General features: G+C 34.2%; 6 protein-coding genes across 8 annotated transcripts in view; 2 read left to right on the forward strand and 4 right to left on the reverse strand.

Annotated features, from left to right (window-relative positions):
* Positions 1-7,591: 7,591 nt before the first annotated feature.
* LOC126721535 (protein BIC1-like) lies at positions 7,592-8,293 on the reverse strand. The gene has a single exon (XM_050424587.1). It carries the CDS (start codon positions 8,204-8,206, stop codon positions 7,769-7,771), a length of 438 nt encoding a protein of 145 aa, XP_050280544.1. The 5' UTR covers positions 8,207-8,293; the 3' UTR covers positions 7,592-7,768.
* A 2,502-nt stretch (positions 8,294-10,795) lies between these two features.
* Positions 10,796-18,962, reverse strand: LOC126721542 (cell division protein FtsZ homolog 2-2, chloroplastic-like). 2 transcript variants are annotated; one of them, XM_050424594.1, is made up of 8 exons: positions 18,654-18,962; positions 17,255-17,951; positions 14,855-15,154; positions 13,928-14,018; positions 13,227-13,351; positions 11,940-12,032; positions 11,191-11,247; positions 10,796-11,089 (listed from the first exon to the last, which is right to left on the reverse strand). In XM_050424594.1, exons 2-8 carry the CDS (start codon positions 17,867-17,869, stop codon positions 10,961-10,963), a joined length of 1,410 nt encoding a protein of 469 aa, XP_050280551.1. In that variant the 5' UTR covers positions 17,870-17,951; positions 18,654-18,962; the 3' UTR covers positions 10,796-10,960. The 2 variants fall into 2 exon arrangements, with proteins under 2 accessions (XP_050280551.1, XP_050280557.1); XM_050424600.1 differs by lacking the exon at positions 18,654-18,962 and adding an exon at positions 18,257-18,492.
* Positions 18,963-25,157: 6,195 nt separating this feature from the next.
* LOC126721556 (transmembrane 9 superfamily member 5) lies at positions 25,158-29,328 on the reverse strand. Its single transcript, XM_050424610.1, has 7 exons — positions 28,951-29,328; positions 28,816-28,856; positions 27,689-28,277; positions 27,465-27,596; positions 26,804-26,960; positions 26,233-26,717; positions 25,158-25,429 (listed from the first exon to the last, which is right to left on the reverse strand). Exons 1-7 carry the CDS (start codon positions 29,118-29,120, stop codon positions 25,213-25,215), a joined length of 1,791 nt encoding a protein of 596 aa, XP_050280567.1. The 5' UTR covers positions 29,121-29,328; the 3' UTR covers positions 25,158-25,212.
* A 3,893-nt stretch (positions 29,329-33,221) lies between these two features.
* Positions 33,222-35,791, forward strand: LOC126721567 (F-box/LRR-repeat protein At1g67190). The gene is made up of 2 exons (XM_050424616.1): positions 33,222-33,518; positions 33,838-35,791. Exon 2 carries the CDS (start codon positions 34,088-34,090, stop codon positions 35,345-35,347), a length of 1,260 nt encoding a protein of 419 aa, XP_050280573.1. The 5' UTR covers positions 33,222-33,518; positions 33,838-34,087; the 3' UTR covers positions 35,348-35,791.
* A 7,921-nt stretch (positions 35,792-43,712) lies between these two features.
* On the forward strand, positions 43,713-52,341 carry LOC126721573 (transcription factor TGA9). Of its 2 annotated transcripts, none has more exons than XM_050424630.1 (13): positions 43,713-43,919; positions 43,997-44,149; positions 44,329-44,420; positions 44,755-44,831; positions 45,149-45,412; positions 46,298-46,342; positions 46,449-46,508; positions 46,650-46,727; positions 46,890-46,938; positions 47,963-48,234; positions 48,960-49,184; positions 51,246-51,388; positions 51,974-52,341. In XM_050424630.1, the coding sequence occupies exons 2-13, from the start codon at positions 44,025-44,027 to the stop codon at positions 52,059-52,061; spliced, it is 1,518 nt and encodes a 505-aa protein (XP_050280587.1). In that variant the 5' UTR covers positions 43,713-43,919; positions 43,997-44,024; the 3' UTR covers positions 52,062-52,341. The 2 variants fall into 2 exon arrangements, with proteins under 2 accessions (XP_050280587.1, XP_050280581.1); XM_050424624.1 differs by having other exon boundaries at positions 44,009-44,149.
* Positions 52,342-66,844: 14,503 nt separating this feature from the next.
* Positions 66,845-72,089, reverse strand: part of LOC126721585 (uncharacterized) — a 13,454-nt gene continuing 8,209 nt past the window's right edge. Inside the window, exons 11-16 of the mRNA XM_050424636.1 lie at positions 71,444-72,073; positions 71,207-71,275; positions 70,929-70,999; positions 70,692-70,749; positions 68,158-68,422; positions 66,845-67,731 (exon numbers count right to left, since the gene is read on the reverse strand). Of these exons, the coding sequence (XP_050280593.1) occupies positions 66,995-67,731; positions 68,158-68,422; positions 70,692-70,749; positions 70,929-70,999; positions 71,207-71,275; positions 71,444-72,073 (1,830 nt within the window). The 3' untranslated portion in view covers positions 66,845-66,994. The remainder of the gene's footprint in view (positions 67,732-68,157; positions 68,423-70,691; positions 70,750-70,928; positions 71,000-71,206; positions 71,276-71,443; positions 72,074-72,089) is intronic.

A 72,089-nucleotide genomic window follows, 5' to 3' on the forward strand; every position in this document is an offset into this window, starting at 1 on the left:
ACAATAAAATAACATATACCACACATTAATATAACATAAAAAAACTACAACAATATAAAAAAAAAATACAAAAAAAACAGCTCACCACCACTCCGGTTAACCACCACTTTAGACAGCCCACCACCACTACCTACACTCTACTCCTACCGCCACCATAACCACCAAAATCAGCCCACAACTACCCACGAAAATCAACCCACAACCACAAAAAAAAAACCCACTGCAACATTTAAAAAAAAAAAAAAAAAAACCACCTTCTCAACACATATCGGAAACCATAAACCCAATAATCCAAAACCTATGAACCCAGAAAAATTCCCGTTGTCGCCGATCACGACGCCATTTTGCTGTCCACCTTAACTGAGCATAGAGCTTCAATGGGTCGACGGCTAGGCAAATTTTGGGTTTGCACTGCATCTGATTGGTCGGTGGCAAGTGGCAGGGGAGATGGGTCGGCGAGAGTGGAGGAAGGCAAGGAGGCAGAGGAGATGGGTCAATGAGTAGCAGGGGAGATTGAGCAGCGGTGAGTGGCAGTGAGCTTGGCAAAGTCAAGGAGGTAGAGGATGAGCTCGACGAAGGTAGGGAAGCACAAAGGATTTTCGGAGAAAAAAAGAGGAAATGGGAAAAGAATGAAAAAATAAGGAAAAAAGAGATTTTTTTTTATTAACCATTAGTGTGAACATAGCAATTTAATACTATATATATACATATATATATATATATATATATATTAAGGCAAAAATGCAAAATTGATTTTCTAACTTTCAGTATTTTTCATTTTAATCCTTTAACTTTTAGTTTTGTCATTTCAATCCTCTAACTTTTAATTTTTGTTAATGTGGTATTCCTTTAAAGCTCAGTTAGCTAATGCCGTTAAGGTTTTTTTTTTTTTTTTTTTTTTTTTTTTTTTTTTTTTAATTTGAAATTAAAAGAAAATAAGAAAAATTTGTTAAAAATAAAAAAATAAAAAACATTTAAGGGGAACGATTGATTGGGAATCAACGATTTCAACACCTCCACGATGGCACTCTCGCGACTCACGCTAATCCCTAAGCTCGACTTGGCCAGGTACCACCAACTCAACTCGGAGACATTGTTCAAGGCCCAACTCATCACCCTCGGCGTCCCTTACCTCACCAAACGCCTCCCTTTCTACATTGTGTCCGACCGAAAATACTCGTTTCCACCATCCTGTTATGGCGTTTCGGTGGCTGGGATTTCAAGCCCAGGCTCACTCAGTGGGGCCAAGTACAGGCTGTGCACGCTGGCGTGTCAAGACACATGCGTGGCCAACGTGATGTTATTGCTTTACAAATGGTGGAGTTGAACCAACTGGAGGAACGGGACGCTTTAGCTCTGCGACGCTTATGAGGACTAGGAAAAAAGGTGGGAGAAAATTTTTGACCAAGTCGCCGGAAAAAAACTCGATGAGTAGCGGAAGTGAGTTAAGAAGATGAAGTTGAAGCAGTGTGTGGATGATTTTGAGGAGATGAAGAAAAAGAGGAGTGGGAGTTGGGAGAGTCCAGAGATGGAGGTGATGAAGTTAAATTTTTTTTTTTTTTAAATATTTTTTTTTATAGATTTTTCTTATTTTTTTAAATTTTTGATTTTTTTTTTTTTAAAAAAAGCCAAAACGGCGTCGTTTTAGCACCCTTAATAGCAGTAGCTAACTTTACTCTAACGGAATGCCACATTGACAAAACTAAAAATTAGAGGATTGAAATGAAAAAAGTTGAAAGTTAGAGGGTTAGTTTTGCATTTTTGCCTTTTTTTTACTTATGAGCTACGGTATACAGCCAAAAGTAGTTGTGCACTGTAGCCTGGTTTTGGCTCCACCAATGTAGCCATAAATTTGTATTTGGTGATGCTAAAAATAGCAATATAGCTTTTTAGCACCACCAATACTAATGCTCTAAGGGTGTGTTTGGTTGGAGGAGTGGAAAAGTGGGAGGATAGAAAATGGTAGGAGGATAGAAAAGTAGGAGGATATAAAAAATTTTAATTTCTCTCATTTTTGTTTGGTTGGGAGTGAAAAAGTAGAGGGATGAAAAAAGTGAGTTTGTATAAATTTACTCATATACCCTTGTTAAAAAATGATACACAATTAAAATAAAAAAGTGACAAGCAATTAAAAATAAAAAAAGCAATCACCCAAATTTATTAAACAATAAAAATTATGTCAAAAAAAAAATCATGTCTAATTAATAAAAAAACATAACACCACATACGGCCCAGGAAATCAAAAGAAAAAAGGATTAAAAAAGAAAAAGAAAAGTAGGCAACGTTTCCAGAAAGTGAAAATAATAATAATAATAATAATAATAAATGCCTTAAAAGAAGCAAACGCCCAGGAAAGCAGGCAGAAGAAAAAAAATAAAAAAAAAAACCCAGATAACTGGACGAAATTAGTGCAATGGCCAATTTTGTCATTTACTCATCAAACTCCTCTCATCATGTTTTCTCTCCATTTTGGGGAGATAAGTTTTAGGTGGGTCCGGGTGAAAAATGCTTGGGTCCCACCAAAAAAGTTTCTCTCCCTCCCTCCTTAGAGCATTCACAGCAGCTGCGGTATATGTGTTAAATACCAAATATTTGGCACATTTGGCACACCAAACACCAAAAACAATGCATTATCAGATGTGTTAAATGTTCCAAAAAATTTGCAACATGCTACAGTATTGTCTTAAATTTGAGACGGTACGAATAACAATTGCATAATATATATTATTATTTTATTCCTGTTTCCTCTCTCCTCATCACAGATATCTCTCTCTCTCCATCTTCTCATCTCTATCTTCTCTCTCATCTCTGTCTTTTCTATTCGTCTTCCATAGCACGCTGATCACTAATGGCCACCACTCGGCGCCGCCGACCATCTGTCTTCTCTATTCTACTTCGGGTTCTCTTTTCTTTTTCTTTTTTTCTTTTTTTTTGGCTGTGGTTTGATGGGTGGGTTGGGCAATGGGTGGGTTTGGATGGGCAAATCGGTGGTGGGTGGATTCGAGTTGTGGATTATAGTGGTGGGTGGGTTGAGATGGGCAGATCAGTGGTAGATGGGTTTGGGTTGTGGGTTATGGTGGTGGGTAGGTTGGCTAGTGATGGCCAAATTGGTGGTGGGCGAATCAGTGATGGTGAATCGGTGGTGTTGCCGATCTCTGTTCTGATTTGTTTTTGTCTTTATATTTCTGTTTTGGTGGTTGTGATTTAGTGGTGGATTCGACGGTAGTTGAGGGTTAATTTTGGTGATTGGGGTTTTTTTTTTTTTTTTTTTCCTAGTGATTGTGGCCACAACAATTTTTCTGGTTTTTCTGGTGATGTGGCCGCAACAATTTTTTTGGTTTTTCTGGTGATTGTGGCTGCAACAATTTTTCTGGTTGTTGTTGTGATGGTTGATGATGATGATGATGATGGGGGAGGAATTTAATATATTATTTTAACATGTTGTAAATATTATTTTAATGTATAGAATTAAAGAATAAAACATCTGATAAATGAGATATTGTAAAATGATGTGGTAAAATAATAAAATAGGCCTTTGGTGTGTCAAAATGACTTCTTTTTTTTTGCAACATCTGCTGTGGATGCTCTTACCAAACAACACCAGTCACCATTCTCCATTTTCTCCTATTTTTTCTCCAAAATTTTTTATCTACCCTATTTCACCTCCAAACAAACAAGTGCATAACTAAAAAATCCCTTCAGGCAGAAAAAAGTTAAAAATCTATGAGACAATAATGTATGACCAATTCATCCTTCGCATGTTTTGACCAACAACAACATATTTGTAAGTAATTCTAAATGAGTAGTGCTTATTACACACAAATTATTTTATATACACTTCCAGAAGCAATTAAAATTTGCCTTATTTGATTTTTTTAGTTACTTTTGAAGGTGTATGTAAAATACTGTGTGCAACAAATTTAACTAATTCTGTATTGTTGCATAAAACATCTTGTCCTCACTATTATGTACTTGTTCTTCTTTTAACGTCCGTTTTTTAAATTTTAATTTTGACACATTTTTGTTTCGTAGACGCAGTTTATTTTTGGTCCTCTAATTTTATTTTAATAAAAATAAAACTCTTATATTATTATTTTACTATTTTTACTTTCTTGTGCAAAACTCTGTTTTCTAGAGGAGCTAGCTATTGCTACACGGTAGAACAGTAGAATTTTGTATTTTAGGGAGTATTTGGTAGTGTATTTTGAACCATAGTTTTCAGTGTTTAAACAATATTACATTTATTTTCACACATTTTTTCACTCATACGTATTTCTAAAAAATACAAACAATGTTATTAGAACAATATTACCAAACGGAGACTTTTAGCATTTCTGAATCTTGTGCTAGGCCATACTATAACTCTATTTATTAGTGGGTGATTGGGTCATAAACTTGCAACCTCGCGCGTTGAGATATAAATGAACTAGTGATGCAGAGTTGGAATCAATAGTAACTAATAGGACTCCGCCAACAGTTTGTCTCTGACGTAGGGTACATAATCTACTATTTAATTTTTACACTTTATTAATTATAGTATTTTTTTATTATATATATATTTTTTTTATTTTAAGTTGAAATTATTTTATTTCTTAATTTTTTTTTGGTGCTTTTAATGTTTCCTAGATCAAATTAGGTACCTATTAGTATTATGGTTAGGTATTAATTAGAATTTATTTTAGAATATATTTTTTTGTCTATCAAGTTTTTCGAAACCTTTAAATAGGTCTCTAAGTCTATAAACATTTTTTTTTTTTTTACATTTTAGATTCAATTTAATAAAAGTTTAGACTTTTATTTCTCTATTTTCTAGTGGATTCCAGAGTATCTCTCATTGTAGATTTAAGGAATCCTCGTGGATTTGAGGTTATTTCTTTGAAAGAAACGTGTTTTGTTTCTCATAGGTATTTTCTTATCCTAGTCTAATGGCTACTAAACGTGGCGGTAGCTATTCTAGTAACCAAAAGGTTAAAGCAAGAGTTCTTAGGAAAGAATACCTTCAACTTTAGTAAGATACGCATCTTACTGAACTACAATAAACAGTTGCTACCCCTCTTCCTAGGAGATACTCCCACGGCAACAACAATCAATTTACTCAAAGACACTCCTAAATACAAGAACATTCCATTTTTTTGATGGGATGATGAGTAGGTTGGAATTTGCTGATTGACCTTTTGATTTGGAAGAGTATTTTAAATTTTGGAAGATTTATGATGAAAAAAAGTATGGCTTGCAATTAATAAATTAAATGGTGAAGTAAGAGAATGGTGGGAAGACATTCAAATTGATAGTAAGCATTGAGGTAGGCATCCAATTCTCTCTTGGCAAAGAATGAAAACGTTGTTAGTTGATTTATGGTTTATATACATGATTATTATGATATGCTAGATAATACAATGTTGATTATAGATCTGTATATCATATGAAGAGGAATATGTCGAAACATGAAAGGCCGACCACAAAACTAAAATTATCATATCCAAGTCCATGTGTCAAGAAACAAAAAGGGTTTGAGGATTGAGAAGATGCAATAAATTTCTAAAGAAAATTTTGAAGTGGTTGAAAAAGATCAAGAATCAAGACTTGCAACAAGTTGTTTTATTGAAACTTGAAGGTAGCACTTTTCAAAAGTTTGATGAAGAATTCAAATAAAAGAAGATTGAGTTGATTGTGGATACTAGATAATGGAGGAAATCAAGAGATAGTAATTATTGATAATATTGTGTAAGATCCAATTGAGGTAAACTATTATTTATTTAAATTTCTTATATATTAATTAAAAATTTAAGCTATTCAATTGATGAAAATAAATAAATTATATTTGTTTATGTCTTTGAATTGTATAGATTATATATCTATATTTCTAAGCATAAAATGATTGTACCGAAAAAAATTGTGTAATGGACCTAATGGTTTAAGAAACCGATTACACTGAATATACTAATAATTAGAGCCTCAGAGACTAAAGTACTTTTTGTCCCTGAAATTTTGTTTAAATTCAAGTTTAATTTTTTGTCATGTTTAAAACAATAATCTTATCAATAAATAAAAATTCAAAAGATATATATATATATATATATATTTTTTTTTTTTTTTTCATTATGTTAATCTACCACCATTATTTATACTAGACCAAGTTATCCTTTTAAAACACAATATTGATGGCAATGGAGAGGGGAGGCGTAGAGATAAAGGATAGGATCTTCACTCCCACCCTGAATGGTTTTATCTTGCCTCATTCCCGTCCAACTCCGTATGACGAGGAAAACTTACTTGCCTCTTTCTTGCCTCATAAATTTTTACTCCATGTTAATTTGCCCCATAACTATTATAATTTTTTTCTAATAAAACACGTTTCATTAATATAAATATACTTTAAATTACAACTAAATTTATCTCAACAAATCAAACTAATTTTTAACAAGAACTAAATAATATTATCCAAGTGTTTAACAAGACAATATCACAATAAAAATAAAAATCTTATTATCCATGCATTTATATAAGCTAGTATTGATTTATTTTTTTAAATAATAAGGAGAGGCAAAGTAAGGCGGGGTGGCGCAAAATTGTCTTCGCTACCATATAAGCATTTAGTTAAGTCATGTAATTTCTTTAATCATAGATGTGGGCGAAAAATGAAAACTGATATATTTTTAAAAATTTTAAAATTGGAAAGGTAACTTTCTAAATTTAAGGGAAGGAAAATCAAATCTGGACTAAATTTCAGAAACTTTTAATGGATAAATTTCAGTAACTAAAAGTATATTTTAGCCATAATTAAATTGAGCTTAATACTTATCTTTCTTTTTTTGACTGAAAAAAGTAGAATCTATATATTAAAATAAACAAAAGTGCATAATACTTATCTTTCAATGACATCAAAAAAGATAAATAATTATAAATATAAATCTTTCAATGATTTGAAAATATGAATAATTATAAATAATAATAATAAAAAATTATGAAAGATTGTCAATAAAATAGAGTAGATTGACATTGGGCATCAAAAATAAATTTTAGTTTATAATCATATTATATTTTATATGACCATTGAGGTTTGTATACATAATTAGTTAAAATTTTTGGAATTAGTTTTTCTTTCACCCTTGTTTTTAATCTTCTCCCTAGACTAGAATCTTCCATCTGCCACATGCTCCTCTTTTAAATGATAAATTTTATTTTTAATTTTTTTTATAACTCTCTCTAAATGATACCTAAACACAATTTTCCTTTCTGGTTGAGTTCAATTGTCTAGTTAATTTACACCTTATTCTCGTGCACAAATCCACGACCTAATATTTAAGTGCTTCTATTATATTTTTTTAAAATCTCATGTTATAAGTTAAGACTTAAGAGTGGGTGAGCATATATGTGCTCATTCCAATTCCCAGCTAGTTGGTTTGAAGTTTGAACAAATACTTTTACCCATAAAATCTTTAATTAAGCAAATAAAAATTTCTTCCTAGTTAATAATTAATACTTGCCAAAAGAAGAAAAACTCTATACTCAACAAAAAATATATATAATTACTTCAAACCAAAAAAAAAAAGGTGCTATATTATAATTACTTGAACAAGACAACATCACATAGTAGAATTTATTTAATATAATTCATCAAAAAAAGAAAGAAATTAATTTATGTTCACAGTATCACAGATATTGTTATTACAACAACTAGATCCTCTTGGGAGAGTCTCTATTTTCGGGTTAATATTTTATTTCTTAGATCTAAGTTCTAACATGAATCCGATCTGAAAGATAGAGTTCAACACCTACCCTCGATCCTCATTCGTTGAGAACTTCCTCGACCTCCTTGTGAAATGAGTGATTCACGAGCTGACATGAGTCCACTGGGGGCTAACAAGTTGTCGAAAGAAGAATAATCGATCCAGTCCTTGAGCAAACCCTCTTGACCCCATGTATCGGGTATCAAAACCCTTCCAGCCACCTCTTCTCGATGCCTCTTCAGTCTCTCTCGTCCTGATTCTCTTTGCAATATTGCCTCAGGTTCAGCAATGGAATCTAGATTATGCTCCACAGGAGCCAAAGAAGAACCATGCAAAGCAATATAGTGAATAGTCTTGACTGAATTTTCAGGCCCCATAGCAGTGGTCTTGTTTGGTTCAGAGGAAAATGATGGAATCCGGCAACTGGGTTTCCTAGAAAATCGTTGAGCCATGCTCTTGGATTGTTGTTCTTCCATGAATGAGAGAATATGGATACCAAGGCAGCTTAGCTAGGCTAATATAGGAGATATGTTTTGTATATAAAGACCAAGCTTGTTTGAGGGAATGAGTGTTGGGTTTATACTACACGTAGCGAATATAGGTTTGAATGGTATGTGAAATCTCTACGTCTCATGTTAGGTTTTGGTGTCAAATTTGTGTGGTAGTGAGGATGAGTGAGAGTTTTGGAGTATTTATGATCTCTAGGGTTTTGTGAGGAGGACATGAATTTGGTGAAAGTTAGTGTAACTTTGACTTGCGGGTTTGGCCAATGAGATTGTGTATTTTGATCGTGGTTCGTGGGGCATTGAGGTGGAGACAATGAGTCCCTTGGAATTGATTTATCATAGAAAAGACGTGGATGTGCTTTAGGGAAAAAAGAAAAAGCAAAAATAAAAAGAGATACTTTTAAGTTCTGAGGTGATGATGTATTCTAAGTCCAACCATTCCTTAAAAATTTATCAGCCCGCCAAGAGGCATATATTTACACCAAATTTTACCACTGCTTCACATGCGGGTCTAGAAATGATTAATGAATTACGGTGGATATACTCACCGCTCATAATTACTTAAGTTAACAAGTTATAAAATTGGTGTGCAATTGGGTGAATTCATAGAATTGTTTATATAATCTATTCATTATATTCAATTTTATTCATTTATAAACTTCTGACTATGTATAGCCTCGTTCTTAATTTTTTTTTTTTTTTAATTTTAAGATTTGGATAGAATGTAAACGATTTCTATCAATTTAATTCAAAATTCTGGGTAAAATTTATTAACTTTTGCTATTGCACACACTCTAAAATTATGTTTTAAATTTGAAAACATAATTTCAAAAGAATGTGTATGAGGTATTTGCAATAACGAGTGTGATAATCATTACTCTAAAATTTTATACTAATTGACCCATCTATTATACTTCTATTAATTTTGAATGATGAGTGGTAATAGGTAAAAATGTGTATTATATTTGACCGTTTTATTATAAATTTTTATTTTCTCTCTCTCTCACACACACTCACACAAACAAGGAGATGTCCACTAATTTCTATTCAAGTGATGCCACTGGGAATTACCGGTGAATAAAAACCAAGAGTGAAAAACCACCTAGCCAATCTTTGGAATCACGGTAACACTGTTTTCTACGGTCTCATTTGTTTTCCAGTACTATTAAACTTGATCACATAAAGAGTATCAACAAAACAATTAAGCAAAATAATTTATACACTAATCATTATCATTAGTCCTAATTTATGAGCTTTTATGTGTTGGATCTTCTTCAATTAAGATATGGTAGCCATCTAGAAGGGTAAGATAAAAGAAGATTTTTTTTGTAAAAAGGATAGCTGAGATCTCCATCTTGAGGGGAGGCATTAATTGTATGGGACAAAGCATCAATATACTCCATAGCCAACTCAGTCTCAAAGTGTTAGAAAATATAAGAAATTATAACTTAAAATAATTATAATTTGTTGTTGAATAGTTGTAGAGTGGTGAGTGACAAAAATTGAGGCACAAACCAATTTACTCTAACTTGGTAAAATTGATGGTGTTGAGGTTATGGTATGTCATCCCTACAATATAATAACCTTAACTAGTAGGTACCCTCTATATACGTTATGTAAATTTATTACGTAGAAATTCCACAAAATATAATACATTTTATACTCCAAAAATAGAACCTATAGAAGGAAGTTTGGAAAAGACATCACACATTTTATTCTCCAAAAATAGAACCTATAGAAGAAGTTTTGGAAAGACCTTACTTCTTAGCTGTAATGGCTAGTTTGGATTGAGGGTAAGGGAGGGGGAGGAGAATAGAGTAGCGTTGGCCGGAAATTGCTCCCCTTCCCTCATGAATTTACTATGCTCCTTCTCTCTCATGAATTTCCAACCAACTCTACTTTACTCTCTTTCCCTCACCCTCAATCCAAACTGGCACTTAGAGAAAGCTGAAAGGTGAGTGTATTATACCCCTAAAAACGAGTGCCCAAATCACCATGCGTTCAATTGAGAATTCATAAATCATCTCCCTTCTATTCTCAAATATTATCAAACAGTTCATTTACTATTATATATGAAATCTACACAAAAGTTCTTCATTGTATCTAAAGGGCTACTTCATTAATTGGGTTATATTTACTATCACATTTATCTGACTTATTGCTCCCATTTTTTATTTTACTAAGATTTTTATTAAAATACCACAACAATTTGTGTTGAGTCGTGACTTGTGAAACTACATACCTTTTTGATAAATGAGTCTGATAATCATCCATGAGTTTTTCATACTATGTTTCTACTTCCAAATATATAATATTTATGAATATTTTATGGATTATATGTTCGGCATGTATATCTAAGAGTTTTTCAAAATATTCGCAATCAAACATTGACAAAATTTACATTAGATGTAACTTGCAACATACACACATCACAACGACGCAAATATTAGAGCACTACCAATGAAATATGCGATATTAGATGCAAGCTGAATCTTGCAGCTAGCAAGAAAATGTTAGGTTCTTAGACTGAAGTTTTGAAAGAGGAACAAACAACGCAGCAATCAAAAAGCGCACTTTTTATTGATAAGGTGCAAGCTGAATATTGCAGCTAGCTAGCAACAAAATGTTAGGTTCTTAGACTAAATTTTTGAAAGAGGAGGAAAGACAAACCAAAAGAGAAGAATTAAGATGAAATTGATATATTTACATTACAAAATAATAATCTTAGACTTGCGGGTAGCGAGATCGCCCCTTCTTCTTTAAGAACTCAGGGATCTGCACTAAACTGCCTTCTGTGGAAGAGGGTCGTCTATTGATCCCAAAGGAACCATCACCACGTGCAAACTGAGGTTTCTACATTCACCCAGAACAAAGAGAGTGAAATTATGTAAAGATTTCTGGGTTCTTAAGATGGCATAGATTATTATAAAGAGAGAGAGAGAGAGAGCACCTACCCTCCCTTCACTTTCATCCTGGCGTTTGAATCCAGTGGCAATCAGAGTTATGCTGACCTATAAGCAAGAAAATATCCAAACCTAACCATTAGTCTCTCTGAATGCAATTCTAACCTCACTTAACAAACCTTACATTTACTAGAGCTTATGGTATGTAACAAACAACAGAGACTATAGACGCATAATTCATAGAATAATCCTTTTTGCAACAATACTCCAGAAGCAGTCTATAGGAATTGTAAGTCCTACCTTAAAAAGCGATAATATGTGGTCAACTCTTGGAATATTACAAGTAAGAAGAAACAGTCAAACAGATGGTCAGGCCAACTGATCATGCTTTCACTAACAATAATGATAAGCAATTAAGCATCATATTATCAAACAATAAAAAGATATGATAATGCACTAGTATAACAGCAAAATATCCTGTACTCATCTAACTGATGTTATACGCAATAGCATGACCACAACTATGGATCCTACTAAATTTATCAAGTTCCAGAAGATTCATGAAAATTGGATTTTTTTATATTAGTCATGTCAGCTTATAGCTTCATCCAAGGATGTCTAATTTTTCAATGGACCTGCTAGAAGTCCACTAACAAGTACATTCAGATTTCAGAACCAATGAAATGGTGACAATCTATATATATATATATAGTTGTAAGAAATCTTTGAGTCTGAACTACAAGGATAATTATAAATAAATAAAAATTCACTCCTAATATTTCCAACCCTTCCAATCTTACCTGGCCGCTTAGTGATTGATCTATCACTGCTCCAAATATCAAGTTTGCACTGGGATCCACTAGGTCATATATAACCTCTGCTGCAGCATTCACCTGCAATTAACAAGTGACCCAAGGTCAAAGGTTTGACATAATATGAGTTAAAAAGCAAGTGTGATGCTAGCTAAAGCATATTGTAACCAGTATGACAAGAAGTAAAGTATCCACATCATTATATGCACCCAAAAAATTCAGTAACAGTAAAAATTTATTCTTATTGACCCAGCTCAAGGTAAAAGCCTTATTCTTCTCTCTCGCTAATTATTTACAGAAATAGTTCAAGAAATTCCATTAAAAGACCTTACTCAAAACTCCATAAGAAAGTTAATGATATGAGGGGCCAGATATGGAGAAAAAAGGAGGGGGTGTAACCTCATATTTAAGGTCAGTTGTTAGGAAAAGAAAATTCCTAATAGCTTTTTAGGTGACTTCATATTGAAGGGCAGGAGTTACACAACTAGCCTATATGTTACATGGACACTTCAAAGAAAGTGATCTACCCATGTTGGACATGACAGGAGTATGAACATGTCAGTCAGACATACTATTTTCAACATCTGTGACCATATAACAGAGAAGAATAAAGTCCTTACTACAAGTTACCTCAGATACTCTTAAAATATACTTTTTTTCATTGCATTTAAGTAGTGAGATCAATTCAAATTGAGCATACAAAATCAAGGTATAAATTTTTTTTACACAACTACATAAATGCATCATCTGGCCGAAGATATGGAAGGAAAAAGGATGAAGGACAAAAAATTATTTTGCTATACCCTGTGTACCAAGGTTTGGTATCAAACAAAATATGAACGCCTAGACACACAGCACCAATACTTAAATGTAAGCCCAATTAGGTCTGAGCCCTAATTTTTTCTTCCTGTTTTGTAATGACCCTAATTAGGGGGGTGTGTGTGTATGCAAGCAATAATTATATTGTGCATCCAATATATACATGATCTCTCTCACAACATGTGGGTCCCACAACCGTGTAGGCCTCACATGTAATGAGAAAGATGATGCATATGCTAGATGCACAAAATACCTTCGTGTGTGCATATTTGTGTGTTCATGTGAGAGAGAGTTCAGCTGCACGGGATAATGCCCAACATAACCAAAAATTCAGACACTCCCCCTCCCCCTGGTTTCCAAAGGAAAAAAACACACAAAAAAATAAAGAACCTCTGCAATGGATAGGTATGCAAATTCTTTACAATTAAGTGACCACAACCCTAAAAGAAGGCCCACCTCAAATAAAGTTAAATCATTTCCACCAGTTATATTCCAAACAATTCCAGTAGCTCTTTCTATTCCGATATCTAACAAAGGTGACTGGATGGCATTCAATGCAGCATCTCTTGCCCTGGTCTTCCCTGCAGTCAACAACAATTGATAGATTCATAACACCGAGCATGCAGACACTGGGACTAAGGTCAGTTTGTCAGCTACAGGTCAGAATGATATAACAAAAAAAGCCTAAAACTAAGCAAAATGTAAAAGAAGTGGCAGGCATCATGAGAAAAGTTCATGAAACTATAAAAGGAGGAGAAAGAAAAAGAACAACCCACATGCAGTAACTCAGTTCTTTTTTTCCATAATAAGTACAAAACGTTGTACAATACTTGTCCCTTTTCTTTTGTTACAATTTACCATAACTTGTCACAAAACCAAAATTTTTGTACTTGTAGGTCGTTCTTTTCCTTTACTCTTTGTTGATTGCATTTAGTTTGGTTGTTCCTCCTTTATGATTGTATGGTAACTTAGTTTGTGAGCTTTTATTCAACATGCCTGCATCCTTCATTATATAATATTATAATGCTTAATGTTCTCATTCTAATAACTTAAAAAACTTAAATAGTCTTTTCTTTTCTCTTTCCTTATAAGATATTAACATCTCTTTTCCTAGTAGTCATGCTAGACCAAGTGAAAACTGAAAATTTTAAACTTACCAGTTGCAGTACCTATCCCCATTAAAGAAGAACCAGCATCTTTCATAATAGCCCGCACATCGGCAAAATCAACATTGACCAGACCTGGAACCTGCAATTGAGGTAACCAACCACCATCAAGACAAAAATAAAATAATTCACATATTCAAAAAATATATATATTTGGCTAAAATGCAAAACTAACCCTCTAACTTTCTTCAGATTTCATTTCAGTCCTCTAACTTTACTTTCATTCATTTCGGTCCTTTAAGTTTCAGATTTATTCAATTAAGGCATTTCCGTTAACTTTTGTTAAAATTTTTTTGAAAAAAAAAAATCTCTTAAATATTTTTCAATCATTAATTGAATTTTTTTAATTTAAAAAAATTGAAGAAAAATTTATAAAATTGAAAAATTAACCATAACATATAACAAAAGTTGATGGAAAAGCCTTAATTGAATAAAATTGAAAGTTAGAGAATTGAAATGAACAAAAACAAAGTTAGAGGACTGAAATGAAATTTGAAGAAATTTAGAAGGTCAGTTTTGCATTTTACTTTATATATTTTTTAGAATCACATATTCAAAATATGACCAAAGAAGGAACTGATGTTACAAAACCTCTAAAGCCAAAAGAGCAGTCAATAGAAGGTAATTTGAATTTGAATGATTGAGGGCAAACAGAACATTTTAATTTGAATGATTGATCATGGGCCAGGGGTGGCATTGGACCCCCCTAGCTCTGCCATTGCGTGCATCCAATGGATTTTAAACCCACAACCAAATCTCTATCTTGCTTTTTACAACAAGCCATGAATATTGAACAATTTGAAGCCAGTTCAAATTCTACCTCTTAAGAAATCCTAATATAGATCTTTGTAAAAGTTACATGTTACTAGGAAGCCAAAGATAAAAGTTAATGTAACAATTTCATTTTACATTCCATACCGTTATGATATCAGAGATGCCACGAACACCCTGCCGAAGTATGTCATCAGCCAAATTGAATGCCTCTGTTACTGGGGTTGACTGTGAAACTGCAGTCAACAACTTGTCATTAGGAATAACAATCAATGTGTCAACATTGTTTCTTAAAGCTGCAATTCCTTCCTGAGCTTGAACTGCCCGCCTTCGCCCCTCAAAAGAGAATGGAGTCGTGACAATACCAACAGTCAAGATACCCATGGACTTTGCAATTCCTGCAACTACTGGAGCCCCACCAGTTCCAGTTCCTCCTCCCATTCCAGCCTACGGATTTTATTCATAATTAAAAAAAGTGTACCAAAACCAAACAACAGAAGTAACAGGACTAGGCTGCCATCAGGGAATGCAAAGCATTAATGTCAAGACTTAAAGAGTATTAGATAAAGAAAGTAGCAGAGTCCTTAATCCTTTTCCTAAATCTACTTTTGCTTCGTTATGAAAGGCACAATGTCATTATCTAATGCGATGGTAAAAGTCTTGGGCTTCCGAGTGCAAGTGTGTAGGTTTGAGTCTAGGGAATGCTGAATTTAGGTCCAAACCAAAGCCATCCTTCTCATGACCCCAATAAAGTGAGACCATTACTAGGTAATGACCCTTTTGATTGAAGGCACAATCTCTCCTTTATTGATTCTCCAAACTGCTGCATTGTTTTAGTTATGGTACAACCAGCCTTTTTTCTTTTTAGTTTTCCACCAAAATTAGCCCATTGACCTTTTCCACCCCAAGCCATCATCCTAACATCCCAAAATCCTTACAATAGCCACTGCCCAGAACTTCCAGCAGTGTGTTCTCATATTTTTTTACTCTGTACCCTACAAGGGAAAATCAAGAAGAGTTCAAGCATCCAATTAGACAGTAGGAATCCCCTTCTCTTATAATAGTTAAGTGACGCATCCACGGAAGATTAATTTGTTATTACTTTGCAAATTTGTCTATTTAAGACTTATTTTATAGGACCCACCTATGAAGTCTAATTGAAGTAAAATTTGTGGTTTTAAAGGTCTATAATTATATGTGTCCTAGGGTTAAAATAGTTTTTAATTTGAGTTTTAACTTTTTATTTAACAAGGTAAGGTCAATTTTGCATTAGGGGCAAAATAGTAATTTCAGCAATCATTGCAAATTAAGGGTATTTTGGTTATTAGTTGTACCTATAATTTTCTAGGAGATTTTAGGATTTTGAAGAACACATGAAGGTCAACATGCCTGAATGCTCAAAACACCTAAAACCCTAAAATCTCCTAGAAAATTACAGGTACAACTAAGAACCCCTCAGCACCATTAATTTCTCTCTTATCCTTCTTCCTCAAGCACTTCCTCTTACCTATCAAAACCCTAAAATCTCACGAACTTTCTTTATCAAATAGCCAAAAATATGTCACATTTTCTATGCCCAAAACTTCATTGATTAGCACTCATTTGCAACACTTCCTTATGGTACATCCTCAAGCTAGCATTATCCATCTAATAACTAATAAGTAACCTATTAAACTAATTAAAGTGAAGGCTGCAGTAGAAAATAGTAGACTCCATAAAAGATAAGCGGCCGTCATGCTCAGGATAGCACATGTCCTGGGGACAGATCCTGCTATTTTCCAAAAAAACAGCCAGAGAGGAAGGCAGTGCACAAGATAGGAAAGGCAAATATCCATTCCCAGCATAGCCCTAATGTCCAACCAAGACACCCCAGGAACACTGCCACCTGAATGACAAGGGCAGGTCCGCAGGTGTAATCCAACTGCAAACAGCAAAGAAGTGATGAGCCCTTAAGATGGGTTCCTGGACCATTCTCCTGACTCAGAGAGACATCACATGTTCAGGGCACAAACATTAAGCATACACACGCTCATTATATACATTTTGGCATTCCTACATCCCACTGGTTCTTATGAAGTAAGATCTTTCCTCCTCAAGCAGGTCACAATAAATAGGATATATAATTGGACGTTGCTTAACAGATATCCCACTAAACTTCTACATCTTCAGGCCCCGGATAATTCTCTAACGTTTTATGGAAATTTCTAAAGCAATATCTAGTTTTGAAAGTTTTTATTGATGATTTGTGAGAAGTGCTATGTTTCAACTTTCACCACTAGAGGGGCCTTGACTAAGAAAGGAAACAATCATACAACCACTCTCCTTTTCCCCCAAAATTTCAACCACAAAAAAATTATGCAAATTTTCAAATAACATGGTCACATCCAAACCTCAATTAAAAATCTTTTTTTTCTGCTGAGCAACTATTCTTTTTTCAAACAGAGAGAAGCAATAAAAAAATTAAATTAAATTAAATCCTCTTCCTGGATCTACCTTTATATAGTGAAAATTTCTAACAAAAGATTGCGAAATAGAATGTGTACCTACCGTTACAAAGACCATGTCTGCACCGTGAAGTGATTCCTCTATTGCTGCTTTGCTTTCATTTGCAGCACTCATGCCTATATCTGGGTTTCCACCAGCGCCAAGACCCCTAGTAAGTTCCTGACCAATTTGTAAGCGGTTCTCTGGGGAAACCGGGGACATTTTAATCGCTTGAACATCTGTGTTAACAATCCAAAACTCCACACCCTTCATTGAACTCTCTAACATTCGATTAACAGCATTAGAACCACCACCCCCAACACCAACAACTTTGATATTGGCTTCATTGTAGTTACTTGGAATGAAAGATTCTCTTAAGCTCTCCTTGACATTTTCATCGCCTCTGAGCACTGAGACCTCAGGATGTAGATCCAAAAAAGTGTTTCTCCTGTGGTTTGGGCTAATGTTGTGAGAATTAACGGAGCACTTAAACCGAGAGAATTCCACCGCATTCTTTTGGCTAGTTCCCCACAAACTACTCTTCCTGTCAACAATCTTCAGGGTACTAGCCATACACATTTGAGATTCCTTTAGAATTCTCCCCCTTGGGGAGGCTAGTATTCCAACTGAAACTCGCGTGCTAGATGGCATAGAACAGGGCGACATGCAAGTTGCCATATTAGAGAAGTGTAAAATCTAATTCTTGAAAATTAGAATTCAGGACTGAAGTGCCTCTGCCAATCACTCATCATTCCCAAACCTGGTCATCACAAAACAAACAATCAGAACATACAAAGAATACACTCGAAGTTCAGTAGCCTGAAGGTTTCATTCTTAACTTGAAAACAATTCTACATGGCTCAAGAAAAGGAGCAACGCTCTATACATCAATCAAAAAGCACTTCCAGAAATTATCGCATAAGTCATTCTAAAAACTTAGTAAGAGACCTTTCAGAAATTGCTCCCTTAAACCAAACTAACAAAAGCTCACTCAAAAAAAAAGTTCACAACAGCTCATCAAAGAAGGAAGGGAACAGGTTAACTAATGCAAAAGCAAAATTATACCCATATGCAACAATCATATATACAAAAAGGAATTTGGGGTCAGCTATGGATGCTCAAATGACTAGTCAGAGTTGGCCACACATATTCTTTCCTGCCATTTGTCATACTACTTTAATTGATAAGCAAAAAAAAATACAAATACATAAAATGTAATTAAAATAAAAAATAACACAAAGGGTTAAACCCAGACTAGACCAAAAACCCACAACAATAATGACCCCCAAACCAATGAATAATGTATCAAATTGTAATGCAAAAGAGAAAATGGCAAATGGGTATGAGAAAAAACCCAATGCTAAACCAGAACCCAGAAACAGAATGACCCTTAAATCACCAAGTGAAGCATCAAAACGGTACAACATAGGGACAACAACAACTGGTTATGAAAGTAGCATACCTTTTGGTCTGATATAATAACTCAAGGAAACAATAGCTACAGGGATAACTCCAAGAAAATTAGAAGCCACTGAGAGCTTAAAGCTGTACAGAGGAGAGTGTAGTATGTGACAAATTTAGGTGGGAGAGAGAGAGAGAGAGAGAGACTTTTGTTGTTGTGGGCTCCAAATTTTTGGCTTGAAGGAAGGAGGGGACATGGCTTTGGTTGCTTATCAGTTATTAGTGAAATATGATTGGCTAAACTGAGATTAAATTGGCTTTAAACACATGGATTTGTTTCTCATTTCACTGTTCACTGATAAACATAGTTGAATTTGGATAATAAACTGAAGATGGAAACAGTGATTATTGTTGTTAAGGATGGTTGGTCGGTCTCGTATAGGACTTAACAAGTTTCAGATGAAAAAATTTGGCATAATCTACTTGAGTGGGTTTTTTTTATAACTAACTGTGCTGAAAATTTGAGGATGCGGTAACTAACTTGCGTCGGTTTCTGTGTTTTGTTTTTGTTTTTGTTTTATCCCCTGTATTATTCCTGGTGGATTTTTTAAAAATACAAACACAATTTTATTCATTTATTTATTTAAATTTAAATTATATAAATAATTAAGTAATTAAAGAATTAGTTTACCAAAAAAAAAAAGTAATTATAGAATTTAATGGTTATATTGGTAGATTGTGTATTTAAAAATTTAGGTGGAATTTCATTGGGTTGAAATAAAACTTTTAAATTGAATGTTATTAGTACTTTAATTGATATATTATGAAATTGAATATGTGTAGAATGTATTTATTTTATCATTTTTGTTATTTATGTGCTTACAAAATGTAAATTTTTGTTAAAATATTTTGGGTTATATTCCTTAAATGGGTTGAAATAGTTTGTATCCTTGTTAGCCCCATATAACATTTTTTTGGGTTAAATAATTTGATAGTTACAATTAAGAGAGGCAGGATTTGAATCTTGCATATCTCTATTGGGAATACAAAGAAATGTCAATTGAGATACAAATCTTTTGACTAATACAATATGCTTATTAAGCGAGTTGAAATTGGTCGTGTTTGTGTCAACCTAATATGAAATATTTATTTAAGTGTCATATGTAGGTTGTGACATCCAACCCACTTAATAAACGAGTTGTTTCAAGGTTGAGGGGTTTGACACAATTATTAAATGAGTTGAAATAGGCTTAATCCAAGCAATAGAACCCCTACTTTGACACAACTCATCAACATGGATAGCCGTACAAGTCTTTAAAAATTGTTTATGCATATGATCTATTCAAATTCAATGGTTTCTTCTATTTGTAAATTGTTCATCTAGATCATTGTTGTTTTTATTGTAACACAAAAATTACTTATTTACCAACTTTTTAATTTGCTTTTATGTAAATAATTTGGGATTCTATCCATATGAAAATGGAAAGAAATCAAAGAATATATTATTTTCATGATTTATTTGTGATTATTTCCATAATTGTATCTCTATGATTTATCTGTGATTATTTCCATAATTGTATCTCTTAATTTATATGAGATTATCTTGGAAAGAATTTATGAAGTTTCAAAATGGTTTAAAATTAATTTTCTAAAAAAATATGACCCTTTTTTCTTAATAATTTTAATTTTTTGAGTTATTTCTAATATATTTTTTTTTTTTTTGGATACAAGATAAAATTTCTACTCTAGCGTAATCTAAGTGTATACGTGTGTGAAACTCTCTCCTGGAAACTTGAACCCCGGCCCTTGACCTTCTTAATTATTCATCTTTTGATTTATTTCCTTAATAAGCTAAACTCAATCTTTTATATGGCTTATCATGTATATATATTTTTGAATGTTAATTCCATAAATTTATATATTAGTAGTTTAAGAATTTGATCAATACCCATACCTACTTGTTGTAAGAATTAAATTATATAAAATAAAAAGATTCAAAATTATTAACATTTTATCATATTCTATAGAATCTATTCTGTATAAATAAAGTTGGATGTTACTATGTTAGAACTTAGAAGCCTTCAATGTATGAAGTGGCTATACTCTCATTATGCCTAGTCTAAATTTCATTAACCACTATGGTAAAATTTTCCCTATAATTTGTTGTGGTTTCAAATTAAACCCTCAATTTTAAATTTTAATTAAGATGATAAACATTTTAATTTAGGCCTTCAATGAGTCAATGTAACCCAACCAAAAAAAAAAAAAAAAAAAAAAACATAAATTATGAGTAAAACTAATTGTAAGGACTGAATTTGGATTAAACCCAATATAGGATTGGGTTTAAACCCAACAAGCCCAAACAATAAATTTGTAGAGCGTGGGTAAAAGAATTAGTTCTATTTAGTAAGAAAGACAATAACAGTTGTTTATTTAAGAGAATCAAACACAAGTAAAGTGAAAAAATTTGTCCTCGGCACAGTCCGATGAGCTATGTAAGAATATCAAGTTGATGATTAAGATTACAAGAGTTCAAAGGATTATTACAAAGATTGCGTGATTTTTTCGATCCCCTTCCTTTAGGCCACATTTCCATGCTATATACTATAATTTTAGTATCATCCGTACCATACACGTGTAGGTCAGGTTCTAGGAACTCATTCTTGTCCGATCCAACACCTCCCAGAACCTTCAACTAGCAGCTGTAAGGCTGCTTCACCACTGTTCAGGTATCACCTCCACATTAATGCGACCAGAGAATTAACTGGGGCGCATTTAATGTGGAGGTAGCAGCTTTTGTAGATATTTGTTGCATTCCTTATCTAATGTCCGAATTCTAATTGTGATGCAACCTTGAAGGATGTTCAGGATGATAAGATATTTCTACTGACATCAGATTTCTGTTTCCGAGATGACTTTTCTCCTCGGACATATTTTGGACTATTCTATTCAATCCTTATTTCCTCTTCTTATACCATTCCCATAATAACCTTATTTGACCATCCTCAAATTAGTTAATATCCTCGAATTGGGCGACAGGCCCAATCCGTACAGTTTTAATAATACATTCTGGCTAACTGGCCCCCATACTAATATATATATAAAAAAATACTCCATATGGAAGTATATGAGGCTTTGGTGAATTATCAATCATTTAGTTATTGTCGCCAAAATTTTGAAAATAAAATTTATATTATATAAACTCATGTTATATTCAAATTATATCATATCATATAGTTACTAGTTACTATATAATAAATAAATAAATAAATTCTTCTCAAAAAAAAAAAAAATTCTAATTGTATCAAGTAGATACTCTCTGAGCAAAGGTTGAGAGAAAATATATATAATTATATATAATACACATTGAATAATGACACCTAAAAAGGATACATTTTTAACCTTTATTTAACAATGTATATTTATAAGAGGATGCTATAACATACCAAGGACACCAAATAATTTCCACACCGGAGACCCATTTTTTATTCAGGAAAAAAAAAAAAAAAAAGCATCGAATAATTTCCCTCTTGGATTTTTGTACTGTATATTCTCTATACAAAATGAGATTCCCTTCACAATTGGTCCTAATATCCGGTCCAGAGCGTATGAAGCAAACTAAGGATATGTCCCCTTCTCTCACTCAACGTATTTGTCAAGAAAGATGAAATGACCAAATTACAATTCTTAAGGAATCATCAACGTACTGCTTAATTTTTATCCATCTTTTTTCATAGGAATTTTCATCCATCTTGTGCTTGTGTTTGTGTGCGTGTGTGTGTGTTTTTTTTTTTAATCTTAATTTTCTTTTATCTTAAATTTTTTTTATTCATAAGTTAATGTAGGGACACGATTTTTAACGACCTAAGGACGACATTGGGGTCGTATGTAAAGGGCCCGAACAATATGATTTGTAGAGAGTGGGTTTAGAAAGGCTTGCCTTTGGGCGCTGGATTTCGATCTGATCCCGGTTTCATGAGCGATCATACAAAGATGAGTTTGGACTGTATAGCTGAGCCTTGCATCAATGTAGTTCGAAAGGTTTGACTCCTCGGAATTAATCCGAGGAGCATTACATTCTCACCATGCCTCCTTTTTCTTTCTCCTCCCTCTGGGGGGCCTCCCCTCCCTTTTTAGCTATCTTTTCCCTTTTATACTAACATTCAATTCCCCTTCTTCATCTACGTGTCAGTTTCTCCTTGTTTGGGGCAATTACTCGTCCTGTCAATCCTCGCGTCAGAGTGGTTGGGAAAAGCTGGATAGTATGGTATGGGGTATGGGCTTGTCAGGTGTTGGGCTCCACGTTATGGTGTTGGCAGCTTTCTAGCTTGTACTGCTCTTGTACTGAGTTTGTCCTTTTTTTCAGGCGTTTTGTGAGGCGTTGAGCGTGAGGTTGTCCTCGGCTATATTATTGGGCCATCAAGGGTTCTCCTCATACCTCCTCGGTAGTAGGGCTCCTCAACTTGAGCTTTGAGCCCTTAATGTGAAGTGGGCCGAGATTCCAAATTTCAGGCCCCACAGTTAAGATTTTGAATTTAAGGGAAACACTACATTATAATTAAAATAATGTTAAGTATAATATTTACAATTATTAATGGGTATATAAAAAATATTGAAATAAAAATACTTGAAAAATTAGTAGGTCATTACTATCATACCATTTGGGTATCTCATAATTTCTGGTAAATTATTTGTATAGTGTTTAAAGATATAGTTGTTTGTTACTTTTATGTTGAATGTGTAACAAAAAGTTAAAAACAAGTTTTTTTTTTTTTTTTTTTTTTTTAATTAGAAATTATTTGTTAATTAAAAAAAAATTTTGAGGAAGCAAAAAATATAGGCAAAAATGCAAAACTCACCCTCTAAGTTTCATCACTTTTCATTTCAGTCCTTTAAGTTCCATTTATTCTCGATCAAGTCCACCTTTAACAATCTGTTAAATTTTGTCGTTATCTACATTAAAAACGCCATTTTGTCATTTTTAAAAAATTTTAATTTTAGTTTATTATTTTAAGAAAACGTTAATTTCAACAAAAAAAAAAAAAAAAACCCAAAAATTATACTAAGAAACGACGAACATCATTGTAGAACAAAATTGAATCCCTACCTCATGCCCCAGCCCAATACCGAGAGATTGAGAAAGAGAACAGGAGATACAGTAGTTGGGACCCATGAGTTCAAGATCAATGGGTACTCCTTAGCGAAAGGCATGGGGGTCAGAAAGTTCATCGCTTCCGATACCTTCGCCGTCGGCGACTACACCTAGGCCGTCTACTTCTACCCTGACGGCAAGAGCGGCGAGGATAACGCCGCCTATGTATCGCTCTTCGTTGCGTTGGCGAGCAAGGGTACCGATGTCAAGGCGCTCTTTGAGCTCACGCTTTTGGACCAGAGTGACAAGTATAATCACAAGGTCCATAGCCATTTCAATCGCATGATGGACGCTGGACCTTATACTCTCAAATATCACGGAAGCATGTGGTAATATTTGTTAATTGCTTTGTGATTTGATTGTGAAGGCAATTTTATGATTTGATTGATTGATGAATGAGCAATACAAAGTTTGGTTCTTTATGTTATAGTTTAAAATGGGTTTCCTTTAATTTTTTCAATTCCGGTGAGATTTTGTGGTATCTCCCGTTCTCTTTCTCAATCTCTCGGTATTGGGCTAGGGTATGGGGTTGGGATTCAATTTTGTTCTTCAATGATGTTCGTCATTTCTTAGTATAATTTCTAGGTTTTTTTTTTTTTTTTTTTTTGGTTGAAATTAACGTTTTCTTAAAACAAAAAATTAAAATTAAAATTTTTAAAAATGACAAAACGGCATTTTTAATGTAGATAACAGCAACATTTAACAGATTGTTAAAGGAGGACTTGATTGAGAATAAATGAAATTTAGAGGACTTAAATGAAAAGTGATGAAACTTAGAGGGTGAGTTTTGCATTTTTGGCAAAAATATAATACTACTTAAAGCAACACAACTTCATTTCACACTTTCTTAGTTTCTTTTGGTGAGTTTTTGAAAAGTTACATGCAGACCCATTAGGTCAATCTAACTCATCGCCTTCCTCTTACAATGGGAGAAAGTGCCATTTGGGGTATTGTTCATTAGCCCCCTTTGATGAAAAATAAAGGCACAGAAATAAAAGGCTCCCCTGACTTACTACCTTTGGGATTAAATGAGTCCCACCAGTGTGCTACTCCAGATACAGATCTGAAACCTAGTTTTCACAATCATAACTTGCTCATGACGCATATATGTTGCTTCACAATGTTGTTTATATGCCCATGAATGTGTTCTTAAGTGCATAAAAACATGCTGCATGATTATCAATGAACCTTATTACATGTAGGTATACGATGATGGCCACATGTTTTGTCATATTTTTCATCTCTCCAATTAGAAGGAATTCATAGGTGTTACAATCTTAATTGACAGTTTTTGTGCCCTCTCTCAACTTTGTTTCATCTATATCTAGGTATACAATGCTGGTCTCTCTCTCTCTGCCTGCATGTGCCTGTGCTGGTGCATGCATGTGTGTGTGTGTGTTGCAGGGGGTAGTATTGAGAGAAACACAGACCATTAAATTCATAATATCGCTGGAATTCATGAACAGATTCATTCGCTTTTAACAGCGTGGTATATATGGCGAACAAACATTAAGGAAGCATGAAAACTGATTGTACCGAGAATGAGGAAGAATGCATAGCACATGCAAGCATTATATCCTATAAAGAAGGATAGTTGTATGAAACTGTTCATGTTTGACCTGGCATAGAAGTAGATGCAATAGCCGAACATGAAAATGGCTGTTGAGCCCCCACACAACACCGATCTGCATCAAACAGACAATACACATAATCAATACATGGTCAAGTAAAGTGAAAATAAAGGAAAAAAAATTGCAACTCTTTTCTTTGATAAGGGAAGGTATAAGACTACACATATAGATAAAACCTAATCCAAGCTTCTTAAAATTGTATACAGTTTTTTTAATTTTAGTTGCAATGGGGATAAAGGGCAAGTCTAAGATTTCAAACACATCATCAAAGTGTTGGACTGCTGATGAGAAAGAGCCAGCATGAAGCAATAGAAAAACATCCCTTCAGATTTAAATTTAAACCCCTTAATATTACAGAAGGATACCAAAAATATAATTTATAGTAAACTGGACAGAGGCTTGTGCTACATTTAAAAATGAAACATTTGATGGCAAACGACAAATATGATATAGCCAGGTTCATTGTCATTTTCCCACATCTACATTAAAAAATTGGCTAATGTTCAAAATTTGGACAAAATACTGATATCTACCCAAATAAATGTGTAGAAAAGTCCATTGTTATTTAAGTTTGATTAACCTCTTTGTCCCCAAAAATATTAGACCCATTTTTTCTAAAAGTAACAGAATTAGACCTTTTTTCTGATGAATTTTTACCCCATTTTAATAATCTCCATTTATTAATTTTAGGTTCACATATCCTCATAGTTTTTGAAAATTCAAGATCTTCCCATGCACAAAACATTCGAATGAAATAAGTTAAGAGCATCTCAAAATGAATAAGTAAACTTAAAATGAAAAAAATTCATAGATAGAAGTGCCTCTTTGTTGTGTATTGCATGTGCAAGAGAACATACCTCCACCACCATGCATGGTCTTCCACAGAAAGCTGAATATATGTTAAACCAACACTAATCATTGCAGTTAGAATGACGAGGATGACGAAGGTGATGAATAATATGCCAGGAAGAGTACATATTTTGTAGCCCCACATGCTTGCATACAAGTGGTGTAACTCAAGGACAATTGCACTAAAGGATAAAAGACCAGCAATAAACATTTGACAAGGTGTTTTCCGGTACCAAGCTAATGGTGGAATCTCTCTTGGGTATCGTTTTGTAGCACAGGGTGCCTCAAATTCAGACCTATGACGGTATCCAAAAACCCCACCAAAGGCAAGCAATGGAATACCAACACATGGACATACAAGAAGAATCACTGTAATGGTGCCAAATGGAAGTGCAGCTGTGGCCCCTAAACCTGTGGCAACTATATTAAGAATGAGCACTGTCACAAGCAATGGGCCCAGGTACAGCAACCCAGCAAGACGAACACTCCATTCCTGGAAATTGCATTATTTGTGTCACAAGGATAACAAGTTAAAACACCAGTCATTAAAATATATGAAGAATTACATAAATCACCTACCCATCCATTCTCAGCAAACTGATTGTGGAAAGAAGAAGCAGTGTACCCCGCAATCACAGATGTAATTGTATATATCCAAACAAGAGATGCAAGCAGTGCTCCACGATTGTATGGATAGAGGACACCAAGAAATGCTAGGCCAAATAAGATGAAAACCCTGAATGGAAAATGCAGATATAATTTGAAAGAAAAGTTAAATGTTTATAACCTCAAGTCAAGATATTGAAAAATTTATTAGTCTGAGTCACATAAGTGGCCTCTGCAAATTTATGACTGTATGTTAATTGTTAAGTGCTGAAGCACCACCTTTGTGTCCCTATCACAATCCACTAATATACGTCCTAGCCTGTAACACCATCCAATATCGTACTAGTTCAGAAACCAGGCGCAATATTGCAATAATTTTTAAAATTTGCTTCTTTGGTTACATATAACTATGTGTGTGTATTTTGGTTGGTAAGTGGCACATGCACCCATGTTGTTTGAATACACTAGAGTCATTTGAGCTAAAGCTCATTGGCAGAATATATATATATATATATATATGCTGAAATGCAAATTACACTCTTTATGTGTTGGGTCTATTTTGATTTTGGTTCTTGAAACTATAGCTTTGAAACGTTAATACAAAGAATAAAGAAAAAGTTCAAAAGTGTCTTACAGAGTCAGCAGCTGGGTACCAGTGCCCAAGACAGCACAAAACAAGGACAAGTTTGGAGGAGGTCTAAATACATCACCATGAATGTATTTCCAACCAACCTCCTTATCTTCTTCTTCATCCCCATCAGCACATCTGCAAGACATATGCAAGAGATTAGACCAACAAAGTAAAATGACCAGCTTAATTACTACCCTCAAACAGAGAAAAATAAATAGTGAAATTACTTCCTCATATCATTCTTGAGACGCCGCATAAAAAGCAAGGTAAGCAATCCCATCAAGAGTACAATAATTACAACTGAATTAATGAACGAGAACCAATGGATTTGCTGGCGGATTGGCACTAATGAAGCCCTCGAATATTTTCCCATCCTGTCCTTGAATTTAGTTGAGCTCTCATTCCAGATAACCGAATAAGTGAAAGAAACATCAATTTCAACATCTTCAGTTATATCCACGACATGATTTGGATCGCTAAAAGCACGTACTTCTATGACCTGGTCCCCATTGTAAAGAACATCAAACTGAACATGTTTGAAGAGATAGTACTTGGGACCCTTCTCACCAAGTATTCCACTCTCCTGTTCAACTTTCCCAATGAACCCCCACAATGGAAGATCATCATAATACATCTGGAAGTAAAAATCATCAATGACAGCACCCCTGAACTCTGCAACTTCAGCAACTTTAAACTTCTTTTGGCACAGGGTCTCCCTGGTTTTGTCCACCCGAAATTTTAACTCGTATAAAGCATTGGTTAAGCGATCACCATTCAAAACTTCCCCAAAGGATTCCTTCTTCGGAACTAACGGATCTGCAAATTGCAAATAAAAACCAACAGTCCTACATGCACATGTGAATTTAAATCAAACTGATTCATAGCAAAATATGATTGGGTATTGGACATAGCAGAGAAAGAAAAATCATAAATACTCGCCATCGAGCTATAGCTCAACTGGCACTTCCTTCTCCTATAATAATTAGTTCAAGGGTGAGGTCATGGGTTTAAGACACACTAGGTTCATGTGTAATCACAAATACTAACACCAGTTGAATATTTTCTGATAAGCAGTGCACTTTAATGTTGTTATAAACTGATGTGGCTAGATGCAGTGCTGTCAAATGAAAAGCGCACATTGTAGTCTTTGCGCGAAAAAAATCATGAGGTTATGGCCATATGATACACTTTAGATTACAACTTAGTGAACACTAAAAAAAAATCAGTATTTGACAACGCAGCTCAACCATGCAGTACCTTATTGGTTTCATTAAATTCAACATTCAGTTCAAAAAAACAGTACAGTTGAATGTGTAGAAAAGAAATATATGCAAAATTTAAGAAATGGGCAAACCTGGTCGGCAAAATGGCAAGTCATAATAGTAGTAGGTCTCACTGCGAGCGATGACAGAAATCACAAAATTAACAACAAAATATATATATTAAGAGATGATGATGATGAAGAAGAAGAAGTGGAGGATTAGATTACCTGGGATTGTTGAGGGGTCCGACTTTGTTGACGAAAAAGGGGACGGGATCTCCTACATTGTAGCGATGGTTGTTTGGATTAGCTGTGGCTGAATGGACTATGAAGCTTAGGGCTGACAAGAGCACTGTAAGGACAATGATTTCCGAGGTTTTACTCATAATAATAATCATAGATGAAGACAGAAGCTAGAGAGAGAGAGAGAGATTCGAAATTCCGATCTTCAATCTGGGAAAGTTGGAGGTCAGGTGAGGCAAGACTAGTAGACAACCTTGTTTTTGACTTCTTTACTCTCCTGTTGTTCAATGTCTAAACGACCCCGTTTCCTGAGATTTCCAGATTTGTTTAATTCAAACGACTTTATTACGGAAAGTTATTAGGCATTCCAATCGGTGCTCTCTTCTTTTACATCTAATCTATGTGAACCCATCATGAGAGTTTAATTAATGTGATCCACTAAAATGTGAGGGACCTCATGGGAGGAAGCACAACGGCATTGTACTCTCAAAATACCTAAAATTTACTCATTTATTAGATTAGTTTTATAGAATAACTAAGCCTTATTCCACAACTTGGTGTGTAACCACGGTGGCACTGACTTAATACATTTCTCTTAATTAGAGGTCCCTTTACTATTTCTATTTTCATGGGATGTTGTATACCACCATTATATAAAATAGGAAAATGTTAACGAGTGCCTTTAGAGTACTAGTTAAGAATCCAATTAAAGAAAGTTTTTATGGGAAAAGAAAAAAAAATAATTAATATTTTGACAATTTTTTTCATTTTTCATAAAAATGATATTAAAACTTTCCTGAAATGAATTCTTAGGACACTCGTTAGCATGACCCTATAAAATAATATATCTATAAGTAGCATGTGCTCATAAAAATGTTGGAATGGCATATAGTTGTCATTCTTGCAATATATGGGTCTCATAAGACCGAACAATACTTAGTCCAAGAACACTGCTTCAGATTCTCACAAAAGGGGTGGGCCCATGGTGGGACCACATGTTGTGCCCACCCCCTTTATGAGAGCTCGGAATAGTGCTCCAGGATTATTTAAGTATTTTCCCACAAGACCTAACACTCTAACAGATATAAAAAGTTTGCTTCATATAATACGCCAATCTATTTAATGAGACCTTTTCTTGTTAATAACCTTTCTTTTTATGCTGGCTGTGAGAGAAATTTACTTTGTCATTCAAGTTTAGCATTTGAAATTTAAATCATGGCACACCAATTCCTTTTATGAATAATATCTTAAAAACATTAGCAAATTATCCCCAAAAAATTTGCCAATTGGTTGGTGATGAGCACGGAAAAGACCTTAAGTCACTAGCAAGCCATCAAAGAAAGATAAGTAACCGCTTAAACACATTCAAGATATTCAACGACAACCATTACTCAAATGCCTTAAACTCCTATCAAGACAATGACCATTGCATTTAGGGTAAAAATCACCTTCAATTATGTAAAAGAAGACATTTATGGGCACAACAATTACCTAAATCACCTATAAAAGGGACAATTTGCCTCACTTGCTGTGGTATGAAAAAAATACTACAAAAATACTATCTACATACAAAATACATGGTTGGACAAAACTTAGATACAGCACCTTAAGTGATGTTCCTTAGGTTCTCCTCTTAAGATTCAACCATGTGGCTATTTAACTAAGAAATATACTTCTATCCCACGAGAAAAAAATCTACATGACAAAATATTAAAGAGAGAACCTAAAAAACAGTACCTAAGTCTTGCTCATACATGGTTTGATATTAATTTAAGCATTGGAAGCTCTCCACCAGGGCACACCCTAATGGTCTCTTTAAATCAATTTTCTTTTTCTTACAGATCCTAACAGACTGTTAAAAGCTATGGATTGGACAAATGACCCAATTGACGATCTTTAACATAATCAGTTGGGTTTTAAATGTCTTTTCATATGGAGGAGTTCATTGACTTTCTTCACATTCTCTTTGGGGCTAGTTTAGCTATGTTGAGCTCTTTATGATTTTTGTTGAGCTCTTTATGTTTTTTTGCAAGCTATATTGAACACATGAAAGCTATTTGCATGCTAAAGTTGACTAACTGAATTGTGATAATACAGACTTTGTTTTTGGCAAGTCACGTGTCTCAGGAATAACATGAGAACAATTTGTTTTTGGATAGAGGCTGTAGCAATCACATGCGTAGAGATAAAACAACTAATAATTACTGAGTTAGATGAGATGTTTCATCGGTGAAATTTGGAAATATAAGTAACAATTTAAGCACATTCAATATATTCAACGACGACTATTACTCATAGGCTTTAAACTCTTATCAAAACAATGACCATTGTACTAAGGATAACAATCACTTCCAATTATGTAAAAGAAGACATTTATGAGTACAACTACTACCCAAGTCACATATAAATGGGACAATTTGCATCACTTGCTAAGATATGAGAAAAATGCTACAAAAATACTATCTACATACAAAATACTACATGATTTGATACTAACTTTAGTATTTGAGGCTCCCCATCGGGGCACACCCTGGTAGTCTTTTCGATAAGCTTTCTTTTTTATATAGATCCTAACAGTCCGTTAAGAGTTATGGATTAGATAAGTGACCCAACTGATGATCTTTGACATCATCAGTTGGGTTTTATATGTCTTTCCATATGGGGGACTAGGAATTCATTGACTTTCTTTGTCTTCTCTTTGGAGTTGTTTTTTTTTTTTTTTTTTTTTTTTTTTTTAGTACATAGTAATACTTATTAGAACACACACGAAAATAGTAATACTAGTTTAGCTCTTTATTATTTTTGTTGAGCTATTTATGTTTTTTTGCTAAGCTACATTGAACACATGAAAGCTATTTGCATGCTAAAGTTGACTAACTGAATTGTGATAATACAGACTTTGCTTTTGGCCAGTCACATGCCTCAGGAAAAACATGAGAATAATTTGTTTTTGGATGGAGGCTGTAGCAATCACATGCTTAGAGATAAAACAACTAATAGTAATTACTGAGTTAGATGAGATGTTTCATTCATGGGTGAAATTTGGAAATATAAGCGTCGCCTTCAGGAAATAAAGGGTACAATATGCATCAAGTTAAAACGATGGGTCTCACACTTACATTTCACATGTATTCAATGTATCTAGCCACCAGCTTTAATGAAAACATCTCTAAGTATTGGGCAACTTTCAGAGAGATGCTACAACATACACATTCACAACGGAGCATGTACTATTCAGTGATGCCCATGCTAATAGTAAGAGGACCAATAACACAATTAACAAAAGTAAAAATGTCTTCTAATGCAACATGAAAAACGATGACCAGAAAAATGTGAAAAATGGTAAGATGCACCTCACATGGCTTGACCTATTATTTTATGACATCATGAATTGATGCATGTTAGCATATTTGGATGGTATGGCTATGGCAAAATAGATCTATCAACATCTTTAAGGAAAGTAGTTCCCAAGGTCTAATGCGATCTATGGGGTATGGAATTTAAATCTCATGGCTAGCATTCTTGGGCCATCCTCAAAGAATTCATTCTCTATAATTAAATGGTGTGTATAGGATAGTGAAATTTCTTATATCCGGTAAAATACTCATGTGCTTGATGAGCTATAAACACCCATTTTAGCAAGAAAATATATCCTAAGGGAAAAAATGCATCAAAGTTCAACTCTATGCGCGATGTCAAATCTAATATAGAAAAGAAATCAAATTAAACGTTTTTTTTTTGGGTAAGAATATGTTGATTCGATCTACAAATAATTATCAAAGAGAATATAAATCACTTACAGATTCATAGTGAGTGAGCCGGCAAGCAACCATGCCATGATTAAGTTAGTAGTATTTTTTTTTTTTAGACTCGACAAGAATAAAAAGATTATTCAAATCTTTCCATATCTATAACAGAATAATATCCTATTAGACGGTCACAAGAGATAACTCTCTCATAGCATCTCTAGCAAGAAGATGCTTTGTGTTTTACAACATACATAAATAAATAAATGTGGGTTCCAGTTAGCTCAACTGGTAAAGTTTCTGATGATTGTATAAGAGATCTGGAGTTCAATCCCTGCCTACACCAAAAACCGATTGGTGTCTTGATCTGATAATAAAAAGCTATCATCAGGAGTGAACGTCATAGGTTGAAACTCTCTCAAAAAAAATAAATAAATAAAAAGCAGCAAAGCATATGGCATATTTAAAGGCAACTGCTTTGCTTCACATGATTCACAGGACATTGCAAAGTCATTTTAAGTAATTTTACCACACAGCTTATTCTATTCTCCCGGATTTTGGGTGGGTCATGTACAATACATACGGTACCCGTTGAACTCTCAAACCCTCCAAAAAACGACCAAAACCACTTCATTTTCATTCTCTCTCTCTCTCTCTCTCTCTCTCTATAGGGTGGCGGATCTCTCTCCCATTGTCACGCCTGCGATCAAGCTCTTCTTGACTCACTTTTCCTTTATCAAAATCCCACCTTTCTTCTCATTTCTTACTCTTATCATTGCAGCTCTTTCATTGCTATCTTATCCTCAGGTATGCAGTAATCACTGAGATTCATTTTTACTTCCACAGCTTTTTTTTTTTCTTTTAAATTTATTTGAAATGCGTATGATCTATATCATTTTGGATGTAATAAGTACTTTTCTTGAATTCCTATGAATGCCCAGATGCTGAATTTTGATTTTTTTTTTTTTTTTTTTTTTTTTTTTTTTTTTTTATGGGTTTTCGTAGTTAGATTTTGGGTTTTTTTCATTTATTCTGAATTATGCTGAAGCTTACAACTTTTGAATCTTTTAGGCAAAACCCATTTACTTATGATCTTTTTTCTTTTGTTCCTTGATTTTGGTTTCAGGATCCCATTAAATTTGGTGTGCTTATAGGTTGTTTTCTCTGTTGGGTAGCTTTCCTGTTTGTGGATCATTGCATTGGTGAAGAAGATATTTGCTGTGGTTTCAAAGGTTTATGACTTTATGGTGTTTTGTGAAAGATTTGGCGGTTTGCTTCTTGGAAATTAAGCAATTTCCATTTGTTTGATCTTTTTTGTGGGAAACCCAGGTTGTGGATTTTTGTTGTTGATTCATTTGTTTGTTTATCTTTGAGTTATGGAGGATCTTCCTGTTGAAGTTGTTGGGAACATACTATCCAGGCTAGGAGCCGCCCGAGAGGTAGTGATAGCCTCTGCAACTTGTCGTAAATGGCGAGAAGCTTACCGCAAACACCTTCACACACTGTCATTCAATTCCACTGATTGGGCTGTTTACCGTGATTTGACCCCTATTCGGCTAGAAATCTTGATAACTCGAACGATATTTCAAACCACGGGATTACAAGGTCTGTCAATTCTGATGGATGATGTTGATGTGTTCTCAGCTTCCGCTGTCATTGCATGGCTTATGTATACCAGGGAAACATTGCGCAGATTGATTTATAATGTTCGGACTTCTCCAAATGTAAACATTCTTGAAATATGTGGCAGGCAAAGGCTGGAATCTTTGTTGCTGGCCCATAATTCCATTACTGGGGTTGAACCCAATTTTCAAAGATTTCCTTGTTTGAAATCCCTATCTTTAAGTTGTGTCAGTATTTCAGCATTGGATCTGAGTCTTCTCCTCACTGCCTGCCCAAAGATTGAAACCTTGGAACTTGTGGATCCAGAGATTGCAATGTCAGATGCACAAGTGACAGTTGAGCTGACAAGTCCCACATTGAAGAGTATATATGTCGAAGGAATCAGTCTGGACAAGTTTATATTGGAGGCTGATAGTATTGAGTGCTTGCACTTGAAAGATTGTGCCCTCGAGATTTTCGAACTCATTGGAAAGGGGACCTTGAAGCACTTCAAGATTGATGATGTTAGTGTGTTACATCTTGATATTGGCGAGCTTGTAGAAAATCTTGAGATTGTAGATATCAGCAACTTCACAATTATATGGCCAAAGTTCTACCAAATGATCTCAAGATCATCAAAATTACAGAGGCTTCGCCTTTGGGATATGGTGTTTGATGAAGAGGATGAGATTGTGGATTTGGAAACAATTGCTGTTTGTTTCCCACAGCTGAGTCACCTTTCATTGAGTTATGACTTAAGAGATGGAGTGCTTCACTATGGTTTGCAAGGGTCTTCTCACTTGGTGAATGTGACTGTGTTGGAGATTGGTTGGATTGTAATCAATGATCTATTCTCACATTGGGTTGAGGGGCTGCTAGAACGATGCCCAAATCTTAAGAAGTTGATTATTCATGGGATTATTTCGGAGGCAAAATCACATGATGAATGCCAAATTTTGGCCAGATTTACATCTTCCATTGTTCAGCTCATGAGAAAGTATTTGCATGTTGAGGTGCAGTTTGAGTATCAGTAGAAATCTGCAAAATGCAATAATTGAAATATTTTTGGTTCTGATTTGATGTGTATAGGCACATACACAGGTATATTTTACAGCATAGAGCTGGAACATCTTTTCATGCCTTACAAATGATAGCTCAAATTTCTTCAATTTTCTTCAACAAAGTAACTTATTTTCCAATCACTTTGTTTTGATTTTGCTTAATTGCAAAGAACAACTCCCCTCTCGTCAACCTCCAACATGTGTTTCTTTGATGATTTGTGTCCTGTTTAATCCTTTGTCATTTGTGAAGTTGCTCCATGTGTGTGTCCAAATGACGCTGATTAAGTTTCACAGGCATCTCTAAAGCTTGATCTTGAGGTTTTGTAATATTTTTATAATTGAGAATGTGGATCTAATTATAATGTTTTCATTAAGTTATTCACATAACTACAATAGAAAGCAAGTTATTTTTGTGTATTTAAGTCGCTAACACAATAACTACTTATTACTAGGGGGAAAATTGCATATGAGGCATAGCTTTAAGTTTTATGATGATTAGTTTTAAGAAAAATAACATAAAAAGTATCAAATTGTAGAGTAAAATGGAAGGAAGATGTGTGGTAATGTGTTTGTTTATTAGTAGAGAAATAAGTCATTGGCTTATATTGGTTAGTAAATGAGATGGAATGGCTCATATCTGAATACGGTATCAGAGCAGGCTTATGGCACTAATGTTTTGCTGGGATCCTTAGTATCTGTCTAATAATGACATTTGCAACTTATCCAAGAAATTAAAAAAATAAAAATAAAATAGTTTGGGTAAAAATTTACGTTTGGTATGGATTCTCCTTGAGGGATTTGGAGGTAATAGCCCGTTCAAAGTAGAGTATTAGGCTAGGAGATAGGACTCCCTATAATTGAGAGGCTTTGAATTTTCTTGTCATTGGTTGAAGGGAAATTGAGGGCATTATTATGCCCAGGGAATTCCATTACTGGTTGCTCTGCTTTGTATTGATAATTCATTGTACTTTATGCTACGAATGACTACTATTTATTTAATTGATTCAATTGCATCATTTGCTTGATTTTCCAGAGTTTCTAAATTCACTTGACATTCATAATTGTCTTAGGTTGGTTTATCCGAAGTATTCATCGTTGTACCTTGAATATTAAAACTCACAATTATTCTTGTCTCCTTTCCTAATGTTGGGGGGGGGGGGGGGGGGGTGGATCTAGTGATCTACTATTACAAACCCTTTTTTCTTTTCTTTTTTTGTCTTCAGTTTTTAATGTCAGTACTTTTTTCTAGTTACATCTGCCATGGGGCCTTATTCTCTATGCATAGATTTGCTGCAGCATTGTGTGCGGTCATTTGTGGGCTCACATATTTAATCCTCTAAATCAGCGAATAAGGTTTAGTTCAATGATACTTCCTCCCCCCTTACAAATGGGGTGGAGATTCCTAGGTTCAAGACCCATTGGATGCATGTGTAAGTGTCCGATAAAATAAGAATTTATTTCGTCCTCTAAATCCAATGGTCAAGATGACCAATTATGTCGTAAAACCTAGATCTTTGTGGCATGGCTGAGATCTTGATTGCTGGTCTGTCGGTCAACGTAGAAACAATTGTTGTGTGATGCAAAGAAAAAAGGAGGAACAAGAAATAGAATTTAAAAATGCTTCTTTGAATAATGCAACAACCTGAAATTTTAATATGATGCCCTCTTAGAATAATGAAGAAATGGATCATCTGTCTATTTTGCTTGCTATTTTCAGTTGGCGGAAATCTGCCAATTATTGATTGAGGGACTAGAAATTGTAGATGGATTGATTGGTAGTGCCTCTGTTCTCTGCTATTGCATTTAGAAAAATATTATGTGGATGGTGGCTGTTAAAAGACAAACTGGAAACTATACCAACCTCTGAATCAATGGAGAAGCTTATGGTTAGAATTGCATGCACTTCTTTATACAAACATGTATTCCTAGGATAAAATTCATTGAAAGATCAATGATCTTGGAATTATTTTAGGGTCAAGAGCATCATGAGAGACTGAGAGTTCTGTATATTCATATTATGAATTTAATATGGATTGAATTATTTGCAGAACTTTTTGTCATAGGATGCAATAAATATGTTTCAATGTCATTCTTACTATAAGAAATGAGGAACTTAGTGGTACTGAGCCCAGACATACGACTTCATTATTAAGGTGGAACATGAAGGAGATCTGCTGACCTCTGTCCTGGTATATAGATGAGTAAGGCTGGTTATGGTTTTTTCAGTGCAAAATTGCAAATCCTCTTTCCTGTTTCTCTATCGTCTTAAATAAAACAGTTCTGCCAAAAACCTGAGCTGTGTTTCTTGAATTTGTGTCATTAGCCCACTCTAAGCAGCGATTCCTATGTTCATTTTTTCCTCTTTTTTATGTTTTGTTTTAATAGATTACCGTAAGCATTAGTGCTATGATACAAGTTGGTCTTCTTTTTGCAAGCAATGTGAGCTCCTTTATAATATTAATTTGCAGTGTGTTCTATAACTATTCTCTACATGTATCTATAGTTATTTGAGTGTGTAGTTAATTGTCAAAGCCATTCCATAGTGTTGGCATTGAGAGCCTAGCCAGTATGTTTAAATGTACCTTTGAATCTTGCTACATCGTAATCTAGCTTGCAAGCCATGTATCACAGCTAAATCAAGCAGCATTGTTTCTTTCATTGATTGTCCTGTGAGTGGCTTGCTTTACTTATTTTCTGAAACAGTAGGATGCAAGGGAATCCATTTTGCTTGCCTGTTGTGTAACCTTTAATATTTCCTGGCGTTACAATGGTGTCCATAAAAAGCAAATGTTACCATGTTATTTATTCTGTTAATCCATGTTGTAGCTATTGGAGGCAAGTGTAATCAAATATGATTCTCAGTTGTTTTCATGCATCATGGGGAAGTTAGACCTAGGGTAGAGTGCTTGCATTCTAGCTCTAAGGTTCTGAGCATACATGTTACTCTTCCTTGGCTATTGGAAGCTTTTAATTAGTTATTTGTTGAACAAAGGTGAAGACATGAGCGGATGTAGGATAGACTTGTAGACACACTAACTGAAATGAGACAGTATAGCTGGGTTTTTAGAGGGTTGATTGGTAGCCAAGGTGAGGGGAAAGGTGGTGGTGACTTTAGATGAGGAAGGAAAGGTCTTGTTGCTTGAATTCACTCAAGAAAAGATTGAATCTTGATGTCCCTTTAATTGTTGGAAACCAAAAGTAAAGTTGCAGGGAACTAGAAGCTACTTGCAGGAAATCTGTGCAATACTGGTTTATATATGGTGGAACAAAAGAGCTGTAGTGTGGGGTTCAAAGTAAACCAAAAAAAGGGGATTAAGAGGCCTATGGACTGATGATTTTTGACTATGTAATTTTGGTGAGCAAGCATATGATATGTGGGTGTGTTTGGTGGATGAGAGAGAGAGAGAGAGAGAGTGTGTGTGTGTTTATGGTTGTACCTACCTTGTATAAGGGCTTGTGTTAATCTGGAATAGAACCAGAACCAAAATGGATGAACTTTTTAAAATGAACAATTTGCAAACTGTAAGGCTGAGTCCTCTAGAGGTAAATTAACGAATTAGTTATATACATATAAACATGTTCATAGTAAGGCCCGGAAAATTGATTTGTTGCCAGCCTGGTGACTGAGTAGCTATTTTATTGCTGGAGAGTAATTCTTGATTTATTAATTTTATACGAGTTCTTTTTTTTTGATTGTATATTGTGGAACTGTTTGATTATAGTTTTGTTTGTTTGTGATCCATAGGAAGGGGGAATAGGAGATTCGAACTAATGATCTCCATTTCACGAGGCATGGTCCCCAACCGATTTTGAATTATAGCGTTAATATATTTGTATGAGTTGATTCTTCATCTGATGTAAATTTATTTGAATTTTTACTGAAAGTAGGTTAAAAAAAATATACCTACGTAAAAAAAATGAAGTTTTAAAAAACCATGCATAAACAAAATAAACTAAAAGCTAAACAAAAAAGTTGGTGGCAAACGAAAACTTGGAAGTCGAAACATTGTACTTTGATCTTAATTTATATATGTGATTTGATCCCACTGGCATTGAAAAGGACTTTGTGCTCGGCTTTGGTATGGTGTTCCATCACTGCCTCCTTAATTGTTGTTCATTTCTTATTGGATTATCCCAAAAACTTGTTTTATGTGAGCGTATAACTAATTAATTTGCTGTTCATGTTACTGCTCACTTTTATTCATTTTGAATCTTTGATGAACGCAAAACATTCCTCATTTTAATCAATGCAAACAGCTTCAATGCTTTATTTTATTCTATTTTTTTGGGTGACGACCAAATTGAATGTTATAGAATTAGAAAACTAATATCCTTCTTTACGTTGCATGACAGTAGCTTATGCTCTTGCATTCCTTGTATTATCACCTATTGGTGATGTACCAAACAAGTACGGTTTTTCTTTTTCTTTTTTTTGAGAAAGAAGTACGGTTTTTCAGTTGTGTTGGTTTTTGCATTTGATATCTGTGAACTACAACTACATGGGCTTTCTCTAATCACCAATTACAAATGAAAATCCAGCATTCTACCTCATTCATTTCAGAAGTCAGCATTTATAACAAACTACAATTTGTTTTTATTGTGCTTTTGCAATTTAGTCCCTAAACATTGTTAGGCCCGTTAATTATTATGTTTAATTGTTTTAGTGATCAAGCTGGGTTCAAGGGTCAAATTAGTCAGTTTTGAAATATCTTGGACCTTGTTAGCATGATCCTAAACCTCCGGATATGTTAATGAAATTTGCCCTTTTGTTTATTAAAACTCACTTGGAAAAAAAGGAAAATTATAATTGATTCCATTACGGTTTTTTCTAGTCACAATTTAGTAATTTAGTTCACAAACTTTCAACCAGTACATTTTAACCCCCTAAAGTGGGGGTGTGCAGGTTGTGCAGCCAACCTACCAAAACTAACTTGACCCAATCTAATCCACTGGGTTAAGTTGGTTTTTAGGGGTTGGTGGGTTGGGTTGGGTTGGGTTATATAAATTATTTTAATAGTGGATTGGGTTGAGTTCAGGTCATAACAATCACACACTTGCCTAACTCGACCCGACCCACACACATATATATATATATATATATATTTAAAAATATATTATATATTATATAATTAATAATTTTTTATTTAATTTTTCCCCTATTTGGCTCTTCTTTTATAAAACCTAATTACCTAGTAAACCCTAACAGTCTTAGTTCTCTCTTTGCTGCATCCCACTCTCACTCTCCCACTCCACTCATAATTGTTTATAATTGAGTTGGGATATTAGTTCATGTATATTTTGTTTATCAACTTAGTTGGATATATTTTGTTTAAAACTAAGTTGAAATACTAGTTCATGTATATTTTATTTATCAATTCAAGTGGTAAGTGAGATATATATATATATATATTTTTTTTTATTGCTCGATTTAATAATAATAGTAATAAAAAAAAAAAAACTATATAACCCATGGGTTCAACCCAACACTACCCGATTCATGTGGATTGGTTGGGTTGTGTTGGATTTTTTTAACCCATCATGGTGGGTTGGATCAAAAGTTCCTCTCAACCCAACCCATGCACACCCCTACCCTAAAGTTTGACTAAAATGAAGCTATTAGGATGTGTAAAAGTTAACCGATTATGCATTTCTTAGACAAACATAATACCTCCTTCTGGTTTGCCCCAATTAATTATTAGTCCCTCAAGTTTTTTTCAATTGCTATATTTCGGTCCCCAAAAGTTTGGATCAAAATGAAATCGTTCGAAAATAATTGTTACACATGTATTTACATAAGTGAAAAAACAATTGAAATCGTGATTTGAAGTCACGATTATATAATAACACTGCTCTTTTATTTTACCCCAAACTTTAGGGGGGTCAAGAGGTAACAATTGAAATTTTGTGAACTAAATTATGATAGGGCTAAATTGGAATGAATGGGGGTAAATTGTAATGTCTCCTTAGAAAAGAACACTTTGTACAAACGATTAAAATGGTCATGCAGGTTGGCTCTGGAAAACATTCTGCCAGTCTGGTTATCAATATGTTATTTGAACTCTAATCATAAATGTAATTTAATTCATAGACCATTCGAACTTTGGGAATCATTTGGTGTCTTATACATTGAATTTAGCAGGTAGAGAAAGATTTTGGCTATAATCTAAGGTATTATTCCTTCTATAATTATATAAAGATAACATGGGATTCCCACATATTATCAACCTATACTATACCGAGTGTCTGATTTGGTTGTGTCTAGGGTGTCCTGAATTAGGCACTTGACTATTTAATTAAACCTAATCCAACATGTGAATATTTCAGGAGTGACTAAATTGCATGGAATAGACTCTGGTTATCATTACTCGTTGAAAATTTTGTGATTGATTTGGATGTAGAGTTAAAAGTTGGGGAAGTTGTCACATTTTTCAAACAAAAACCTATACTGGGTATCATTTCAGTCTTGACTAATCATAATTTCTCACTCTCATCTGGGGTCCATTGCTAATCATTGGCTGGCATGATCTTTTCTCCTTGGTGATAGGTCAACTACACCATGATCCATCTTAAACCAGCTTCTCTTACATTCCAGATAAATTTTGCAATTGCCGCTTACCTTTTAAGAGCAAACATTCTGATACACTTACAAACTGAGACACGCAAAAGTGGTATTAGAAACAAATTTAGAATAAAAATGCAAGTTGGTTTGGATTTGAAGCAAATTTATTATTAGCAAAAACAATTAATATTATATGCTTTAGTTCCTTGCTTAGATAACAAGCAATGGCTTAACCCAGTTAATCAAAATCCAAGAAGGCATAATTAATACTAGGATTTGATCAAGACGAATCACCTTTCTAGAGAGCAGGAAAATAACTCATAAAGAAGTACAGTTTTGATGAAATGCAAGATCCATGGATACTGTAATCTAAGAGTCTCTCAAAATGTGCCATAAGAAGAACATGTTGTAAGGTTTATTGGGAACAAAAGTTGCAGACTTAAAAAAATATTTTTACCTAATCCATGAACGTTTCTATATTAAAAATAAATAAATAAATAAATAAAAAACCCTTTTTTTAGGCCAATCATTGGCAGCATAAAGGAATAATTGGTAGAAGGCATATTATTTGCGAAGGTAGTAGATGAGCACAACATAAAATATTTGCAGCCACCTCTTAATGAGAAAGATCATAAGTCCATTCACTTAAAGTCTCTCTCTCTCTCTCTATCTTTTTATCTATATATTACTCAATAATGCAGGTCATGAATAACTAAAATACTTAATTAGTCTTGAAATGAAATAATTAATCTTTCCATCTCTTTCTGTACCTTTTGTTTTTAATACAAATTAGTAAGACTTTTTTACAAATAAGTATGCAATTTAACATATTAGTCATCAGGTTTCTGATCAAGAAAACAAGTATTAGGACACATGAAAACAATCTAACCATGTATAACCAATGCAGTAATTAGGAGCTTAACAAAGAAACTAGAATGAAACCAGTCTGCACCATAAACCTGCACCTCAGGTTATGAGGGGAAAATAAATTTCTATTAATAGAAAAGAATCTTAATGTGGCATGGTTTTAGGTGATGACAGGGAATGGATGTAGACCCATCAACGAAGGAGATAATACCAAACACTAACATGTCAAGAGCAGAGATCAAAATTTACAAGTGGGTTTTGGTCTTGGATTATTATACTATTGTTATGGTTGAAATGGCACGAGCAGAACCTTCAAGTAACAATAAAATAAAACTCTCTCACCTTAGTTGTCAAAAGCAAACTCAATCTTTCCTTTGGGTGTAAAAACATTAAAAAGAAAACACCTTTAGAACTTTTCTTTTTACCATCTTTTATGGTAGAGAACCTTGTCTTATCTCTTATTAAATGTTGAATTTAATGTAATTTATTTAATAAAATTTAATTTTTTTGTCCTCCTCTTTAAATACTTGTATAGCGCTGAAGAGCCCAAAAAAGCACCAATCAAAAAGCACAGGCGGTTAGAAGAGAGAGAGAGTGGAGTAGGAGTCAGTGATTCTAGTGGGTTCCTGGCAAAGACCCCACCCTCACATTTATTTTCAGTTTCTTATTTATTTCCACTTGATTAGTATTTTTTTCTTTTTCCAAAGCGGCAAAGCCTACACACACCCCAGAGGGCCTCTCAGACAGGTCTGCAAGGACAGGATTTTCTGTACTATTATATGAGTTAAAAAAAATCTTGATAAATATTTACAACTACATGAGGTGTTAAAAGCAAACTAAGACAGACTAATCAAATAATAATTCAGGTTTCTTCATAGAGAAGGAGAAAAGGAACAGATAGAGACACCCCATGAAAGATCAAAAGGTGCAAAGAGAGAGAGAGAGAGAGAGAGAGATATATATATCTGAGAAAAAGACTGGACCCTCTTCAGGTTACTTAAATATACTTTGACAAGATATCTTTGATCCTTTGCTGCCGCTTCTGCTCTCTCTCTTTCTCTCTCTCAGCTGACCTTTTCTGCAAGTAAGGATTCTACTTAGGACTTCAAAAAAATTGAGGTAAACATAAGTGAATTCTTAAAAATAGTTATCCAATTCCTCTGTTTTTGTTGTTATCATCTTAGCTTCTGCAACATGTTCCCTTTCAGTTCTTGCTAGAATGGTATGAGGTCGTCTTACATGGCGAGCCATAGAGTTGGGGAGACTGGTTTATCAGACTCAGGACCTACAAACCACCATGTTCCTTATGCAGTTTTTCATGGAATTAATGCTCCTTCCACAAGTTTTCTGTATGTGAAACAATATCTTTTTTTTCATTGTTCCATCAAAATTTTCTTCTGAGACATACAAAATTTAAGATGATTTCCTTAATGGGTTTGCTTTTATTTATTGTATTTCCAAATTGGATTGGGTTGGTTTGCTTCTTTGGTCATGTCTGACATGGTTATTAATTCTTTTTCTTTCCTAGCAACCAAGAAGGATCTGCTTTTGATTTTGGAGAGCTAGAAGAAGCAATTGTGCTGCAAGGAGTTAAGATAAGAAATGATGAAGCTAAAGCACGTATGCTACTCTCTCTATTCTATCTTTTCTCCTTTTGTGACGTGTGATAGAAATAACCAACTCCTAAAAGCAAAGAGAGAGAGAGGTTTGAATATGTCTACAGAAAGGCACAGTAGGGAGGGTTACCATTTCCAATACTGTAATGATTCTGATGCAAGGGACTCGAGTGGCGTGAGGCTACATACTTAGAAACCTGACCTTCCCAGCATGATTTACTGACCCCATAACTGCAGAAAAGGAGGATTAGGTTCCTCCACCTTTTGAAAACTTTGAAAAATCTTGTAGTCTTTATTTTGGTGATCCTCTGAAGATTTGGCCTTTGTGATTCTTGCAGCTTTATTCACAGGCAGGCCTGCAGCTACTCTGGAAATGTTCCCTTCATGGCCAATGAGATTTCAAACTACCCCAGGAGTACTAGTTTCTAAACTTTATTCATCTTTGACCTTCTCTCTTTTCATATGGCTTCTAGAAAAAAAAAAAATGTTTAAAAGTTGAAGCACAATAGAACAAATGAACAAATATCCCAACCAATATTTTCACTTTCATGGTACAAGTTTTTCAAATCCTCATTTGAAAAGTTTATAAACTTTTATGTTTTTTCAGGAGAATTTAATATTGTTTGGGATACCCATTTGCAAAATGAGTCTATTGTGGGGACTAGAATGATTTTGGGATGATTCTCTGGATGCACTCATGTGAAGAAAGTTTTGTTGGGTTTCTTATTTCAGGGAAGTTCAAAATCAGGAGGAGAGAGCACAGACTCAGGATCAGCAGTAAACACTCTTTCAAGCAAAGGTGACTTAGCTGAGGCCCAGTTGGAACCAGAATCTCCCATCAGTAAAAAGGCATCTTCCTCAGATCATCAGGCTTTTGATCAGAAGCATCTGCAACAGTTTCAACAGCAACAATTACACCAAGAGATGGCAAGTGATACTTCAAGAACGGGAACATCACAAAATCAATCTGCTGCTGGCAAAGCACCTATGGACAAGGTTCTTAAACTACAGTTTTTAACTGTTAATCTCCCGGTTCTCTCTCTTACCATATCCCCAAAACTCGGCAAAAAGTTGGTATCTTTATTGTTATTATTACTGTTTTGCTCTCTCTCTCTCGCTCTCTCTCTCTCTCTCCCTCTCCCTCTCCCTCTCCCTCGAGCATATCTTCATATACAACAGCACAGATCCCAACAACTCTCAGAAAATCAATAAAGTTCAGAGTTTCCCTGATTTCTGAACGATTTTCTGATGAATGTCTGACATGAAGCGAGAGAAATAGAGAGAGAAAGAGAGAGGTGTACTGTTCACATAAAAAAAGGCAAAGAGAGAATCTTCACAGTAGTTACCACTGTTTCTCATTATATTGCTGACCCACTTTAGTCCTTTACTCAATTCTTATAACTCTCCCCAACAAAAACTTCATGTTTTTTTATCCTTAAGATCAGTTTTGGAATTAGAAGCCAAAACACACACGCCCACAAAAAAAAAGGCCAAACACAAAGCAAAATGGAAGATAATGATGTCTTTTGCTACCCTTATTATGTTGATGATTACCTGCATCAAGAGCAGTGCTCAACTCACCATCAGAAATCAGAAATACTTCCAAGAGATTCTGTGAGCTCTTTAATCATTGTATTTTGTTGTTTAAGAATCACAGAATCTCCCCAAAGATACAGCTATGCTATCAATGCTTAAAAAGTAGAATAAAAATTAAAATAATAGTAAAATCATTTTCTTCTATCTCTTTTTTTTTTTTTTTTTTTGCCTTCTTCCAAGTTTAGTTGCTAAATAAACTTAAACAAAGAAAACAAGGTAAACCCTTTCTCGTTTTAGCTCTTAAAAGTAATAAACTTCATCCTTTTTTCTTGAATATTATTGCAGAGAAAGGGAGCTGGTTCAACATCAGAGAAGCCACTTGATGCTAAGGTACTGAAAACACATGATTTATTTTTCCAGAAGATTTATTTTTCTTTCCAAATTCTTTACCTTTTGGTGTTAAAATGTCAATCTGAAATTCTGTTCACTGCTTCAGACATTGAGACGTTTAGCTCAAAACAGAGAAGCTGCAAGGAAAAGCCGTTTAAGGAAAAAGGTATGTGTAACATTTACTTTACTGGAAATTGAAATTATGGTTTTCTTAAACTTTAAGCTTAGAATTATGAAGTGAAAAAAAACAGAAACAAAAATAGAATCTCAATATACACTCATGTCTGTCTTTCTCTCTCTTTAACAGGCTTATGTACAACAGCTAGAGACAAGTCGAATAAAGCTTGCTCAGCTTGAACAAGACCTTCAAAGATTGCGCTCTCAGGTTTGAGAATTAAATATGTACAAAATTTTATTTAGTTAAAAAAAAAGAAGAAGATGATTACTGTGTCTAAAATTACAATCTATTAAGTTATTGGCAATTTGACATGTTAGTTAATTAATTAATTGATTAATTAATTTAAATATATTTTTGTTTGTACAATAGGGACTGTACTTGGGTGGTTCTGGTGCTGGTGGTGGAAATATCAGCTCTGGTTAGTTCATCTCTCTCTCTCTCTCTCTCTTTCTTTTTGTCTGAGTTTTAATGAAGGAACATAGATATGCTTTATTTACCAAAGTACCCATAGTTTATGAAGGTATTTTTAGAAAGACCTAGAGATTGGGCAATGCCCTTTGGTCGTACACATTTTTTTCTGTAAGAGGATCACACGTGGCAGCTGGTCACTAGTCAAAGAGTGATTGTGAGTAAAAAAATTCCAACATAAAGTAAAATTTGATGATATCAACTTTGAGCTCAAGTGAAAATCTTCTTCGTGTAATGAATGAGCTGAGAAAATTCCAGACTGACCAAAAATATGGTTTTTTAGTCATCTACTCTTTTTTTAGATATGGATAAAAAATATATAGACACAAGAAGCACTATTTAGTATTTGATATATTATAGGTTTTTTTTTTTTTTGGTGGAAAAATTGGACCTACATTTGAATATGAAAATTTCCCAATTCCCTAATATTCCAGTCAAATTTCTCAAACATGTGTGCATATGATTCATGTGGCAGACTCTTGTGCAGTTGTACTTACCATTTTTGTTTTGTTTGTTTGTGTTTTTTTTTTTTTTTTTTTTTTTTAAAGAAAGGGAAGACTTTTCTGATTTTGACCAAATTTTCTATATAAACTCGTTCCCTAATTTTTTAAATTTATTTTTAAACAATTTTTGTTGGAGGATTCAGGAAACAGTAAAAGGGTCAGATTTTTCAGATATCCATAATTGAATCTCAAGAGATTTTTTGGCCTTTTCCAAGCATAAAAAGCCATTCTATCTTTTATTTTACTTTGTGTGAATGATTGATCCATTCCATGGTGACAACTTCTTTTTTCTTCCACTTTTAGAAGCATAAACAAAGCTCTCTTAGTGCACATTATTGTTAAAATATTGCCCAACTTGTTCCAACGTACGATATAGCATTCCATTTCATACTAAAAGTTAAAAAGATGGTAATCATTATTAATAATATTATTATTTTTATGATGATCGATATTATTTATTATCTTGTATAGGAGCTGCAATGTTTGACATGGAATATGCAAGGTGGCTAGAAGATGATCATAGGCACACATCAGAGCTTCGGACTGGGTTACAGGCACATTTATCAGACAGTGATCTTAGACAAATTGTTGATGGATGTATTTCTCATTATGATGACATGTTCCGGCTTAAGGCAGTGGCTGCCAAATCTGATGTTTTCCACCTTATTACCGGAGTTTGGACTAGCTCCGCCGAGCGTTGCTTCCTCTGGATGGGTGGTTTTCGACCCTCTGAACTCATCAAGGTTTGGATTTCCAAAATTGCATATGATATTGTTGACATTTTTTTTTTTGGACCATAATTTTAGTTGTGCCATTTTGGTGGTAATGTAGGAATTTTAGACTGTCACAATAGGGAAATTTTAGTAGTGTGTAAATAACCAAATAATATAAATAATAGTTTCGTAAATAACCAATTAATAAAAGAGCAGAGAAATTCAGTACAGTGAATATTCCCTATATTGATGGACCCATTGTCATTTCCAAAGTGATTCAGACAAAGCCAGAATGCCCCAACAAAAGGGTCCATTTCTTTTTTGGAGTTAATAAAGGGGTTCCTTTCTTGGATGCTATAAAGTTTTCTTCGCATTAACATTTTCGCTTTTACTTTTTTATTTTTATTTTTTAAAAAAATTCTAAATATATAACATCTCATATTGAGGTGGTTGAGGTAGTAGGTTAGAAGTAGCGAATGGTAATAATAATATCAGTAGTGTTTCACTTAAAAACTATGTATACGCTAGTCAAAATCTACTCCTCAGATTATGTATAATGTGATATTATTTTCATTTCTTTAATCACATAAATTCTAGGTAAACCTTTTTTTCCAAAAAGAGTTGTACACATGCAAATCCTATATTATTAATATTTTTTTTAAAAGAAAAAAAAAAAGTTAATGACCAACTTGCTAGCTCTCTTAGCTTCTAAGTTCTAACTTTGTTTGTTTATTTTGGGGGGTGTTAATTATCAGATGTTAATAGGCCAATTAGACCCATTGACAGAACAGCAAGTGATGGGGATTTACAGCCTCCAACAGTCTTCAAACCAGGCTGAGGAGGCTCTATCCCAGGGCGAGGAGCAGCTCAAACAGTCTCTTGTGGACACAATTGCTGCCGGTCCGGCCCTCGATGGTGGCATGCAACAGATGGCTATGGCCTTAGGCAAGCTATCCAATCTTGAAGGCTTCGTACGACAGGTAAAAATTATCAAATTAAACCCATTATAGTTTGCAACATTTTGAACCTTAATTTTTACCTCACATAAATAACAACTTTCTAACATAGTTTTATTAAATAGAAACGTGACCTTATTGTTATAATAAATAAATAAAAAGACAAATGATCCTATTAAGTACATCTGCATGCGTCATGCATATCAAGTAGTACACGTGCATATCGTATGTCACAAAATTCTCAATGAACACACTAGCTCATATATGTTGTTAATTACAATGTTATAACTTGTGGAATTCGTTTTCATTAATCTTTTCTCTTCCAAGGAAGTCATTGACTTCTTTGTATTATAGTGTTGACTTACTGTATTAAAGTGGATAAAAGTGCTTACAAGCTGCACATATAACTCCTTGCAATCTTGGAAAAACACAAAATCAAAACTTTCATGAGCAAGAGTGAAGGACCTTCCAATTAGATAGTCATATTTGTCAAAGAGGTTGAATTCTTGCTCCCTATTTTAGATTAATTAACTCTAATGAAAAAGATATTTGATGCGTAGCAAAACCTGGTGTGTCAAGATTGAAATCAGGCCCTAGCTATGCTGCATCTTTAGTATAAAGTCTATTTTAGGTAAGTTCTCGCAGCTGTAGTTTTTCAAACTTTCTTATTAGTTATTAGCGCCAGTTTCATACTCGCCTAGTAGGTCTCCCAAACATGGTTTTCATCAAGAAAATAACTAGGTAAGTATTCAAATCCTAGATGCATGTATATGGACTAATCCACTTGTCAAGAAAGACTATCATGTATTAGATATTTAGATCTCACCTACCATAAGTTAGGAGATTATTCACATGGAGCCCACTTGAACAAGGGTTAAAGGATTTTATTTAAACCTTTATCCTAATTATGTTTGTCACTCATGCCGACAAAAAAAACTCAAAATCCCATGTTATTGTTTCATATTATACTCCACTAATCGCAGTTTTTCACACATTTTTTTTTTTTTTTAATGAAAAGTATAAAATAAAACATAGAGGGCGGAATAGAGATGATTTTTGTTGAATACGCAACAATCAGGTCAAGATTAAGCTTCGGTAGGTTAACAAATTGGTTAAAACGTTTCCTTCTTATAGTCCATTCCATTTCATTGTATACCACTATATACCTTGTTTTGCGCCGCAATTCAAACACACCAAGTTATACCTGAAGACCTGAAGGGCAAGAATCCATGGAACTTTATGACTTCAATTTTAACATTTTTATTGAGTATTTGACCTGTAAGCTTTTTAAAAAACTGTAGAGGAAAAGTGATCGAGGGGCAATGTTAATCTAGTCAACATGTACGCTAAAACCATTTCTAATGTATTAGATGCTGATCCAACGGTCCAATACAGTCCAACTTTTGATCATCATGAATAGGCTATATTTCTATTGTGCTTTTGGTCAACTTTGAGATGTGACATATATTTTATGTGAATAATATAAATAATCTCCACTGCATGTCTGCCATTTGTACGGTGGATTGTCTATTTCTATTAGGGAATATATATTGCTTTGCTGCTAAGAAGTCCATCAAAGATGTTGAATGCTAGGGTTTTTGATGTGGTATTTTCATCTTATAAGGTACCTATCAGAAGTTGGTTTGAAAGTGATGCCTGTTGAAATAAAAGCCCTAGCTACACCTATCAACAAAACTTTAAAAATAATTTGGGGAATATTTACTAATTAATCAAATGGAAAAACTTTAGGATTTTTCTATTTTTTTAATTCTATGATTGGAACAGTCCAAATTTATATATAAGACAAAATAATGAGTTTCAACACCTTTGAAATGTTCAGTTCTTGTCCATGTGCCCCCTTGCACTAGGGACACATTTCAACTCTATTTGGTGGTTGTGGTTTCATAAATAAATAATATACCTATTTGTGTTGTTGTTCATCTATATTTTCTATGATTAATTTTATTTATGGATTTTGTTAAAATTATTGTTAAGTGATTGAATTCATAATTTCCTAATAGTTTAAGCTTTTGGAACAGTGGGCAATTTAACAGATTTATCATTTGTATATGCTTTTAAATTCAGGCTGATAATTTGAGACAGCAAACCCTTCATCAACTGCGTCGAATATTGACGGTTCGACAAGCAGCAAGGTGTTTTCTTGTAATTGGGGAGTACTATGGCAGACTAAGAGCCCTTAGTTCTCTTTGGGCTTCAAGACCAAGAGAGTAAGATCACCAAAAAAACTATAACTATTTAATTCTTGGTATATATTCTTTTTTCTTAGGCTCTATTTAATGATCTTTGAAATGGTTCATACTAATAGTTTCTATTGGATATTTTACATACAAATTCAAAATGACCCTTTACATTTTTTTCCCTTCTCTCTATTCCTTTTCGAATTAGTCAAAAGAACTGTAGAATATAATTTGTACTGGGTGAGTAAATTCAACTTATTATAACTTCATACCTAAAGAAAAAGGTGGCAGCGACTTCTTTTGGGATATCATTTCAACCCTGAATTTTTTTTAAAAGAAACTAATGTAAAAATCACAAATATAATAAGTCATTCTTCTTGAGATTACTTAAGATGCACTTCAAGTAATTTTATTCTATACGTATTCTAGCTTCCATTCAATTTAAAATTAAACTAAAAACAATAATAATAACGAAAAGTTAATTATAGCTACAATGTAAGTGCTAGCTTTTAGATTAGCTTGTCTAAAATATATATTTTTGTTAATTATTATTATTATTATTAGTTTAGACTATTCATGTATTAAGGTAACCAATGTTGAAGTTTTCTCTATCAGGACCATGATGACTGAAGATAACTCATGCCAAACCACCACGGATTTACAAATTGTTCAACCTTCGCATAATCATTTCTCAAGCTATTGAATGAGAATCCATTAGGCACAAAAAGATGACCCAATGAAAAGAAGTCCTTAATTAACTCTTGCTTTCATGGAGGAGCCGCCGTTAGATATCTTCAAGCTACTTTAGAGGAGGATAGGAAATTTCTTCTTCTTTTTTATCTTCTGCTTTTTTTTAGTATCTTTATATATAATACTATGTTATCTTGTACATATAATTAAATGAATATTATATCTCTCTATTTGCTTAAACAATGAGAAAAAAATGGAAAAGTTTGAGTATATACACCATAATAAATTGAGCATGTTGCGTTTTTGTTTCTATCCCATGAAACTACTACCTTCATCAAATGGCTTTGAAATTTTAAATAGGTGTAAAGGGATAAAAACAAACTAAGAAAGAGAGAGAATGTTGGCTTCATTTAAATGAAGTGGTTGAGAGCAAGAGTATTCTAATAGAAAGAACAAGACGAGGAAAAGAATACAAATTAGAACATTCTCTTCTTAAAAAATTGTAGTGGAAAGAGAGGTAGAAGTTAGGTCGTTGAGCTTCATTTATATCAACTGGTTACAAATGCGATTATTCTAATGGCAGAGAGAGAGAGAGAGAGAGTTCCTTTCCCTTTAATTGCATAGAAGGAACAAGTGGCATGAATGGCGGCCAAAGTTAATTTGGAAAACGCACCTCACGAGATGAATGCTAGAACCACATCAATAAGTTATTCTAGTACATTATTTATGGTTCATATCATAAATATGTTGTACTATATATATAGGACAAAACTTAGGTACAATACTTTAGGTACTGCTTCTTAAATTCTCCTTTTAAAATTCAACCATGTGATTACTTAGGTCTTGTCTATATATATATATATATATATATATATATATTCATTTATTTATTTATTGGATAGCAAGATGTTTGTTTCTGTAGATGTATATCCATTTAGCAAAACTAATAGGTTATAATCTAGCCAAAAAGTTTGGAAAATAAAATATAAACAATTAAATCTAAAAAAAGAATATAATAATTTTTCCCTGTCTTTCTAATGATGCCACTGATTTGGTGAAATTTAGACATAAAAAAATTTCCTTCAATGTCTAAATTATGAAAATGAGATTTCGATCATCTCTTATTTTTCAGCATTTGTTAACGTGCAAAGTGACCAAAGCATTAATGTGTGAGGTGACCAAAGCAGGCATTGTATGCCAGCAATATGTGTATATTTTCGTTACAATTAGATTTTTAAGGTGTCTAATCCTTCAAGAATTGAGTCAGTTTTATCCACCAGGGGTAGGGGAGGTGAAGGTACCAATTGATCTATGAGGCTCGGTGGTCCATGCAAACTATACACTTACTTATCATTTAATTTGTAGTTTTTTTTAATACACCAACTTACTAATCAAGTCATACACATGATTTATGCTGTAGTTTCCATTTAATTTCACTAAAAAATTATGGAACTCCACTAGTTGAATAGACCTAAAATAGTAAAATGGTTTGGAATCCTCATATAAAACGAAAAGATATGCTCCCAAAAGATTTGATACCAAGCATAATACTCAAATATAAATATATCTAAACATATATATAAGTTTTAAGTTCAAATATATTTCTCTTGCTGGTGATTTTCATTTTTGTAGGAAGCCACTCAGCAAGCATGTTCGCATGCATTTCTTATGAGAGGGACTGCATGCATACAATATTCATGCATTATATATGGTGTACGCTTTTTTCTTTGTTCGTTCGTGCTTTTTGTATGTGTCCGACTAAAACGATAACGTACATTTAGCTACAAAAGTACTCCCAACCCAATATGCCCTTTCACTTCAGTTTGAGCCGCCAGTGACCAGTGGTCATTATTACCAAGCCTGATCCTTTATTTCTTCATAAATTTTGGCGATCAAACCCAGCGATAGCATTGAGTGTAGGCAACAACAAAAAATGCGCAAAAGCTGTTGATTTGCTATGAGAATTTTGGAGTTGTAGAAACTATGGCACCGCGGTTCTTTGTTATTTGTTTTTTCTTTGATAATTATAATGGGGAGAGGATTTAAACCGTGATATCTTTATTGAAAACACTAAAAATATTAGTTGAGTTAAAAGTCTCTTGGATGAGATTATTATAATACTGTTTTTCGATAAGCAAAAACAAATTATTATAACATAGAATCAAGCATACGTATATACTGAATGTGTGAATCTATTAAATTGAATGGTTATGGTTCTCCATGTCACACCATACCAAAATGACCATGACCTAAACCTTATATTTACTATTGAAAATAAACATCAACTCATACATCATTATTCCATTTTTGTGGCCAACTAGGTTATTATGTTAGTGAGAAACTCACTGTGAGATTAAACAAAAAAAATAATGAAAGAGACTAACTTTCACTCTAGATATCATCACCCACTTCCGTATTAGTATGTATACTGAACAGGTTTCTACATATGATTCATTAATGAGTAATGACAATCACAATTCACAATCACTAATAATCTAAAATTGGACACAACAAAAATGGTCAAAAAATTTATTAATTTTATATTGATTAACCGTATCTTAGGAGGCTAACAGCAAATCACCAGAAACCGACACACTTGTTTAATATTCTTCCCCATATCTATGACTATAACATGTATGTCAACTAACCTGTTCCTATAGCTCATAACTATGAACTTGAATCTCAATATTTTGTTTAAAATTTATAACTTTTCTTTTGCCTCTCTACTTTTGGGTCCATTATGAATAAAATTTTAACAGGGGGTGGCAAATTTGGGTCCTTATCAGCGTGCTTTATTAACCCAATTAGATTAAAGTAGACAAGATGACCTTATCTTTTTTTACTTTAATGCATAAACGTCATTTTAGAGAGATTAGGTATGATCTATTAGAAAAGTGGCTGTTGTCATTACTTTATAGTAAAAACAGTATTAAATGCATTAATTAAGTATAGGTTTAGTGTGCAATAGAAACCATTCTATGTGATCATTTAGCCAAAAATAAAATTGTCACCTCATGAATACTTTTTAAGGATTTTTTTTTTTTTTTTTTTTTTTTACAAAATAGAATTCTACTCTAGCCTAATCTAAGTGTATATATGTGTGAAGCTCTCTCCTGGAGACTTGAATCCCGGCCCTTACCCCCTACACCCCACAAACACTTATACTTGTAGAGTGACCATCGCACCAAGGGTGTGCGGTGGTTACTTTTTAAGGATTTTTAAAAATAAAAAAAGTTTCTTTTTATGGTTTCATAAAGTGACAGTTAGCTTAGGTTTTAATTATTATTAGGACCTTAGCATGCCCTTTACTCTTATCATTATGGTTTATCCATAGAATCTGATATATATATATATATATATATATCTTCTAGTATGCATTGGATGGAAATTTATATATTAGGAATATTGATAAGTTAGGTTAAGTGGGTTTAGTTTAATTTGTTTTTTATTTATTTGAAGCATTAGTTTAATTTTTTGAATAGTATATTATGTGGTTAGGATTTAGTGGTATATGTGTTGACCATAACTTGCCCAAATATTTTAATCTTGTCCACGCAAATCAAATTGCTTTAGAAAGGCTTCAATAATTCATATTTTTAGCTAGGTATTAAACAATACTCCGTAATTTTTTTCATATGAGTTTGTTTGGCATTGACTAGAATGATTGCTAAATCCCACCCGATATTCCACTATAAAGAAATAGCAAGGGTTAAATTAAAGAGGGCCAAATCCAATGCTTTAATTGATCTGATATTATGTCTAAAAGTAATGTGTTCTTTAATGGTTTTTTTCTATTATTAATAGTATAGTACTCTATGGTCAACGGTTTAGTTATTAACAAATTAAGAGTCAAATTTTCCTTCACTCTTCTCAAAAAATAAAATAAATAAATAAATTTCCTTCACGGCGTGCAAGCGCATGTAATTCACTAATTTTGTTTATCATCACAAATTTTCAAAAAGGAAATATATATCATAAAGATAGGTACAGCCTTTAGCCGACCCTAGTATCCAAGAGGATTAGGTTAGTTAGTATTATGAGAATTAGGAATGACAACATTTTATCCTCCAAGACATGAGGAGCCAAGAGCATGACGGTAACAAAACAGAATGACCTTGAACATGCAATAAAATAAATAAATACTTAAATAGAAAAATATCATACGAAAAAAATTAAAATTTTTTATGACCCTAAATTTTTTTTTTTTTTTTTTTTTGAGAATCATGACCCTATTGTTAATAAAATATTACAGATGACAACATTTTATTTTAGGTAAATTTTGATAGTGGATCAAGTTTCCAAGATAATAAATATATCTCCAAGAAAGATTATCTCAATATTTAATTTGCAAAAGAAAATCCATCTTTAAATAAATGCTACATATGTCCTCTCAATTCTTCTGGCTTGTCTACTAATATCATTACTTTAGCATCAACATTTCACAATTTATCATATCAACAGTTGTAAAAATTAGTATGACTCCAGACTTATTAAAATGAAAAAATGTTGGAAAAGTCAAACCTCAATTGCATCCAAGTGATAAACCCAATGAAGGTTGCAAACTATACAAGTTATATTTAAGTATATTTTAACTTTCACTATTTTTACATTACATATATTATTTGATATGTATCAATCAATAACTAAAACCCGATTCTCAAAAAAATAAAAAACTAAAAACCAATTTTTTAATCTGTACAAACACAACAAGTATTGAATTGATATATATTCATTTTAAGATACATGTCAGTTTCATATACTCTCAAGTGCCCAAAACCACTTGAGAAAAGCAAAACCTCTCTCACTATGTCTCTCTCTCTCTAAGCAAGCAAAGACCTGGTCACAGATTCTAACCAATCCTTCTTTTTTACTTACAAGTTACAACATTACACGAGCACAAGATTATACTAGCTAGACCTGATCCTAATCCTCTCGGAAGTCGGAACTTTACAGTACAGTAACTACAGTACTACAACAATGTTTTCATGATCTACCCCATTCCGTGCTTGTACCAAAGATTCTACGTGTGAAAAACTCATCCATGCCATTACTGTGCAATTTGAACCAAAGGCATCCGATTCCCTGTTTTACTCGGTCCACAACTTTACAGTACAGTCACCATTTTTTTTTTTTTAAATTCAATTTATTAATTTGCGAATGTTTCAGTGACTAGGATGTCAATGTTGAGGTAAAAGGACCATATTTTGTGTGTGTGTGTGTGTTTTTTTTTTTTTTTTTAGTGTATAAGAAAATTGATCATCAAATAGCAAAATATTGAAACAATAACACAGTCACAGACCAAAATAATGAAGCTATATATGAATAGCAGCACACTGTGATTTCAAGAAAGTGACTTCCTTGATTTATGCAAGTAACATGTATTTACTTTATGAAGTCAAAAAAAGATCAGTTTAGCAAAAAAAAAAAGTCAAAAAAAGACCAAGATCCCTGTCTCCTCCTTGTGGTCAAAGAGGATTGCATATATTCATGGCTTTAGAAAACCTAATCTTTAGCTTCTTCCTTTTTTACTGAAAACAGCACTAGCTATTCTGAAACAATTAAGAGGGAATAAAAACATTTCTCTCTTATTTTATGATGAATGGAAGAAAGGGTTTATCATTTATATGTATGAGTCCTAGTTCCAAATGTTGCGATTGACTATGACAAACTGCAAAACAAAATGGAATGAAAAATATATAAGAAGCTTTATATGTATGACATGCTATATATTTTGCCCTTTCGGTGTCAGCATGCATTCTTTCTTGATGTATAAAGCTAGAAACATGGGGGCTCAACAACCAGTTTCTTTGCTAAACTCTGGGCTCTCAAGGATGGCTGACTCTTTACTACCGCATATCTTTGATGCGGTGGTCATTTCACAAGTATAAATGTTTGTGGAAGTGTTGGAGGGTAAAGGTTGGGGTTCAAGTCTCCAGAAGAAAGTTTCACGCATCTATACATTTAGATTAGACTAAAGTAGAAATTCTATTTTGTTAAAAAAAAAAAAAAAAAGAGAGAGAGAGAGAGAGAGAGAGAGAGAGAGAGAAAGAGGATGATCTGACTCTTTGCAACAGTCTTAATCTTGAGGCTGTGGAAATAGAGTTAGATGCCAAATTTATTGTTGATCTGGTATCCAGTACTAAAATCACTATTCGTATTATTTATCATAAATGTGCAGATGCTGTTGTAAGGATTGGAACTAAGCAACTGATGGATTTTGTTCTTTTTGATACTCCATCGCTAGGGGTTGTAAATGCTTTCAATTCAGACTTTAATGCATGGGTTGTACTCTAACAGACTTTGTCCTAAAACTGTTGTTACTCTCTCATTAATGAATTTTAGTTTCTATCCAAACCCAAAAAAAAAAAAAAAAAAGTATAAGCAAGAAAGTTTGTATGATTAATATTACATTCACCATATATCTATTATTTTTGTTTCTTCTGCAATTGTCACTTAGTGAACATTTTTCATATATCATTCTATTCCAAACCTTAATTTGTATCCATGCTTTGTACTTTTTTTGTCTAAATAATGTATAAAGAGTTCGGTAATGGGTGCTCTTAAAACACTAGTTAATAGATCAGGAAAGTTTTAATACTATTTTTATGAAAAATATAAAAATATATCAAAAAAATCAATTACCTTTTTTTTCTATAAAAAAAATTTCTAAATAAATTTTCTAAACTAATACTCTTACGACATCAGTTGGCTTTTTCCTATATTAAAAGTTAAGTACTATAAATCGTGGCTAAGCCAAATACTTATCTTCTCTCTATTTAATCATTCTAATCTACGCATTTAGCAAAATGTTCTGGGAATGTATATATCTGTTCCCTCGTAGCAAGGCATATAAAAGCAATTTATTTCTTTGTTCAGGCTTGACATTGTGAACACTTCCAACATTAATAAACCTTGTCTTTTTCTCTCTATTGGAAGAAAAAGTCAAGGCATACAGATATCCATTTACGGTATGGTGTAAAAAGCTAACATGTTTACTACCCATTTATAGAAATGATGATAACTATTTGTATCATTGTGATGCTTGTAAGCTGTGCTTCGAAGATTATCAGGGACTATTAACTTGGCAGGATTGAGATATCACGTGTTTGGTGCGTCTTGATATTGATGACTTGTGGTCCAATATTTTATAAGCTGGAATCATATATACCAAATGATTCTGATGTGCATAGAGGAAATCAGTATGGTCTCTTTGTCTGTCTTATATAACTTATGCAGCAGATTTTCATTGTCATAATAAACACCATATCTATAACTATATATCTATATAATAGCGTAAACTAGGAGAAAGTTTTTACTATAAAAATGGTGGAATATAAGTTTGCATGCATAGAAAAGACATGTCACAGACTAGGATTTAACATGCAACTTCCCCCTCTTTAAACTGAAGGAAATCAAGAATTTGTTGCTTGATAAGGGCAGGAAAAGCAGCAATTATAGGATTTGGTCTTAACCCTGAAATTTTTCTAAAAGATTCAATTGCATTTTAAAATTTGATAATTGGGGTAGGAAAATGTTAGCATATACGCTAGTATGGTCATTGGGCTTAGGCCTAATGTACTGTAGTACACTTATATTACTTATACTTCACACATATTATGTCTAATGTATAGTGTTAGATGCATAGAATATACATCAATATATAAACTATTTTTAGTCAAAGAAATTTAAATCTTAGATGTCTTTATTGAAAAAACTAAGAGATGCCAATTGAGTTATAATGCTATTGAAAATTCAATTGCATCTTCAAATAGAGCAAGTGGGTGGATATTAGCACCTGAGAATAGCATAAATCATCTGCAAAGCATAGCTGAGTGATCGAGTTTTAATACTTCGTATTATTTGGGATCAGATCTCAAGGCAGAAGAATTATTGATAGCTGACCTGACTGCAACAGTTTTAAGAAAGTTTTCATTGCCAAAACATTAATGAAAAAAGAGAAGGGTCTCCTAACCTAGGTCCTCTTCTATTTTTTAAGTATAGTCGTTTTCCAAAACATTAATGAAAAAAGATTAGTAACGGTGCAGTACGTATGGGTCATTCTTCTTCTTTCATAGATAAATACAATAATAAAGAAAGGGGTTAGAAATACCTTCTTTTTTTTTCTTTTTCTTTTTTTTAATACAAGATAGAAACTTTACTCTAGTCTAATCTAAGTATATACGTGTGTGAAACTCCCTCTTGAAAACTTGAACCTTAGTCCTTGCCCCCACATCCCACAAGCATTTATACTTGTGGAGTGACCACCGCACCAAGAATGCACGGTGGTATGTTAAAAATACCTAAATGTACTAGTTGAGTTACAAGACTCTTGATATTTTTAAAATGCTTATTGCTAGAAGATTTATATATAATTTTACGCAAACTGAAATTATTATGACCAAATAAGTCTAAGAAGGCTAATGATAAAATTTAATAATGCTCAATAAGTCAAACAACACGTTAATACGAAGAAAACACCAAGGTAGGCTACACACAAATTAAAGTCCCCAAGTATTTTCAAAAGTTTATATATATATATATATATATAAATAATAAGAGATTTACCTTTTTTGGACTCTTCCATATTATGCCACATAAACTTTGATAGCCCCATAATTTTTCACATAAATTTTATTTTTTTAATTCTTTATTTATTTGACACATAATCTATTTTTTTTAATTCCTCATTTATTTGACAAAAACTAATCAAATGTCAACCATTCATTTTAATACCTAATAAGTAACTTGTATCTAGACTCCCATTTGGAATTATTTTTTGTAGAGTGGCGTGCAAGTCTTTGACTTGCTTCCAAAGTATGTTTGTATGTAATGCAAATTCCTTCACAGTAAAAGATGGGTAGCAGACTTACTCTCCTAAAAGTCATATAAGATTAAAAGAACTAGGCTAAGCTTGACCGATACATCTATCTAAGAAGCAAGAACCATCATAGAAAAATTAAACAACATTATAGTTGTAGTTTCAACTTTCAAGCAATGGGAAACCTGTTGTGGAAACATCAATGAGACATATATAAGAAACACACCATGACCAATTATAGGAAGATCATCCAATCTTCACATGCCAAATATCCTTTAGAGCTCATGCAATTAAACTAAAAATTCAACTACAATAGCAACAATGTGCACCCTTTTTTATGATTTCAAATGCATTGAAACCCAAATTGACAACAAGGTGCCAAACATTGAATGTTTTATATTTATTTATGATGCATAAATTGTATTTTTAAATTAAAATTAATAAATAAAATTTAATATCATATATATTCTATATCTATATTTGCTACCTCACTTTGAAGGCTTCACAACATCATTAGTTTATTTATGGATAAATTCCATTCACACCCCCTGAGGTTTAGGCTAATACCAACCAGGTACATGAACAACTGTTTTAGGGACTAAGTTTTAGGGGCCAAATTGGCTAGTTTTGAAATTTTTGGATCTGGTTGGTATTAGCCCAAACCTTAGGGTATGCGTAGGGTCACAATTTTTGGGGCCCAAGCCCAAATTGTATGGAATCTTGGTCCAATGTACCCAATACAATGAATTTGTAGAGAATGGGTTGGAATCTTGGATCTTAGCAAATTAGACGACTGACCAACAGGTCTTGATGATAAAGAAAGAAAGATAACTTTGGTTTACTGGGGAGAGACGTCCTCGGATTTTATCGGAGGAGGTTGATTCTTAATATCTCTCTTCCCCCCCCCCCCCACCCCGGTTCTCCCGTTCTCCTCTATTTTATACTATCTCCCTCCCATTTCCACCGTCCACATGTAGAATTAGATTGATAGTGTTGATACTTGTCCCATCAGCCCCTTCCCAAAGTCGTTGGGAGTGGTTGTAAAGGCTGAAAAACATAGTTTTGTTCAGTTGCAGAGCACTTAATGCAATAGTAGCAGCTTTCTCTTAGATATTTCCATGTCTTCCTTTGTCCTTTTCTATTTTAGTACTTATCCTATTCCATGGAATGGTCCGGAGTGTCACTCTCGATGGCAAGCCATTCCCTTTGTCCTCGGCCTTACTTGGCCGAGGAGGAGTTCTTCCTTGGACTGGGTCCTTGGCCCAACATATACATTGGTATGGGCTCCCTAGTTCGTTTTGTAAATGCCACCCCTACAATAGCTCCTCGAGATTCTTCTTTTCTTCTCCATGGGAGGAAAGGAGGATCTCAATGTGTTAATAGCCCCTTCGCACCCATTTTACACCATTCCTGATTGCAAGATATTCTTTTTAGTTTATCCAAGTCGCGTTCATGTTGTTTCGGTACACGAGGTGCGCTTTCATTAAGGTTTTTTACGAAGTGACGCAGATCCAACAGTTGAAGACTTCGTTGGAAATTGAGCGGGATTTATCTCACTTGTAACTCTTTCTTTGAGATTCAGGCGAATTAATTTCTACCAGATTTTGCCTTTTATATAAGACACATTTGGGGGAGTCGTTCTTCCTCATTTATAGATCCTTGAGTTCTGCGGGAATCTCAAGCTCTTAACTCTTCAGGCATTCCCAAGGATCCTGCCAAGATTGTGATTGAAGTCTAGGGAATGAAGTAGCCAAGGATAAAGGCGAGGGCAAGGAAACCAAGCCCTCCTCAAAAGCCGACGATGTCTCCAAGATCCAGGATGACGCAATTAAGGCAAGGGAAGTAGAGGCCAAATACATTTCTTCATTTCATTCGAGTAAGAAAGAAGTCCCTCCTCCTTCAACTAAGACCCAAAGCAGGTGTAGATCGCATCAGATTTTTGGTGCGACAAAATTTGGGTCTCACCTGGCGACGTATATTATGTGTGCACAGATGTGAAGACGAACCAAGGTTGATCAAGCAAATCAACAAGAACATGGATAGACAGGTTTCTTGTTTCTCAGCCTTGATAGTAGAATATCTTGTGGTTAGGAGAAGAGGGGTCCATCAAGCATTCCCGCCTCGTCTTCTTTCTCATCACTGATACCATCCATACTGGCTCGATTGCTACTAGAACAAGATTGTGGACCTACCATTCCTATGAGCTTTTTTTTTAGTTAGCTTTGGAAACAGGCTTGCCTAAGCCATTTTGTATATGATGTACTTTCCCTTTATTTAATAAAAATAGAACTGCATTTTTACTTTATGAGTCTTTCCTTTTTGCAATAATCGTTTCATGAATGGGTGTGTTGGTATTTTTCCTTCAAATAGGGCTTAGAATTGATGTTGTTGATGGTAATGAAAAGTTGTCACCCTGACTTTATCAAAACCGACAATGGCACCCGACCGCTAACTTTAAATAAATTAACTATGTAGGACTAATCAAGAAAATAATTGTGTGCTCTATACTACGAACAATGCAACCATCAAAGAATGTGGAATTTAAAGTAAGTGATCCGAGGGGACCATCGTGTACTAAGGTTTTGTTCAACATTTATGATGATGTTATAGTGTTAATTTCCCCCAAGCATCTGGTCTGAGGACTCAGGCATGAGTTAGGTTCTGTTTAAGCACTTTATAAAGATGTCATAGTGTTAATTTCCTCCAAGCATCTAGTCTGAGGACTCAAGCGTGCCTTGGGTTCTGTTTAAGCACTTTATAGAGATGTCACAGTGTTAATTTCCCCCAAGCATCTGGTTTGAGGACTCAGGCATGCTTTGGGTTCTGTTTAAGCACTTTATAGAGATGTCATAGTGTTAATTTCCCCCAAGCATCTGGTCCGAGGACTCAAGCATGCCTTGGGTTCTGTTTAAGCACTTTATAGAGATGTCATAGTGTTAATTTCTTCCAAGCATCTGATCCGAAGACTCAGGCATGCCTTGGGTTCTGTTTAAACACTTTATAGAGATGTCATAGTGTTAATCTCCTCTAAGCATCTGGTCCATGCCTTGGGTTCTGTTTAAGCACTTTATAGAGATGTCATAGTGTTAATTTCCCCTAAGCATCTGGTCCGAGGACTCAGGTATGCCTTGGATTCTATTTAAGCACTTTATAAAGATGTCATAGTGTTAATTTCCCCCAAGCATCTGGTCTGAGGACTCAGGCATACCTTAGGTTCTGTTTAAGCACTTTATAGAGATGTCATAGTGTTAATTTCCCCCAAGCATCTAGTCCGAGGACTCAAGCATGCGTTGGGTTCTGTTTAAGCACTTTATAGAGATGTCATAGCTAGCCCCACTTTGGATCATCTTTTGATTTATAGTGCTATCAACATGCACCGTTCTGGGCAAATGATTCCATGCAGCGAGATCGTGCCAACTAATTTTCCATCTACGTGCTGTGCTTCTGTCATTTCATCTAGCAAGGGTTCAGCGGTCTCGACCGCCAGGTCCGTGAGAAACTGGTCCTTGACGGAGGCATGAGATGTATACTTGATGTTGAAAGTCCCCAATATTGTTCTATACGGAGAAATCGTCTACGTAGCATGCACCACAGCCAAAATGGTCTCCTCCACCAATGGTCGATATATCGTTGCATCGCCTTGGTATGTTGAGCATTCAACTAGCTAAAACACCAGTTCCCCACAGACGGCACCAATTGTAGGGTCACAATTTTTGGGACCCAAGCCCAAATTGTATGGAGTCTTGGTCCAATGAACCCAATACAATGAATTTGTAGAGAATGGGTTGGAAACTTGGATCTTAGCGAATTAGACGACTGACCAACAGGTCTTGATGATAAAGAAAGAAAGATAACTTTGGTTTACTGGGGAGAGACGTCCTCAAATTTTATCCAAGGAGGTTGATTCTTAATATCTCTCTCTCCCCCCCCCCCCCGCGTTCTCCTATTCTCCCCTATTTTATACTATCTCCCTCCCATTTCCACCGTCCACGTGTAGAATTAGATTGATAGTGTTGATTCTTGTCCCATCAGCCCCTCCCCAAAGTCGTTGGGAGTGGTTGTAAAGGCTGAAAAGCATAGTTCTGTTCAGTTGCAGAGCACTTAATGCAATAGTAGCAGCTTCTTTTAGATATTTCCATGCCTTCCTTTGTTTTTCTATCTTAGTACTTATCCTATTCCATAGAATGGTCTGGAGTGTCACTCTCGATGGCAGGCCGTTCCCTTTGTCCTCGGCCTTACTTGGCCGAGGAGGAGTTCTTCCTTGGACTGGGCATTTGGCCCAACATATACATTGGTATGGGCTCTCTGGTTCATTTTGTAAATGTCACCCCCACAGTATGTAAATGAAATTTACCCTTTATTTATTTGGTTTTTTAAGCCAAATTTTACCACTACAAACATGCTTTTCTTATATTTCTATTGTGTGCTTCAAACCTTACGTCCTGTTCAATCCATTTTAGTCTTATTCGGTCCACTTCAGTCCATATTGGTTCTAATCGGTCCTACTCAGTCCACATTGGTCCTATTTGGTCCATTATGTCCACTTCGGTCCTATTTTTTCCACTTTGGTCCTATTCTATCCATTTGATCTTTTTGGTCCACTACTGTCCTATTTAGTCCACATTGATCCTATTCAATCCATTATGTCCACTTCGGTCCAATTTGGTCTTATTCGGTCCTATTTTGTTCACTTTGGTTCTATTCGATCCAATTTGGTCCTATTCGGTCCATTATGTCCACTTCAGTTTATCCACTTTGGTTCTATTCGGTCCACTACTGTCATATTTGGGTCATTCTGTCCACTTTGGGCTTATTCGGTCTTATTTGGTCCATTCTATCCACTTCGGTCTTATTCAGTTCAATTTGGTCTTATTCAATCCACTTTAGTTCTATTGGGTCCATTTTGTCTACTTTAGTCCTATTCAGTCCATTTTGGTCCATTCGGATTACTTTGGTTCTATTCGGTCCATATTAGTCCAATTCGGTCTACTTAAGTCCATTTTGGACTAATTGAGCCTTAAATTGTTTTTTTTTTTTTTTTTTTAAGGTTCCTTTTTAGTTTTGGGCTACAAATTATATATATATATATATATATATATGGATTGAAAAGTATGAATTTTATTCTATTTGTGCCAAACTCTTTAATTTTGGGTTAAAAATACAAATAAATTAGGCATCAAAAATTAGAAATTAGTGATATAGGCCATAAAAAAAATAAAAAAATAAAAACAATTCAAAAATGATAAATATTCAAAAGATTACCTTAAAATTAAAGTTTTGATTATATATATATAAATATATATGTATTATGTTTATATTTGGAAAGGGAAAAAAAAAAAGCTACAATTCTAAACTAATATAATAATTTAAACTTAATATAACATGTTACACATGTTCCATGGAATGGGGTGTACATTTTTTTTTAATATTCTTAAATGTGTTCAAATGAGCCAACGAATTATGGTATATTTATAAAATGTCATTTTAATACTATTTTCTCCATTTATATATAAGATAATATTATAATTATATGTAATTATGTTTTATTTAAACAGTGATTTTTTTTAATACAAAATACATTATATGCTTCGTTACATAAAACTTATAAAAATAGAAAATATTTATAAATAAAAAAATACACTATTTAACCTACAAATTTTACATTGTATTCTTATAAAATAAAACAAACAAGTAGATCAAGCAATATAAGAACAAGAAGAAGCCATAAGACAGTCAGTGCCTTCCAACATATAATAACATTGATCCTTCAAAAAGTTTTGGTCCCCAGATGCAGGATCAATGCTCGATGCTCAGTCTCGAATTTTTGATATCTCCGGTTGATCAGCCCTCACAGGTAGGCCTTCAAAAGTCAACACCAAAACCATGCTAGTCCAATTGGAAGGGCACTGACATTATGGTTTCTTGTGGTTCTTATATTGCTCTGGAGGGAGATGGAAAAGATAAACTTGTACTGGAAATGTACAAATACTATAGGAATCATATTTCTCCATTGACTTGAAATTCATACAGAGGAATAATATTATAATTACAATTTTGTATCAATTGCTTCAGCTAGACAAGTTGGTCCTAATCTAAACATTGGTTTGAGAACTAATTGAGAATTTTCATCAGATAATGTTCAACTCCGATAGGTCATCCATTGGTATTTCGAGACCTACACAATCATAGTCTTGCAAGACATCGTCATCAAAGTTCAACCAAGTACTCAGATCTTGAGGTTCAGTAATGTCATTGGGTACATCTAGTGCTTCCACTGTATCTAATTCATTTAGTGGCAACTTAGCAAAATCAATGGGTTCCTCCGACTCTTTAGATGATTCCTGCGGAACATTACTGGGCAAGCGTGACCCCCTTTCTCTGCTTATTTTATTGGTAACAAGAGCCACTGAGTGACTAGATGCCTGAGCTGGTGGACAAGCAGGTTCTGTTGCTTCTGTAAGCCTGCCATGGAAACTGCTTCCTGATGTTGATAGATGACTAATCTTTTGCTTGGGCTTTGCTTTTGTTTTTCGTTCACTTCGGAAACTGTCCATTGATGAACGACTGGCTCCAGAGATAGAATTACTCTTTACAATATCTCCGTTCTGATCCCTGTCTCTCTCACTTCTCTTTCCCTTTACTCCATCAAGAACAGGGTTGTCAAGAGCTGATGTCATCCTTGAGGAGGCACTTCCAACAACATCATCAATTAACATTTCCCTCTTCTTTCCCTTGATGAACACTGAGCCATGCTTGGAAGAAGCTTGTTCAGAAGAGTGAATGACACTTTGGAGAGCATCTGATGAACCTCTGTCTATATTATCACTGAGGGAATCATACCTCTCAAAAGTGCTAGAAACGGCACCTGTGGCAGCAAACAATACCCAAAAGCTCTTTTTCATTAAACTGACACAAATAACCAAAAATTAGAGAAGCTACAGTTGAAAGATGTTTTTCTTAAAAAGGAAATGAATAACCCCTAGAGGTAGCACAATCAATTTAGGACCATGTCTCATGAAGTGTCCATCACTAGTTTGTATCTCCCTACCCCTCCCTTGGGATCAACATCCATTAAAAGAAAAGGTTGCCCCAAAGTTTAGTGATAAGTCAAAGCATGCCATGCTACCCAAGCCAGAGATTTATAGAATACACTCTTACCAGAAGGAAAAAAAAAATATATATATATATTTGGGGGGGGGGGGGGGGGGGGGGTTGTGGGGGAGGAGAGAATAAAAGGCATGCATTAAAGGGATCACAAAAAGAGCATGTAAAGATTTAATTTGAGATATACCTGATCCCCTAGCTTCCACTTGGTGGGAAGCTTCATTGCATGTATTACTAGCACTTCCTGAGCCAACACAATCAACCGATTTTGCATCATTATTGCATGGAGGTGGCGAAAATATGACATCCTGCAGTGCAGGCTCACTAAAGCAACTATTGCCAGTATCTTCAAATTTCCGACATCTAGCAAGAGTGCGCTTCACAAAAGCCAATGCAACTTGTTTCGAAATCTTACGGACTGCACTTTTGGAAGCATAACTCCCACGGCAAGCCTGTAAAAAGATTATTTTGACGGAAATTAATGGTTTATGATCATGAAATGCCTCCAGTTCACTTTACTTGAATGATCATATTTTTTTTTTTTTTTTTTGAATAAGATGTCTGAATAATGCCTACTACAGTACCATAATGCTGAAACTATTATTATTCTCCATTGTATAAACAATGAGATTATAACCCCAGGGCGTTTTAGTTATGAAGTTTACTAAAATAACCTCACTTGCATTTATTTATTTTTTATTGGTAAGTTACAAATGCACCACCCGATAGGATTTTTGAACCCATAACCTCACCCATAACGGCTCAACCTAGCACTTATAAGGGGAGGAAGTACCAGTTGAGCAGAGCTACAGCCCATTGGCCCTTGCAAATTATTTATTGTACAGACATTTGAACCAAAGAAAGATACTCCATAAAGCAGAGGAATTTGTTCATACAAGTATGCATGCACCCTCAACAAACACACTGATTTAAGATGCACCATAAGGTAAGACTAAAATATATAATATCAATGAGATGCTAGTGAACAAGTTAGAAAAGGAAGCAGCAACGAAAATGAGATTTTGCAGCTAAATACAAGCAATACTCATGATAAAAGACTATAATGATACATATTTACACACAATTATCTCCAAATCCACCTCTGACATAAGATAATCAATAAGGCCTTAGCAAGCAGTCTATATTGCCAACCAATTTATAAGAAATATCACCACCATAGATTGAAAAGACAATCAACATATCGATGGTATACTATGTTGAAACTGTTAAGGATGACAATATATATGTAAGACCATCTAAAATTGAAATTCCAATCATCAACCAAATATAAAGCCATGATCCTAAAAATAAGACAAACCAATCACAGAAACGTCATTATATATATATATATATATATATATATATAAGACGCTGCATTTTTCTCTATGACACTATCAAAACACAACTCCATGGTCTTTGTTTGGTTGGAGGGAGGAAAATGGTGGGGGTATGGAAAAGATTTAGTCTTCCCTCATGTGTGTTTGGTTGGGGGGATGGAAAAGTGGAGGATAGAAAATATCATTGTATAAAGTTACTCTCATGCCCCTAATACAAATTTGTTTAATAGTTTATAATAAGTGTTTTTTTTTTTTTTTTTTAAATTATAAACTTACAAACACAGCTAATAAAACAGCTAGCAAAAAAAAAAGAAAACAAAAAAACCTACCATTGGATTAAAAAAAAAAACAAAACTAACATTAACGTAATTGCACACAGTGGAGGCAACATAATCACAAAAGGAAGGGGTAGTTTTGGTGTTTTACCATCTACCCCTTCCCTCTCCCATTTTCTCCCCAAACTGGGGGGCAATTGGTTTTTGGTGGGCCCAAGAGGCCCCACCAAAATCTCCAACCCCCCAATTTCCCCTCCCAACCAAACAACCCCAAAAAAGCATTTTTCCCACCATTTTCCCCTCCCCTTTTCCATCCTCCTCCAAATCACCCCAACACTAAATGAAATTGCTTAGGTTTTACCATATATGATGTGCACAATTTCTGACAGCAGACACATTGTGGATTTAAGATGGCATGGCCTAAAGAATCATCAATATCAAGCAACCACTATACCCTAAACAGCAGTGATACTATCCGTGTAACCATATCATCTAGCCCTACAAACCCATCAAGGATGAATCAGTTGACGCCTCATGTTGCATTCACATTAACCAATTGAAATAGTAGAGTCCATTTGGTATAGCTTATTTTTCAGCTTTTTTAAATATGGGCAGTTTGAAAACGGTGTACAGAAAAAAAAAAAAAAAAAAAGAGGTTTTAAAAAGCTATACTTTGGAAAATTATGGTTTTCAACTGCAATTCCAAATGGACACTTGGATGAGGAAAATAATGCAAAAGGTGCAACAAAATAAAAAATAAAAAATAAAAAGCCCCAGGCACCATGACAGACCGCTATGTCCATGAAGTACCCACTAAACCCCCAAACTATTCTTCTGCTACATGCCTGTTTTGCCTACAGTGCAACAACTACACATAAGAAGTGGGGATTAGAACCTTCCCCACTATCATAAAAAGGTCATTACCCATAGCAACTACTATTACAACCCAACCATTTGTTCCAACACAAATAAAAATATATAAATACAATCTCTGGATCAAGAAGCAATTCTAAATTTCTACATACATCCACAAAAACTGATACATACCCAAATGGCTTAAAATTATACAAATACAAACAATGATTGATAAAAGGGACTAAACCAATTACCATCCGTTTTTGGTAAGCAATCCCAATAAGTTGGTCCATCGCAACTTGCTCCATAGTCCTGTAAATGAATCAACATTATTTTGACGGAAAGAGAATTTTATAGTCTATGTCACCAATGCCGTGACAGCACAAGAGTAATATCAAATGGTTGGTTGAGGAGTCTTGGGTTTCTCCTACTATTGAACAAAAAAAAAAGGTTTAATATATGTAGAACATGGAAAACATTCTGAATCTTACTGGCTTTCCACATCTCTCCCTTTCTGAATAGCTTCATCAATCTTTCCCAAGTTTTTCCTCTTTATCACAATCTACCATTTAGTCAAAAGCATTATAAAATTTCAGAAAGAGGAGGCCAGGAATAGAAAAGAGAGATTCAAGTTAATCAGGATTGAAAAAAAAACATCTAGAAAATATAGAAACTTCAAAACAAATTATGGTGAAAACACAACCTAACTTATGCTTAGATACTATTCATTGTATAGCCTGGAGAAATGAGAAAATTAGAGAAGGGCAACCTGTTGGTACAGTCCTTCCTTAAGGTCCATTATATCTTGTTTAATCACTTCTCCCTCTGCTAGATCAGGCTGCAAACAAGGCAAAAGAAGCACCACAAAAAAAGGAATATAACCATATATGAAATGAGAAAATAATTGCTGGCATGAAATTCATCAAGGAAACTTCTGAAATGCATCAACATAAAATTCTTCCACAAAGCTTCTAAACTGGAACAATATAAGGTATGAAAACCCTACCAATGTCTCTGGATATAGGCCAATACTCTGCAGTTCCAAAAGAAGCCTGTCATCCATGCACAACAGCTGATATTGGCAGTCAGAGGAAGAAAAGCTGGCAACATTTAATTCCCTAGGTTGCAGCTGACCAAGATCATTTGAACATATTTCACTGGTGTGCCCCAGATCAGAATGTGAAATGTCATAATCTCCCCGCCACTGCTCAATGCTATTTAAAGGACTGGATATGCTTGGGTTCCTAAATGAGTTAGATACAACACTCTTATCACAAGAAACTCTGTCTAACAAGCAATTCTTCTGCATCTGATAATCAACTTTCGACTCAACTTCTGATTCCATTCTGTCCCTGTCTTTGGGCTCAATATCTATCTGGTTACATGAACCACAATGAGAATCATCACTCGCATACTGCAGAGACAAAGTTTTCCCTTCACTGTGGGGGTAAGATTCTTCAATTTCATCTTCTTCTATCAGGGCAGAAAGAACTCTTTGGTATAATGGAGTAACCTTATCTGACTTTTTCATTTCAAATCTTCCCCGTAAAGAGTCAGTCTCAGCTAATTCTTGATTGAAGTGGCTTCCTAGTCTTACACCAGAATAATCAATCACTTCTTTATGCACACCAACACCCTGTGAGGATGGATAA

Source organism: Quercus robur, chromosome 1 (genome assembly GCF_932294415.1).
Source record: "Quercus robur chromosome 1, dhQueRobu3.1, whole genome shotgun sequence".
Lineage (NCBI taxonomy): Eukaryota > Viridiplantae > Streptophyta > Magnoliopsida > Fagales > Fagaceae > Quercus > Quercus robur.

Coding starts and splice junctions, on each gene's coding strand:
- LOC126721535 (XM_050424587.1), bottom strand. CDS start 8,206: ATGGAAGAACAACAATCCAAGAGCATGGCTCAACGATTTTCTAGGAAA.
- LOC126721542 (XM_050424594.1), bottom strand. CDS start 17,869: ATGGCAACTTGCATGTCGCCCTGTTCTATGCCATCTAGCACGCGAGTT. Junction 15,155..17,254: donor CAGACATGGTCTTTGTAACG/GTAGGTACACAT, acceptor TAAAATCCGTAG/GCTGGAATGGGAGGAGGAAC. Junction 12,033..13,226: donor ATGATTTAACTTTATTTGAG/GTGGGCCTTCTT, acceptor TGTTAATTGCAG/GTGAATGCTGCAGCAGAGGT.
- LOC126721556 (XM_050424610.1), bottom strand. CDS start 29,120: ATGATTATTATTATGAGTAAAACCTCGGAAATCATTGTCCTTACAGTG. Junction 26,961..27,464: donor GGTACCCAGCTGCTGACTCT/GTAAGACACTTT, acceptor TTTTCCATTCAG/GGTTTTCATCTTATTTGGCC. Junction 25,430..26,232: donor GACCATGCATGGTGGTGGAG/GTATGTTCTCTT, acceptor TGTTTGATGCAG/ATCGGTGTTGTGTGGGGGCT.
- LOC126721567 (XM_050424616.1), top strand. CDS start 34,088: ATGGAGGATCTTCCTGTTGAAGTTGTTGGGAACATACTATCCAGGCTA.
- LOC126721573 (XM_050424630.1), top strand. CDS start 44,025: ATGAGGTCGTCTTACATGGCGAGCCATAGAGTTGGGGAGACTGGTTTA. Junction 44,832..45,148: donor GATTTCAAACTACCCCAGGA/GTACTAGTTTCT, acceptor TTCTTATTTCAG/GGAAGTTCAAAATCAGGAGG. Junction 46,939..47,962: donor TGGTGGAAATATCAGCTCTG/GTTAGTTCATCT, acceptor TATCTTGTATAG/GAGCTGCAATGTTTGACATG.